Below are 72,089 nucleotides of genomic sequence, written 5' to 3' on the forward strand. Positions count from 1 at the left end.
GTAAGTCTACTTGTGCCCTCACACGGTCAGTCTTGGAATGGCTTAGCCTGCCTTTCGACAACCTTTGTACGCAATCCGTTATATTCCATATCTTTTCAGTATCTTTATTGAAGACAAAATAATCTTTGTGGGCCGATATCCATGTCTCTATCATGGCAGGTTCACATCCCTAAGGAGGAGGTGATGTCTTGGTACCTAGATATCTAATTGTGGGGCGGAGCATCCTTCCATTTCCCCTCTACCTAACATTCAATCTTATGGATCATACCAGTTCTAAGGTTGAGGTGGAAATTTCCTACAAGTGTGTGTGTACCTTACCTGTCCCTAAGGGTTCCTACACACTACCCAATCATACACACAAAATGTAAAATAATCAAGCATACAAAAATATTCCCCCCAAACCATAGGTATATGTACATTTAGAGATTCATGCTCAAACAGCATCTCTCACTACTCCTCCATAAACACGTGAAAGGTACACATGCAAATAGGGTGACTACAGGCTGTAAATATATGCCCGCCTCCACGTACATACTCAATCGCTGTGGGACGGGAACGTCCTCACTGACTATGCCTATGTTGCGGACACATATCTACACCTAGAATGTCTATATGTACAGCTTGAAAGTTTTTGTACGACACATTGATTCATATTACATTACACAAATATATATATACATAAACTTGACGATTACGGGTCGCAGGACATTATTGGTGTTATGTCCTTAGTCCAAGTTCATACTTTTACGCCTGACCTAGTTTACTTGGTCGGCAAGTCCTTTCACCCATCAGTACTATCACAGGGTGGATGAGCAGGTTGAAGTACAAAATTGCTTTGGGGTTGTACCCAAACAGAATGGGATGGAGGCTCGATTCTCAGACCCTTTAAGCTTCTCCACGATATCCTCTTTCTCATTGAACTCAGGATCATCTGGAGTCTTATAGGAGCATCAGTGCGGATATCGAGCCTCTACTCAGGGGTGACTGGAGTTCTTCTGTTCTGCTACATCAATACCTGTGATAATACAAAAAGGTACAATGCTCCTTGGAGGAGTATTCCTCTTCCAGTGCAATTAGTCGCACAGATGGTGTGGTAAACATATTGCACTCGGTACCAACTCCAATACCCTTGACCCATGTGTCTTAAGCTTGAAGAGGGTATTGGGTTGACCTTCATCTCACAGGTCCTATCTACCTTGGCAGAGGATCGTATCCTCCTCTTTTCAACATCCATCTGTACAGACAGATATGGATGGCTGCCCTTATAGGTTAGGATATCTGAGGGGAGCTGTAGATGAAGTACCATTTTGTGAATCTTCACAAATCTCATGTTTGTGGAACTATATCCCCATCTTACCAAACCCATTACCCATTACCCAGGCACAACAAGGGTTAACTCAGGAGGATAATAGGTTTCTGTATACCAGGGGATAGCAGGTAAATAGTGGGAAAGCAAGTACTCAGGGCTGCAAGGGTTACTTAGGGAGCTCAGGACTGCAAGGGTTAACAGGGTATGGGAATGTGCAGGTGAGGATCTGGATAGAAAGGGTTACTTAGGATGTATAGGGGAGAAGTTACTTAGCGGTTCATGTGGTCCAAGTTGGTGAGTTGATGTGTCTTCAGGGAGGCAGCAAACAAGAGCAGACCAGGAGGGAAGGGGAGTCCGTTGGGAGCAGGAAATAAGAGAGTGAACTGTGGGACCGTTTGTCCTTTTAAACCCTCCCGTGCACATCTGTATGATATCACATGCTCATGCACGTGCAAGGGGGGGAGGGCATAGGCTTCATAGAATACCATTACCTGGTAAGAAAGGGGCGGAGAAGGGCAGCTCGTGTGAATGCATTGGATGTGTCTAATGTCTTCTCCCCCAGAGGGCAGAAATACACACCCAACTAATATCTGACAATGAAAACACTTCTCTTTACAATTGCATTAACTGCACTTTATTGGTCTTATTGAGCTGTCTCTCTATTGAGCTTAACACGTTTCTACACATAGATATAGGGGAAGATGTATTAATTAAAAACAAGCTAGAGTAAGATGCAACAAAATTATTTAGTGGCACATTCCTCTTAAAAAAATTGTTGGATCTTCTGCTGGCCATGCGACACTAAATTAAATCTACGCCAGCCAGGACCTATCCTAGATTTCCTCTAGAACTTGCATCTGTGACTGGCGTCAGCTACAGTAAATGCCTTATGCATGGTGGCCACGCCCCTTCTGCTAAGCTCCACAAACTTTTTGAGAAGTGACGAGAGAGGGGGATATGGGCAAAAAGTCAAAATTTTTGTGACTTTTAGGTCATTTGCAACATTTCTACGTCAGAAAACTAACTTGGGTAGGAATGTTGTTAACTTTCCCCCATACTGTTTCATCAGAAGCCATATACAGTGCTTTATAAACATTTGCCTACTAAGATGTAGTAGTGCCATAATGGCATTGATACCAGCTGCCAATAGCAAAGTGACCATTATACCAGTCCTTTGTGAGATGCTAATTCAAAGGCAAAAACCAATACGGCTGCACTATCTTTGTCAAAATAACACAAAGATCACTGCTCAGAAGGCAATTAACTGCAGTCCTCGGCTCTTTAGAGGATATCAGTTCCCCAGCACATAAGCGATAGGCAATTATTCCCAGTGTTGCACCTCGTTCTCCTGGGCACTGTAGTTCCACAGTACATCGATCTCCAAATACTGTCTCTCAGGTATTTCCAAGTGTCAGAAGTCGTCACCTCCTTCTCCTGGGCCCCATAGTTCCACAGTTCATCAACCTCCAAATACTGTCTCTCAAGTATTTCCAAGTGTCAAAAACTGTCACCTTGAAGATATAGATGGAATATAGTGCAACACCACAAAGTTGGCTTTTCAGCACACAATTTATTTCATACTCACAAAGTATAAGAGGTGCAACACTGGTATTAATTGTCTATCGCTTATGGGCTGGGGGAAGTGTTATCGTCTGAAGAGCCGAGGACTGTAGCTAAGTACCATCTGAGCGTTGACATTTGTGTTTTTTTGTATTTATTTGGGTGTTGTGCATCTCACTCCGTTACCTGTTCCGGTCTAGCCTATTGGGAAGTGTGCGGAGGTTATATCATACATTTTTTTAAAAATAACTCTGTAAGTAAAACATAATTAGCAAATATTGACTTCTGCTTTATCTTCCGATTTTTTAATAAAACATTGTTATGTTTTGGATGGAAATCTTCTTAAGAACTTTTTCATTAGAAGTTTTGAAGTTACATGAACAAAGGTCAGCTAACATAACTTTCTTAAATTTGATCATAAAGATAAAAGTGACAGGAAGCAAAATTATAACCACATCATGAAATACAAGATTATTTTTTCCATAAATCTTTCGTTTTAGGTTCTTGTCCAGAATGGTATCGTATTATATCACACATCAGACAATTTAAGTGGAAAACTCGTGTAGCAGACATGGTTGTAATGCCGCATTTTCAACTACCGTATCAACAGATTTCCTCCACGGTTCTTAGGTTTTTGAAGGCAAACTAGTAGAAAGCTATGCTTTCTACTGACCTACCAAAGACAAAGCACAGAAAGAGAAAATTGATTAGTATCACTGTATGTCAACTGTAGCCATAGAAATAGTGCCTCAGGTCATGGGAGACATAGCGAGATTGAAGTTTAGACCTACCTGTGGAATTATTCTCTGATATTATCTGACATGCAAGAAAAGAGAATCTGACGCTGTGTCTTTGAAATCACATACACTAAAATAATATGAGGGAAAACATCCCCTAGCTATAATAAATGTGATGGCACATGAAAAAAAAAGTAGAAGAGAGTGAGACACCTAGCTTTAGGAGTACATTTCTTGTATAGGATACAATACACACAAGCCAGGGATGATTGGGAAATATTTGCCCTAATATATGTATCGTCCTGCAGCTGTCATGTATTTGTATCAAAACAAATGTGGGAGCTGCATTACCAGTATTGCTATGCTTTCAAAACATGAAATTATAAAAGTAGTAAATTTCATTGCAAATTTAAATTAGGATACTGAAAATTTCTCTACTAGAATGAGATCTTAGTTTTATTTTACAATCTATACCTAGTGGCCTAGGGTGGTGAAAGGGTTATTTTCCCTGCTGGTCTAGTATAGGGAAAGGATTAATATCCCTGGTGGTCTAGGCTGGTGTAGAGTTTAATCTCTCTTGTTCACACATAGTTTTTTCAGGCGTATTTCTGAGCGTAAACGCCTTGAAATACGCTTGAGAAAAACACTAGCAAAACGCCTACAAACAGATTTCCATTGAATTCAATGGATAAAAAAAAGCCTCATAAAATGAAGTAGCATGCCACTTCTTGAGGTGTTTTTTGAGCTGATTTTCCATTGCCAATGCAAAAAAATGCATAAAAAAAAAGCCTCAAGAGAAGCTTCAAATTAAAAAAAGCTTCATTTTCAGCTTCAAAAAACGTCCTTAAATCAGAGGCTGTTTTCCCTTGAAAACAGCTCCGTATCTTTCAGCCACTTCTTTTTCTACGTGTGAACATACCCTCATGGTCTAGAGCGGGGAATGGTCTATTTTCCTTCGAGTGTAGTGAATGGTCAAATTCTATGGTGAACTAGGCATTCATTTCCCTAATTATTTAATGTAGTAAAGGTCAACTTTCCTCGTGGTCTAAGGTAATGAAGTGGTTAATTCCACTGTTGCTGTAGTGGTTACTTTAACTAGTGCTGTAGGGTCGTAGATGGGTTAATTTAACTGTTGGTGTTAAGTTCCCTGGTTGTCTAGTGAAGAGATGAAATAGCTAGCGTCCAGTGGGTTTCTCACCTGTCCAGGCTCCAGCACTGTTCAGCAGGCTGACTGGAAGAAGCTGTCTGGTCTGCCTGTGTCAATCTGATTGGGATACACTTGCTCCTCTGTAGTGATCATAGAGATTAGTGCAATCAAATAGATGGACGGGGGGGGGGGTGGCCAGGCAAGAGGTGTGCGGACGAAGTGGAAGTGTCGATGCCAAAATATCCTATAACTTAAGAAATAGGTAGGAGACCCACTAGGAACAATATTGGACCTTCTATAACCTCAGCTGCGGCTGAGAAACGTAAGGAATTTGCAAGAAACTCCGGACAAGATTGCGCTCAGGGCGAATCTTTATCGCCTGCACATGCACAGACTTAGCCACTTGCTATACTTACCTCTGCAGAGGAATCTTTAACTCCTGAGTTGACACTGAAGCAGGTCTCGGAGACGCTTCTGTCGGCGATCCTGGACACTCAGACATCAGTTACCACTAAAGTCGAGGAGGTGAAAGTGGATGTCGGTTTACTGCGCCAGGACCTACATAACCTGAGTAACCGGGTTACCCAAGCCAAGACAAGAATTTCTACCTTGGATGATTGTACAGCAGCCCTGCCTCGCACGCTGAGTGACCTTACCGGTAAAGTAGAGCTGTGGTGTCAAAAGGCCGATGATCATGAAAAACGTTTGAGAAGGAATAACTTGCGGATTATAGGCCTCCCTGAAAGGGTGGAAGGCGTTAGGCCAGATGAATTTATTGAAAAATGGCTGAGAGACTTGTTTCCGGACACTACATTCTCACAGGCTTTTGCTGTTGAAAGGGCTCACAGAGTTCCCGCCAAACCTCCACCACCTGGCGTGAACCCGAGGCCATTGCTGGCTCGCCTGTTGAATTATAAAGACCGGAACACGGTACTGTAAGCGGCTCTTCGTAAAGGAGAGATCAAGTTTGGGAACACTACCGTTTCCATTTTTCCAGATTTCTCTCCAGAGTTACAACTCCAGAGAGCTCCATATGTTCATATCAAGAGACGAGTACGTGAGCGACAGATACCATATTTCATGGCGTACCCTGCACGCCTGAGAGTGGTTGATGGAGAAAGATCGGTATATTTTACTACCCCAGAGGCGGCTGATGACTGGCTCTCCAGAATCGGCAGATCTCCTCGCCGCTGACATATGGAACCTGTCTGTGAGATGATGGTCGTGAGTTTTGAAAATTTCCTCCGGGACAGTTACTCGTGGTTCTCTTGAACTAGTTACCTGTTATCCGTTCAATATAAGATTTGCAGCACGAAAAATATCCTTTTTTCTTTATCTTTGAGTGCATATGTATATCTCATGACCCTTGTAGCTTATGTGTTCTTTATATATTATGCAAGGGCAGCGGGATGAGGGGGCATAGCCATCGACGCTTTCCATTTTGATCAACAGTGTTTGAAGCCTTTGGAGAAAGTTGTCTGATTTCTCTGCACACTCCTTCCTATGGTTATGTGTATAGGGACATAGTCTCCTTTGCTGAATAGATATTGCTAGATTCAGGAGGATGCTACTAGGGGATGATATAATTTTTTGATGCAGTTCAATAGGCCACGTATGCTTCTGAAGCTCCTGTTGAGCGCCGATGTTTACTGCTGTTTGCTGTTACTGTTTAATGTCCTGCGCTATGTAATACTCCTTTCTAGAGTTGACATGGAATATATATGTCGCCATTTTGTAGGAATCCTAGCACTTAGCTATTTTGAGACATGTGGGCTGCCCTTTCTGCATTGGTATTGTTTTCACAATGGCATCTCTTAAGAGATTGACATGGAATGTAAGAGGGATGGGGTAGTCTGGGAAGAGGAATATGAGTTTTTTCTGTGCTATGGAGACACATGCCACACATTATATGCCTACAGAACACGCATCTGACTGCAGATAATGTGCATCTGCTATGTAGGCCTTGGATTCAATGGGGGCGGCACTCCATAAGATCTTCCTCATCTAGGGGGGTTTCACTGTTAATTCATAGAAACCTCAGATGGGAGGCCCAGCATACAAGAATTGATGTGAAGGGCAGATTTGTGTTTGTACATGCCAATGTGAATTCTACCCCGTTTATTATTCTGGGAGTGTATAATCCGCCTCATGGTTCTCTTGATATACTCAGGAAGGCCATTTAATTTGCTTCTAACCACCAGGTAGCTAGAGTTCTCCTCATGGGTGATCTAAACCTAACTATGGATCCTTCTATGGATCGATTTAATATGTCAGAAGGGCTCAGGGCCCCAACAAGCACTTCACTGTTAGCTTTCCTGATGGAGGAGATAGGACGGCTGGATTTGTGGAGGGTGTGCCATCAGGGAATAAGAGAGTTTACGTGCCATACCTCCAGTTTAACGCACTATCTCGTATTGATTAAGTATTTGGTTCTCCCACGATTTATTTAACCATTGATCACTTACTTAGAGGGGTATCGGACCATAGCCCGATTCTTTTACAATTGAAGCAGCAGACTGTTGGTTTAAGAGGATCTCTTAAGATATATCCTTTTTGGTTACAACAGATTAAGGTAAATTATAGAATCCCAGACCAACTGGATGTCTTTATAGAGGCTCATAAGCAGGAACAGAATGGACTATTGATTTAGGACACATTAAAATCATACCTGAGAGGTTGCCTGCATTCTTCTATATCCTATGTTAAGCGTTCCTCAGCTAGACAGGAACTTGAACTAGCTCAGAAGTGCAGGGAGTTAGAGGATACATTTTTGGGGGACCCATCCCCACTTAACAGAGAGGCTTCGCTTGCAGTGGGCAGACAATATTTACTTCTAGTACAGGAGAAAGCCGCTCATAGGATGTTCTTTACTAAGCAATCGTTTTTTGAACTGGGCAATCAATCTAGTAAATTATTGGCACATATAGTGAAACAGAATACCATGGTATTCTGTTTCACTATATGTGCCAATAATTTACTAGATTGATTGCCCCAGTGCTGCACATTTGCAATCCTAATCAGGGCTTGTCAATCATGCCACAAGAAATCTTGAATCACTTTGCTGAATTTTATAGGGAGTTGTATACCTCGAGGGCTCACTACTCCCTAGCTAAATTGGACACCTATTTAGATCAGGTTAAATTTCCTTCGTTGTCATCTGACCATAGGTGGATGTTAGATGCCCCTTTCACAGTGGACGAGATAGGTGACTGCATGTCCTCTATGACTAAAGGGAAGGGGTCAGGTCCTGACGGTCTTCCATTAGAGATAAATCTCCAATATATGGATGTTCTATCTCCCCAGATACTTTCCGTATTTAATGCAGCATTTCAAAGGGGTGAGTTACCTGACTCTTTGAAAGACGCTACCATAGTAGTTATTTTGAAGCCGGGGAAAAGTTCGGAGGAATGTGGGTCGTATCGTCCCATATCTTTGCTAAACATAGACTATAAAATTTTAAGTAAATAGTTAGCTAATAGACTGAGTGGAGTTATTACAGATATTATCCATCTGGATCAATCCGGTTTCATCCCTGGCAAATCCACTTCGGATAATTTTAGTAGGGTTCAGGTGGTGACTCAAATTGGTTGGTGGGAGCAACAGGACTGGGCCTTGGCATCATTAGATGCGGCTAAGGCGTTTGATTCTGTGCAATGGCCTTACCTATTCACAGTCCTTCGGAAATTTGGCTTTGGTGAGTGATTCATCAAATGAATTACTGTCTTGTATAAGGATCCTCGAGCTTCGGTGGTGGTTAATAGGATCTTATCCCCTTCCTTTCACCTCCATAGAGGTCTATACGCTGATGATATGATATTGTTTATGGCTAACCCGAATGCCTCCCTCCCTAGAGCTATTGCGCTTATGGATAAGTTTGGAAGATTTTCAGTACTTTATATTAATTGGAGTAAATCGTATCTCATGCCCCTTCACACAGATAATTGCAGGTGGGATTCATATTTTCAGGGTCTACAGGTGGTTCAATGTTATAAATATCTGGGTATCTTGATCTCCCAAGATGGTGCACACTCTTATGATTCCAATGTATACCCTTTGTTAACATATCTGAAAGATAAATTTGATATTTGGAAACTGCTTCCCCTCTCGGTAGCAGGTAGAATCAACTTAATTAAAATGATAGTGCTTCCTAAGATGTTATACATATTAGAACATGCAGACACATTAGTCCCCAAACGCTTTTTTTAATTTGGTTGGCTCTTTGTTCTCTCCTTTTGTATGGGGTTCAGGAAGACCTAAGCTCAAGCTTAGTACAATTCAGAGACCTAAGAATCAAGCTGGAGCAGCTTTACTGGACATGTTCCTTTATTATTTGGCGGGTCAGCTTCGATATATTAAACTATGCATATCCAAGCTTCCCTTGACTAATGCAGAACATCACTTTCTCCGGGTCCCCAGTTTGTGGCCAATTCTAGAACCTCATGGCTACAGCCCCAGGCACTCCTTACCATTAATTAAGCTAGCTAAACAGGTGTGGTCCCGTGCAAAAAAAGTTTGGAATTACTCGAACACTGTTGCTGAGCTGCCTTTGTGGTCACATATCGGCTTGTCTCATTTCCTGGGCCTAAATGATTCCGCGTTTTGGACATTCCTGGAAGTGACCAACTTACAGAATTTGGTTGATAGAGAAGGTCGGGCGTTAACTACTAAGGATATTCAGGATAAATTCCAGGTACCAGATAGAGATACATTTAGATGTGTACAACTACGGAACGCTTTAATCTCTCAATTCAGAGAGGACCAGGGCCCTATATCTTCATTACCTTTTATAGGGATTCTCAGAACTAAGGATCCGAGGGGGTTGGTGTCGGTCTTCTATACTTATAGTATCTCTCAGAGGGTCGCTCACGCTAAATTTACGGTTGAGACCAGATGGAGGAGCTTAATCCCTTCTCTATCCAAAGAGGATTGGGAGGATGTTATGACATCACATCTTTTGGCCTCACCTGCGGAACATAATAAAATGACACAATTGTATATTATACATAGATGTTATATTACACCAACTAGGCTATTTCACATGAGCAGAGCATCTAGCTCAAACTGCATTAGATGCTCCCAGGAACGGGCTGATTTTGACCACATGATGTGGTTGTGTCCAGTTATAGCACTCTTCTGGGGAGAAGTAACGGATCCGCTATCCTTGATTCTGAACCGATTAGTTCCTTGTGAACCCGAAATATGTTTATTAGGACTGATTACATTGGATGTCTGGTCCCACTATGAGGGAGTTTTTCTTCGTGAAGCCTTGTTCTTAGCCAGAAAAGCGATAGCCATTCGTTGGTTGGGTGAACACTCTCCGGGGATCTCCAAGTGGAAAATATTAGGCAATGATATAGGAAAAAAAGGAAAGAGACACAGAGCGCTCCTTTGGGATAATGCCACAGAAACAGGATGGTCAAAAATAGCACTAGTGTGTGTGTGTGTGTGTGTGTGTGTGTGTGTGTGTGTGTGTGTGTGTGTGTGTGTGTGTGTGTGTGTGTGTGTGTGGAATACACTCACCTTTTAGAGTTGTGCTAGGAGGTCAGCACAACTCGATCATCAAGCATATGGAGCCTTGATGCTCCGTGTATATTCAGTCTGCTGGGCCTCAGAGTAGACACCGTCGGCTGGAGAATCAGCGGGAGTCAATGTGGAGAAGAAGTTCCAGAAAATTTTGAAAAAAATAATCACTCTTAGTAGAAGGCGCTCCTGCGCTAATGTAAAGGATCGGACCAAATTCCCAGTCAAGGCAGAGTATCACAATAAGTGGTAATTTATTTCTTTAAAACAGACATGTGTAGTAAAACAACACGTGTCACAAAGGTGGTCACAAAAGCTACGCGTTTCGACCTCGTACTGAGGTCTTCATCAAGGACCTCAGTTTTTTGTGCCTTCTCCTCTGGCTCCCCTATGATGGCTCTCGAGGTTCCGTTGCTTCGTTCTTCCACAAAAAACTCGGATGAGCTCCGCTGGAAGAATGGTCTCTGCTTTTACTGTGGGGATGACAAGCATCAAGTGAACGACTGTCCTAGGCGTAAGAATACTCCAGCCGGAAAACTTCTGCGCCTAAGTGACCATCGGGGAGGTCGCTTGGGCGCACAGGTATTTCCCGTAAATGTGAAACCTAATAAGATCTTGCTTCCCCTTCAGGTCTCTTTTGAGGGTAGGACTGCCACCGGCAGTGCCTTCGTGGATTCAGGGTCTTCTGCTAATATTATGTCTGTGGAATTTGCTATGTCTCTAGCTATGCCATTGATTGATTTGCCTAAAACTGTCGGGGTAGTGGGTATCGACTCCACTCCGCTTGTTAATAGTTATTTTACACAGCATACCCCTGTTTTTGAACTCATTGTTGGCTCCATTCATTTGGAGCAGTGCTCTGTACTGGTGATGCAGGGATTATCGTCCGATTTGGTTTTAGGCCTTCCCTGCAGATGCATAATCTCACGTTTAACTGGAATACTGGAGATCTTACCAAAGAAGAATAATGAATGCATGACGTCCTGTTTTTCTGTTAATTTTATTTCTCTCCCTGAGGTGCCGAACACTCTACCTGAGTTAATTCAGGAATTCGCTGATGTTTTTTCTTAAAAGGCCTCCGAAGTGTTACCTCCTCATAGAGAATACGATTGCGCAATCGATTTGGTACCAGGAGCTAAGCTCCATAAGGGTAGGATTTTTAATCTCTCTTGTCCCGAACGTGAGGCCATGAGAGAATATATCCAGGAAAGCCTGGCCAAGGGTTACATTCGCCCCTCTACTTCTCCGGTAGATTCTGGCTTCTTCTTCGTAGGGAAGAAGGATGGTGGTCTTAGGCCGTGTATCGATTACCAAAACTTGAACAAGGTCACTGTAAGGAACCAGTATCCCCTTCCTTTGATTCCTGATCTCTTCAATCAGGTTCAGGAGGCCCAATAGTTCTCTAAGTTTGATCTTCGGGGTGCTTATAACCTTATCCGAATCAGAGATGGGGATCAGTGGAAGACTGTGTTTAACACGCCCGAAGGTCATTTAGAATACCTCGTCATGCCCTTTGGGTTGTGTAATGCTCCCGCGGTCTTCCAGAATATCATACATGAGATTTTAAGAGACTACCTGGGGGTATTTCTTGTAGTGTACCTTGATGACATACTTGTGTTTTCCAAGGACTGTTCCTCCCACATTGAGCATGTCAGGAAGGTGCTCCAGGCCCTTCGGGAAAACAACTCTTTGCTAAATCCGAAAAATGTGTGTTTGGGGTGCAGGAGATACCATTTTTGGGTCAAATCCTCACTTCTAATGAATTCCGCATGGACCCTGCCAAGGTTCAGGCTGTGGCTGAATGGGTCCAACCTGCCTCCCTGAAGGCGTTACAGTGCTTCCTGGGGTTTGCTAATTATTACAGGAGATTTATTGCTAACTTCTTGGTCATCGCTAAGCCTCTTACGGATCTTACTCGCAAAGGTGCTGATCTCCTCCACTGGCCTCCGGAGGCGGTCCAGGCTTTTGAGATCCTTAAGAAGTGCTTTATCTCTACCCCAGTGCTGATTGAGACTAACCAAATGGAGCCATTCATCGTGGAGGTTGACGTCTCCGAGGTGGAGTGGGGGCTATCTTGTCACGGGGTACCAGGTCCCTCACCCATCTCATCCCTATGCCTACTTCTCCAGGAAGTTCTCGCCCACTGAGATTAACTATGACGTGGGCAACCGCGAACTCTTGGCCATCAAATGGGCATTTGAAGAGTGGCGCCACTTCTTGGAGGGGGCTAGGCACCAGGTAACTGTCCTTACCGACCACAATAATCTGGTTTTCCTAGAATCTGCCCGGAGGCTAAACCCGAGACAAGCTCGATGGGCGTTATTTTTTACTAGATTCAATTTTGTGGTCACCTATAGGGCTGGGTCTAAAAATATTAAAGCTGATGCACTGTCGCTTCATGGCCAGCCCTCCTTCGGAGGAAGATCCTGCTTGTGTTTTGCCCCCAGGTATAATCATATCCTCTGTTGATTCTTACTTAGTCTCCGAAATTGCGGCTGATCACGGTTCGGCTCACGGGAACCTTCCTGAGAACAAGCTGTTTGTTCCCCTGCAATTCCGGCTAAGGGTACTCAGGGAAAATCATGACTCTGCACTATCTGGCCACCCAGGCATCCTGGGTACCAAGCACCTCATTGCTAGAAACTATTGGTGGCCTGGGTTGCCTAAAGACGTTAAGGCCTACGTCACCGTTTGTGAAATTTGTGCTACGTCCAAGACTCCCAGGTCCCGACCAGCGGGCTTACTATGTTTTTGCCCATTCCCCAGAGACATTGGACCCATATCTCCATGGATTTTATCACCGATCTGCCTCCATCTCAAGGCAAGTCGGTCGTGTGGGTTGTAGTAGACCGCTTCAGTAAGATGTGCCACTTTGTGCCCCTCATGAAACTACCCAATGCCAAGACATTAGCTACCTTGTTTATCAAACACATCCTGCGTCTCCATTGGGTTCCTGCCAATATTGTTTCTGACAGAGGGGTACAATTTGTTTCATTGTTTTGGAGAGCTTCATGTAAAAAGTTGGAGATTGATCTGTCCTTTTCCTCGGCCTTCCATCCTGAAACTAATGGCCAAACTGAGAGGACTAATCAGTCTCTAGAACAATATTTAAGGTGTTTTATCTCCGACTGTCAATATGATTGGGTCTCCTTCATTCCCCTCGCCGAATTTTCCCTTAATAACTGGGTCAGTAACTCGTCAGGGGTCTCCCCCTTTTTCTGTAATTTTGGGTTTAATCCACGGTTCTCCTCCGTTTCACCTGGTGGTTCCAACAATCCCGAGGTAGATGTAGTTCATCGGGAACTGTGCACAGTCTGGGCCCAGGTTCAGAAGAACCTAGAGGCGTCCCAGAGCATACAAAAGACTCAGGCAGATAGAAGACGTTCTGCTAACCCCTTGTTTGTGTTCGGGGATCTGGTGTGGCTATCTTCAAAAAATTTGCGCCTTAAAGTTCCGTCCAAAACATTTTCTCCCCGGTATAAAAGGCCGTACAAGGTCATTGAGGTCCTCAACCATGTCTCCTTCTGGCTGGAGTTACCCCCCTCTTTTCAAATACACAACGTGTTTCATGCCTCCCTCCTGAAACGCTGCTCCCCGTCCTTGGCTACCTCGAGGAACCCTCCGGTCCCTGTTCTCACCCCTGAAGGGGTAGAATTCGAGGTGGCCAAGATTGTGGATAGCAGGATGGTCCAAGGCTCCCTCCAGTACCTGGTCCATTGTAGAGGATATGGGCCTGAGGAGAGGACTTGGGTACCCGCCCGGGATGTTAACGTTGGGGTATTGCTCAGGAGGTTCCATCTTCGGTTCCCCAATAAGCCAGGTCCACCTAGTAAGGGTCCAGTGGCCCCTAATAAAAGGGGGGTACTGTAAAGGATTTACCAGACACAGCTTCTGTGTCGACGCCCGTGATTAATCAGTCTGCATCTGCTCCTTGGTCTGATAGAGTGATTCGATCTGCTACCACTCAGGCTGGTAGGCTGAGGAGTGGGAGAACCTATCACAGCCTGGCCAGACGGAGCTAGCTCCCGCCCTCTGTCTATTTATACCTTTATTTCATGCTTTTCCTTTGCCTGTGATTCTGTCTGGTTTCCTGGCTCTGCTGCTCCTGCTAGTACTATTGACCTCTGCTATAATTTGACCCTGGCTTTACTGACTACTCTCCTGCTCTGCGTTTGGTACCTCGTACACTCCTGGTTTGACTCGGCTTGTTCACTACTCTTGTTGCTCACGGTGTTGCCGTGGGCAACTGCCCCATTTCCCTTAGCTTCTGTGTACCCTCGTCGGTTTGTCTGTCGTGCACTTATTGAGCGTAGGGACCGTCGCCCAGTTGTACGCCGTTGCCTAGGACGGGCCGTGCAAGTAGGCAGGGACTGAGTGGTGGGTAGATTAGGGCTCACCTGTCTGTCTCCCTACCCCGACATTACAATGTTTTAAAAAAGTCACCAGTACTCTAACATTTACCTTCTATAAATTTGGCAAGCACACTATTAGGGTATGTTCACACGGGGGATTTGTAGACCAAATCTCTATTGAAAATCCCTACCATACTGTAATGACAAGGGTCAAATTTAAAGAAGCACTCCCACAATATTTTTATTATCTGGCCCATTGGAAAGGCACCTTATTTAAATTGCGATGAAGGTAATTTTCTTACCGGTTGTTGTATTTGTGAGTTATCCACTTCCTTCTGGTCCTCAGCTGCGTCATGTCACCAGCAATAGGACTCCCCAACTCACACAGCATCTCATGTGTGAAAAGGAATTCAGTTTCTCCATTCATTCCTTTAAGACTTACATCGAGGCTGTGATAGTTATGAATTGAAAAACTGACTTCCTGTCCACACATGAGATGCTGTGGCAGTTGGAGAGTCCTATTGCTGGTCACATCACACAGCTGAGGACCAGAAGGGAGTGGATAACTCACAAATACAGCCACCGGTAAGAAGATTACCTTCACCACAATTTACATAATGTGCCTCTCTAATGGGCCAGAGAATAAAAGCATTTGTGGGACTGCTCCTTTAAGGTGAAATTCTGCCACCTATCATCAACAGCATAGAGCATACTGTGGGTTTAAAAAAAAAATAATTAAATCAGTGACTGGTCATGTGATGATTAGAGAACATTAACCCTTTCCCGCAAAATGACGTGGTACGTCATGGTGCGGGGGGTGATGTATGGAGTGGGCTCATGCACTGACACCCTGGACTAATGGCTAGAAACAGCGATCGCTCTGTTCCTGGCGGTTTAACCACTTAAATGCCGTGGTTAATCGTGACCACGGCATTTAACCCATTAGAAAGAGGGGTTGGCCCCCTCCGAAAGCCCATCGCCCACCCATTGCCCTAATAATGGCCCCCAGGACTGCCTTCTGTCTGCCTCTGCAAAGCCCTGCCGCTAAAACCCCTCTTTTCCCATTTTTTCTTTAAAGTAATGTTAGAAAAAATAAAAGTTAATAGAACTGGTATTTCTGCATCCGTAAAAGGCCAAACTATTACAATATAAAAAAAATTAGACCAAAAAATTTCCAAACAGAGATAACAACTAAGTATTTCTAAATTTCAAAAATACAAATCTTTATTGTCCCATTACGGGAATAACCCCCCCCCCCTATATTTCCTCACAATTACATACAATAGTTAAAAAACATATAATAAAAGACAACCTAGGACAAGAGACTCCACCATAACATAATTAAGTTATTAGTCAATAGAGAAGACACATAATAAAGTTGAAAGTTTACACAGGAGACCAGGCATCTAGAATATGGTCTCTCAGGTTACACCATAGGATCTTTAAAAATACCACAATAACAAAATAAATCAATGTTTAGATAGTTTACCTATGGTGGACATGCTGATGGATGACAGTCTCTGATCCAAGGAAACACCCCGACGCGCGTTTTTCTACCTTCGTCAGGAGGTGTTATGCTAGTCCCTATGCATCTTTAAATACTACACCTGAAGCCGTGATGTCCAATAGCGCATATCCCGTCACGCCCATCTCCACACGTCAGACCTTCCACGTCACATCACTTGCGTGCCAAGGCTCACCATGAGCTTTAGTCTGACAACTTCCGGTCTGACGTTGGAGGATCACATAACCGATATGTGCACTTATCACAACCCAGGTAATGAAATATCGTCAAATATTTATTGTGTATTTCAAAAAATAATAAATAAATAGCAATCGGAGACTGTCATCTATCATATTATACAGAGGAAAAGAGTATCATAGTAAGCAATCAATATAGTTACATAACGTATTATGGATCAAATCTATAGTTATTAATTCATAGCATCAAATTGATCAATCTAAACAACAGCATATGAGTCAATAGGATGTTAGTACATTGTATATTCCCATAAAACATATATAAATATAATGTTAATGTAAAGTGAAAATTATATAAAAAGATATGAGAAACCCTAATAGTTTACCCCCCCCCAATTTATATATATATATATATATATATATATATATATATGACTTTTTACTGAAATTAAGAGATATAAATATACCTGCTACAGCCCTGCTGTGTTCGTTCGATGTAGTGAGTCTCTATACATCGATCGATCATGACAGAGGGATTTCATCAATACGTAAAACCCTGATAAACAGTGAATATACACCTGCTTGCATAGAGTTTCTACTCTCTCTGTTGAATATTGTTCTGAGACATAACTATTTTTTGTTCCACGATCAGTTCTTCGTTCAGTTGAGGGGTACGGCGATGGGAGCCAATGTGGCACCAACGTATGCCAATATCTTTATGGTGACTTTGGAGAGAGAGTCGGTCTATATGTCCCACCACTTCAGACAGGTTCTGAGGTGGTGGCGATACATAGACGACATCTTCTTCATATGGCTGGGGACAGTTGAGGAACTAGACTTGTTTCATAAATACATGAATAAAATAGACAAGGATGTACAATTCACTTTGGTACAATCTAATACTTCAATACAATTTCTAGACACCACAATCAGTAAAATTGATACGAGATTAGCGTCAGACATCCATACAAAAATAACGGATAGGAACAATCTTTTGAGATACGAGAGCAGCCACCCAAGGAGCTTAGTTAGGGCATTACCTTATAGCCAACTACTAAGGGTGAGGCGAATAGTTGATGGAGATGAAACAAGTAATAAGAGACTGGATGAAATGGGTAAAAAGTTCATCAAACGGGGTTACCCTAGGAAACTGGTACAACATCATAGGGACAGAGTCACAAAGTCTAATAGAGATGAGCTCCTTTCTACACAAAGATCCAATGAAAAAAACAAAAAGGATAGTAACAGGAGAATACCCTTTATATCCACATATAACGAAGCAAGTAAGGATGAAGCAAAAATAATCAATAAACATTGGCCGATACTTAACAGTAATTTAAGATATGTCCCTGAGTTCTCTGCACCTCCACTTTTGTCATTTAAACGATCAAGGAATTTGAAGGATAGGTTAGTGAAGGCCGATGTCGGTACAAACAAAAAATTAACGCAGACGTTTCTTAGAAGGCAGAAATTGGGGTGTTTTCCCTGCCTCAATTGCGTAAATTGTAAATATTTGGTCAAAGGAGAAATTTTTATCCACCCCGTAACTAAAATGGAATTCAGAATCAAACACTTTCTTACCTGCACATCTGATTGGGTCATTTACATGATACAATGTCCGTGTAATCTTTTGTATATAGGAGAGACCACTCTTGATTGCAAAACACGTATGAATAACCATAGGTTTACCATACGTAATAAAAGGATGGATTTGCCGGTATCCAAACATTTTGTGGAAGCGAAACATACTGAAAAGGATTTGCGTTTCAGAATTATAGATCATATTCCCAGGCCTAGACGAGGGGGGGATAGAGTATCTTTTCTGAAAAAACGTGAGTTAGAGTGGATATATAGGCTAAACACACTACGTCCTTACGTATTGAATGCTGATTTTAAATTGAGTGGTATAGGATGAGAGGCATTTTGCCTATCTGCCCTGCTTTGTACTCTCTACATCAAGCTGAAATATATATTAGACAGAATATATTCATTATTCTGTTTAACTTAATGATCTCTCTTTTGTGTTCTCTGTCTATTGCAGATCAACTGTGAAGACTCACCTAGCACGGATCCCCTCATTAGAATACCATGCATATGGCTTGAAGAATCGTGTAAATTGACCGTTAGTCTACTGCTTATTCCAAATAATAACGTGATGATTATTCTTTATAAAACATCTTTGAAATATAATTGAACCTTAAAAATTAACACAGAGTTTGAGTCTTATATGGGACAGGAGTCCTGCTTCCAATCCCCATTCCTGAGGAGTTATCGAGGCTCTTTTTGGAACTATACAGGCACGATCTGTGTACAACGGATCGTGCTTTGTGTTATGTACCATCAAGGGTGAAATGTCTCAGTTTCAATAGGGGACGGTCACCGCTTGTTGAGCCTCTAAACTAACCCAGAGGGTAGAAGCATTATATAAATTTCTGTTTTTCTAAACAATAAATATATTTGACTCACAATGTGTTGTTCCAGAATGGGACATAAGGGGTTATTTCATTACGAACGTAATTCGTTGATCTGAGCATGCGCGAGATGCGTTCCACGTACGAGTGCGTGTCATGACTCAGGATGGAATGTTAGGAATAGTCACGTGGGGAATATCAGGTTCTATGCAGGCGCACTTGTTCCCGGAAGTTACCGAGACAACAAAACAGCATGGATGAAGTGAGGGGATCCGTTAGAGGGTGAGCCCAATAATAATGATTAAAGCGTTTTGTAAAAATCATGTATGTTATGCACCTGCACTTTATGAATAGCCACTTATTCAATTAGATCGTATTTAGATCTTTTTACACATTATGGGTGTTATGCCCTCATAATAACTATGATACACAACGATTGCTAAAATCACATGGAAATGCACTGCTACTATTTTTATTATAAATCTGTGCTGGAAACAGAGAATTGTACAATACTGTGTTTATTGTATTTTTTATTGTTTAATCATGTTCTTTGACAAATCATGTATTTAAATGTGCACTGTTCACTGAAATGTACTGCTTGAGAAAGGCCCCATGGAGCAGGGCTGAAACGTCGCATTAAAGTGATCCTATTTTTCACAAACACCGGAGTGCTGTCTCGTATCTTGGAGGATATTGGTTATTGGGACACTGGTCGAGTGTCCGAACGGGAATTTTTAGCACCCCCCACGGAAGGAGCGGTGCTGCTTTTTCTCTTTTTTCTATATATATATATATATATATATATATATATATATATAGCACACAAGAAGACAGCAGCACTCACTAATGAATAATCGACCAGGTGCCCAGCAAAACGTCCCGATCCTAGGACGTATAATGATATATAGCAGAAGAAAATTTGCAGCACTCCAACATGAAAAAAATGGTGGTTTATTCAATCCAAACTAACAGCAACGTTTCAATCCTACAATAGGATCTTTATATATAATACAAAAACAAGTGAAAATATGATATTAAATAAAAAATGAATGAAGAATTATACACATAAAATTTAATAGTATACATATCTCACAGTACATACAAATAATAAACATTATATGTGAAAAGTATATATATATATATATATATATATATATATGCATATATCTATATACACATATATACTTGGCAGTGTAGTGCATTAATATCTCCATATTTTAAATGGATCGAAGACCCACGTGTAGAATGTATGCATGGGCATATCGACCCACATACATATAATGCATGTGGTGTCTCAATATGTCACCTTGTACAAATAAAAAAGTGACAAATTATAAAAAATTATTATAAAAAAGAAATTTAATAAAAATATATATTAAAAAATATATATATTATTATGAGAAAGTGCACTAGTGCTTAAATTTTTAAGAGGAAAAATTATATACTACAATATACTTATTTCTCCATATATTATTTAATGTGAATTTTAAATGTAAATCCATATCCGTCCTTAATTTGTTTGTGTGTATTTTCATTATCGCATATAGTTCTATGCCACCAAAGCAGATAGGGTATATTACCACTTATAGAGTATCCAAAACACATGTGATATTAGTATTCTATAAACCTCATGCCAATATACAAACTGATGGATATACACTTCATCAAAGTCATTTTCCATCATCATATCATCTCATTCCTCCATAGTCATTCATTTTTTCTATTATTTTTCTTCCTCCATTTTTTCTTTTCATTAGCATCCTTTGATTCTTCGTAACTAGCAAGACTAAAAATGACATTAGCCATAAACACAAAATACACATATCTATAAAAAAGATGCAAAACTCTGTGATTCGTCTAAGCTCTTTGGGGACAAGGTGTCCAGAGTTATAATCCATTTAATTTCCTTACGTAACAGATTCTTGACAACATCACCAACACGATTGCCCATATATATATGGTCAATACCTCTCACTTTAAGTAGCCTCCAGTTACTTCCGTGATACTCCTTAAAATGTCTAGCTAGGGGTTTACTTCTATCCCCGAATTCTGGCTCATCAGGTATGGTTTGTCTATTTTGAATTCCTTTGATATCACGAATGTGTTCCATTACACGCACACTTAGCTCTCTTGATGTCATCCCGACATAGATTTTGCTACAAGGGCACTGTGCATGATAAATCACATTCCTAGTGTTACAGTTAATGAAATGCACAATTTTATATGTCTTAGTAATATCTGAACCCAAAAAGAATCAGTCCTCTCTATTACCTGACAGGCTCCACATTTCCCACAGGAAACATTACCCCATTTAGGCCCCTTGGATCCGAAAATGTATTTATCGGACAGGGGAGGAACATAATGGCTTCTAACAAGCATGTCACAAAGGTTAGGGTTTTGACGAGGCGTCATTGTTGGAGCCGGGGTAAGTATCTTTGATAGACGTTTATCTGTTTTTAATATAGACCAATTCTTCTGGAATATATTTCGCATAGCATTCCACTGCTTGTTATATCCTGATATAAACCTTACCACATCTCCATCAGATTCTTGTTTTCTTTTTGGTTTCATAAGATCCATCCTTTTCTTAGCCTTTGCATGTTCATATTCCTGGATCACATGAGCTTCTTCATACCCTCTATTTAGGAATCTTTTCATCAGTCTTTCGACCAATATTCAAAGCCCTCATCAGAAGAACAAATTCTCATTGCTCGAAGGAACTGTCCTCATGGGATAGCTCTAATGATGTGTCTAGGGTGGGAGGAGTCAGCCATTAAATATGAGTTTGCAGAGGTGGATTTTCGGAATATATCAGTACTGAGCTTACCGTCTGTTTCAATTAAGATTATTAAGTCCAAAAAATCAGTTTTGGTTCTGCTGTATTTGCTCACAAGTTTGATGCCCATTTCGTTAGTATTCAAATAATCCAGAAAGCGATTGAGATCATCCTCAGTACCCTGCCAAATAAACAAAACGTCGTCTATGAAACGCCTCCACGATACTACAGACATTTCAAAGGGATTATTTTCATTGGAGATCATACATCTCTCCCAAAATCCCATAAATAAATTTGCATATGATGGGGCGCATGTCGCCGCCATCGCTGTTCCTCGATTTTGCAAATAAAATTTATCTTTGAAGATGAAAAAATTATGTCTGAGTACAAATTCCAATAGTTCCAAAATGAGATCAATCAATTCAACTGCAATATTACTAGTTTGAAGAAAAAATCTACAAGCTCGAAGACCATCATCATGTTTTATAGAGGTATATAGAGATTCTACATCACTCGTGACAAGGTACATGTCATGTTCCAATCTTATGTCTTCAAGTGAAACCAGGATATCAGTTGAATCACGGATATATGATGGAAGAGTTTCTACATGGGGTCTCAAGTAAAAATTGAAAAATCTACAGGTCATTTCACACATCCCCCCCAATCCCTGAGATAATCGGTCTACCTGGAGGACATAGCAAGTTTTTGTGTACTTTGGGCAAAAGATATAAAGTAGGGACTTTGGGTTCCCTCACGATTAATCCATCACATGCCTCCCGCATAATGATACCCCTAACTACCGCTAATTGCAGAATAGTTTCCAACTTAGAATTAAACATCCTCATAGGGTTCTGGTCTAGAACACTATAGGTGTCAATATCGCTCAATTGTCTCCTAGCCTCCTGTTCATACATCTCACTCGGCCATGCTACTATGTTACCCCCTTTATCCGCAGGTTTAAAGACAACGTCTTTCATTTGTTTCAGTTCCCTCAATGCCTGCCTTTCACATGGTTTCAAATTATCACTAAATTTATTGGATATTATCCTTAAATCTTCAGTGACTAGCCTGACAAAAATTTCAACCTGTGGACAAAGGGAGAGAGATGGAAAAGTAGTGGATTTCTTACGGGCACAGGGAGGAAAAATAGTCGTCACCATATTTTTTGTATGTGCCATTCATATATTTATATAAGTTAATCATGTTCCCCCTTAGTCTCTTTTTTCAAGGCTAAATAGGTTTAATTCTTTTAATCTTTCCTCATAACTTAGATTCTCCATGCCCCTTATTATCTGCGTTGCTCTTGTTTGTATTTTTTCCAACTCCAGGGCATCCTTTCTACAAATTAAAAATTCCTTTATAGATTGCTTCAAAGTGGATAGAGCTCATATACTCTGCTTTACAGATCTGATAAGTAAAACACATGATGCTAATTGGGCTGACCTCACCTGTAAACCTCTTATCTTCCAACTTTGACCTCTCTCACATGTCTTCTGTGCAGCCCAAATTGCACTATTTTTTTAGCATTAAGCTTTCTTTGTTACAAGCTTCATTAAACATGGGGATCGATACCCTGCATAATACAACTGAAGAGATAATGAAAACAAATGGAAGTTGCAAAACTAAAGTGGTTGTGGGGTCAGATTTTGCCTGGGAAAACCCCCTTGGGAAATTAATACCAGGTTTATATGATTTTGCATTCAGCTATTTTGCAGTGAATAACATAGCAGCCGGGAATATAGAGATTGGAAGATTTTGTTTTTGTTCAAGCATATGTGCATTTAGTTCTTATTGTTGCACTTTAAAGCCATGAGATGTAAAGAATGGATTTACTCCTTCCCACTGTAAACATGGCTTTATAGCCAACACTTGTAACTTTATGTGAATAAATTTCTGTTTCCAACATCTGTTGAAATATATATAAGGACATAAGAAACCTATCTGTGTTTTGAGTACACTGTACATACTATGTGGCTTGTGTCACTAGTATACTAAGCACCAGCCTTTCAAGTTTACAATTAAGGGTTTTTTCTGGCTTAAAAGCTATGTAAACTTTTGATGGGGATTTTTTTTTTTAATATACAGGTCAGTCAGTGTGTTTGGTGTAACTTTTTAATTTGTTTCTATTAAAAATTAGTTTTACTTTTTTAGATACAGCTGCTCTTTATTCTCTCTACAGAGCAGTTGTATGTACTCTAAATCCTGTTCCCGTCAGGTCCGCGGGACTGACGGGTTCAGTGACAGTGGATCCTGCGTGCCTCTGAAACGCAGGATCCACCTGTTATGCATCACATCTAAGTTCATAACACGCAGGACACACTGACACTGAACCCATTAGCTCCGCGGGACTGACGGATTCAGGTCATAGCGAAAGATACAGCTGCTCTGTATAGAGAATATATATTGTAGGCTTAGATACAGGGCACATTTGTAATCCTGTCTGCTGGGCCCTGTATCTAAACCTACCACATGGTAGGCTTAGATACAAGGCCCCAGCATACAATAATGTTATACTTACCCTCCTCTTCGGCTCCGGGTGTAGTGGAGGTCCTGACGACATCCAGCGTCGCAACGTTGTGTGTGGCGCACAGCGTAATGACGTCATGCGCAGCGCACAGCGTCATGCCGCGAAGAGACGTCAGGACCTCCGCTGCGCTCGGGAACGAAGAGGGTAAGTATACTGTTTGTTACTATAGTAACAGGGGCCTGTGTAGCTTATTACATAGGCCCCAGTTACTATAGTAATTTATTTAATATTTTTCATCATTACGTTTTTATTGAAATGTTTCAAAGCGATTATGAAAATACAAAAGGACATCATTGATCATGGATTGTTGTCCACACAATCAATAGAATATAATAAACTAAGGAAGGAAGGGATCAGGAGGGGGGGGGGTCAGACTATTAGAGAGGGAAAGAGAGGTCCGGGGGTACAAATCATAGGTGCATTAAGTCGACAAAGTGTTGTGTCCAGGCTGCCGAAATGTAACAAAAGATGTATACCTATTCTGTCTCAGATAGAAAAGTCTTTCATATATACAATGGTTCTATGCCATATTTATCACCTCTTTACAAGTAGGAGACGTGGAGGATTTCCAAGCTTTGGCTATGAGAAGTTTCGCATAGAGTAGAATATGGCAAACCAAGCGTCTATAGTCTGCGGGCACCTCCCCCACACCCAACTACAGCAATGCCAGGGCAGGATTATTACTTATGGGTAACCCTGTAATATTTGATAGAAGGTTGAAATTATCATTCCAGAAAGGAGTTAATAGGGGCAACCCCAAATAATATGATGAAGGGTACCTACTTGACCACAAAGACCACAAAGACGCCAGCAAAGGTTAGATGAGTGAGGATATATCCTAGCCAATTGAAAGGCGTATAGCACCAGCACATTAACGCTTTATGAAAAACTTCTAGGAGGTTCGAACAGAGGGAGGACTTCATAGACCAGCGAAGTGCTCTGGCGTATTGAGTCGTGGTATAAGTTTCATAAAGATCTTTTTCCCAATTTAGGAAATGAGCTTGGATGATAATCTCCACGTCCCCATTCCCCATTCAGGATATCATATATCTTCCTGGTGTGGTTTAGAACCCCTTTTTAGGGTCAGATAAATGGACACAAATAGACACTGGTAAATGGTTGACAGTTGCAGGGAAAGCTTCCAAATAAGTCTTGATCTGAATATATTTGTAAACATCTTTTTCAGGAACCCGGAAAACAGACACCAAATCTGAGAAAGGCCTAAGACAATCATCCCGTAATAAATCTGAAATATTATGTAGACCATTCTTGGACTCATTTTTAATGCCTAAATTTGGGATCAAGTGTTCCAGCACTTCTATAGGAATCGGGGGAGGGTCCCCCATTTCGCCGTTGGAGGTAGCTGAGAGGAGGAAAAGCCAGCCCTGGAGGGAGGCCTTTACCGTAGGATACTTAGAAAGGGGAAGTGACAGTTTTAAAGCAAATGCCAACAGAACACCGTAAAGGGATGTATTCCGTAATAGGTGTTGTTCAATTGAAGACCAACTGTAATTAGAAGTTGGTGATTCAATGCCCCCAATTGTTTAACTATTATTGCTTTATGATAGTTCATTATATTGGGAACCCCCAAACCTCCTCTATGTCTATGAACCGTAAGGATAGAAGTTGCTACTCTAGGTTTCCTCCCACCCCTTAGTTGCGATTGGAATTTTAACAGCAGTGACAAAGTAATAGGGAATGTTAGGGTATGTAGGAAATATAATATTTTCAAAAGAATAAACATTTTGTAACACACATTACGTCCTCCTAACCATGAAGGTTCATGTTTGGATATATTGTTAAGTTCATCTTGGAGAGATGACAGGAGAGGCAGAAGGCTCAGTTTAGGGAGATTTGATAATGGGTAACTAAGTCTAATTCCCAAATAGGGAATAGAGCCAGATTCCCATTGGAAAGGAAATTCAGTTTGATTGATTCGTTTTAAAGCAGGATTGATATTCAGGCCAAACAATTGGGATTTAGAGGCATTCATTTTTTAGTAGGAGACCTGTTCAAATCGAGATCTAGTATCAGAGATCTCTCTCAGAAAGGTCAAAGGATCCGTGACTGTCAATATAATGTCATCTGCAAATAAGCCCAGCTTATGTTGACGAAACCCTACATTTAATATTCAGGTTAGATCTAATAGATTCTGCCAGGGGTTACATTACCAAGGTGAACAGTAGGGGAGAAAGTGGGCAACCTTGATGAGTCCCATTGGTAATTTGAAAGGGAGTTGAAAGAGTACCATTTGTGAGAACTCTAGCTGAAGGGGAGGTATATAAAGCTTGTATAGCCCTCAAAATATTTCCTGTAAATCCAAAATTGCCCAAAGTGGAGAAAACAAATCCCCAGTGTATTCTGTCGAACGCCTTCTCTGCATCCAGGGTAAGAAAGAGAGACGGCATCCGATTCTGTCCCACCTTGGCAATAAGGTTGATAATTCTCCTCATGCCGTCAGGAGCCTGCCTCCCCTTGGTAAAACCCACCTGGTCTGAGTGCACTATCTTGGGAAGGATATTTGATAAACGGGAAGCCAGGAGTTTGGCATATATTTTAGTATCACAGTAGAGGAGAGATATGGGTTGAAAATTGGCTGGGGTGGTGGAAGGTTTGCCTGGTTTGGAGATAGTCACTATTGTGGCCTGAAGCATCTCCTGGGGAAGTTTTCCAGAGGACAGTGCTAGATTCTAAACATTAGTCATATGTGACGTAAGAATGGGTGCGAAGGATCTATAATATTCATTGGAGAAGCCATCGGGCCCTGGTGCTTTGTTGAATTTAGTCAATCCAATAATTTTGGAGACCTCTGATTGCGTGATAGGGGCATTCAGGTGGGACAGTTGATCTGCAGAGAAGAGAAGGCAGATGTATGTACCCCAGAAAGTTATTTATGTCCGAGTCACTAGGTTGGGCGTATTAAGATAATTTTTTAAGTTATACAATCTAGAATAATAAGAACTAAATTGATCTACAATATCTTGAGGATTAGTAAATTTTGCTCCTGTCGCTTGTGAGATTAAATGGAGAGTTTCCTACTTCAATTGTTGGTGTTTAACTCTACGGGTCATCAGGCTACTGGCTTTGTTATAGGAAGTATAGTAATTCATACATAAGGATGTGATCCTTTTGTCATATTCATCTATGAGAAGGACTTTTAGTTTGCGCCTTAAAGACATAAGATTATCGTGTATAGGTGAAGATTTATCTTGGTTCAATTGAAGTTCCAAAGACCTCATTTGCGTTAGGAGAGAATCTAAAACAGATCATTTCTGTTTTTTTTTTACCGGGCCCCCTCTTGTTTCATAAAACCTCTAATAACTGCTTTGTGGGCGTTCTATAAGGTATAACGGTTAACATCCGATGAACCATTTAGGAGAAAATAATCTTTCAAGTGTGTACTTATATTGTCCCTGTATTTGGGCAGATGAAGAAGAAATACATTATTACGAAACGAAAAGGATGGTGAGGGAGTTGGGGAAAGGGAAATGGAAAGGTTTATAGGAGCATGGTCAGACCAGGTTGTTTGGCCAACGTCCGACAATTTGACACACTTAAGGGATCACCTATCCACCAGAAAAATATCTATCCTGGAGAAGGATCTATGTCTTGGAGAATAAAAGGCAAACTCTCTAGAGGAGGAATTCAAGCATCTAAATGAGTCATACAAGTCTTTTTTATGAAGCCAAGAAGAGAGGGTCGGGAGAGATCTCCCGTCCCGGTTAGTAGTATCCCATTTGGTATCCGGGATAATATTAAAGTCTTCACATATAATAGGTTTACCTTTAGCAATCTTGCTGATCTTGCGCATAGTTTTATTTAAAAAACAGACTTGGGGCATATATGCTGGATATGGTAAGGGGACAATTGTTAAAGGGAATGTGTCGCAAATTAAGCCTTATTTTTTAAGTGCCGTTACTTATTTCTATTATATTTTTTACGTTTTTTGCTGTATTTATTTATTTTTTCCATATGGTGGAAAGTATTAAAAATTAAATAATAATTTGACATGTTTTCCAATGTTGGCCACCAGGGGGAGCACTTCCCAGAATTACATAAAGGGGAATAAGGCAAAGCAACCTGACTCACAGCTGCTGTAAATGTGGGAGGGAATCTCACCCCCCCTCTCACAAGCCAGGTAAAGGTGTCTTCAAATTGCTAAGCAGTGTCCGGCAGCCATATGGGTGTGATTCTGCAGCTGGAAGAAGTTATAGGACACACCAAATGGCTAAGTGTATGTTCACACGCTTACTAAACAAAGGGAAAACAGCTCCTGATTTTCAGCCATTTTTTAATCAAACTCGCGTTTTTTAACGGCCGTTTTTGGAGCTGTTTTTCTATAAAGTCAATGAAAAACGGCTCCAAAAACGTCCCAAGAAGTGATGTGCAATTCATTTTGGTCGGGCGTCTTTTTACGTGCCGTTTTTGGAAAACTACCACGTAAAAAACGCCCTGTCGGAACAGAACGCCGTATTTCCCATTGAAACCAATGGGCAGATGCTTGTAGGCGTTCTGCTTCCGATTTTTCAGCTGAAAACATTGTGTGTGAACATACCCTTAGGGTATGTGCACACGCTAACTGCATTTACGTCTGAAATGACGGAGCTGTTTTCAGGAGAAAACAGCTCCGTCATTTCAGACGTAATTGCTCGTACTCGCGTTTTGCGAGGCGTCAATTACGGCCATAATTTGGAGCTGTTCGTCATTGAATTCAATGAAAAACGGCTCAAATTACGTCCCAAGAAGTGTCCTGCACTTCTTTCCCGAGGCTGTTATTTTACGCGCCGACTTTTGACAGCGACGCGTAAAATTACAGGTCGTCGGCACAGTACGTCGGCAAACCCATTCAAATGAATGGGCAGATGTTTGCCGACGTATTAGAGCCGTCTTTTCAGGCATAAATCGAGGCGTAAAACGCCTCGTTTACGCCTGAAAATAGGTCGTGTGAACCCAGCCTTAGAATGATGAAAGTGAAGTGAATGACTTTTCAGTTGACCGGTTCACACGCCGTGTATTTGACATGTTTTTTTATTTTCCACATTTTACGTGCAAAAAAACACATAAAAAACACTTGATTACACTTGATTTTGCGTGTTTGGGGGATTTGTGTGTGTGTGTGTGTGTGGGGGGGGGGGGGGTGCTCGCCGCTGATTCTTCAAAACAGCTGATAAGCGGCTATGAAGTATCGGCGGCGCCCGTGCACACTCCGCTCTGCCACACACACACGGGAAAAGTCTTAAAGGGGTCGTCCAGGAAAACATGGCGCCGCACCTGTCCTCAGGTCGTGTGTGGTATTACAGCTCTGTCCTATTCACTTCAATGGAGGTGAACTGCAATACCAGACACAACCTGAGGACAGGTGCGGCGCTGTGTCTCCAATCCGGACACCCCTTCTGTCCTGAGATGACCCGATGGGGGAGGCGGGTGTCAGAGCCACCCACTGCCATCACTGCAGACAGAACCACACAACTACGGCATGAGGGCAGGGCTTGTCCTGAGTGCACTGTCTCTTGTTATGGACAGATTTATAGTCACATGAACCCCGTCTGATGAACCGGTAACCTAGGTCCGATCACATGACAGAGGGGGATCACCAAAAACCCTGTGCACCCTCAGCCCGTCCATCCAGCCCTTTCCTGGTTATATCTGCATCTGGGAAAGCTTGGTGACCACCATTACCCCTCATACTGGAGTGTTTAGGGATGTGACTAATGAACCTCTCACACTCCAGTGGGAGGGGTAATGGTGGTCACCCAGCTTTCCCAGACCCCTGAACGATAAATCTCTCTAGTTGTGCTGAGACTGTTTGGGGATGTGACTAATGAACCTCTCAGTCTCAGCACAACTAGAGAGATTTATCATTCAGGGGTCTGGGAAAGCTGGGTGACCACCATTACCCCTCCTAGTGGAGTGTGTTTGGGGATGTGACTAATGAACCTCTCACACTCCAGTAGGAGGGGTAATGGTGGTCACCCAGCTTTCCCAGACCCCTGAACGGTAAATCTCTCTAGTTGTGCTGAGACTGTTTGGGGATGTGACTAATGAACCTCTCAGTCTCAGCACAACTAGAGAGATTTATCATTCAGGGGTCTGGGAAAGCTGGGTGACCACCATTACCCCTCCTAGTGGAGTGTGTTTGGGGATGTGACTAATGAACCTCTCACACTCCAGTAGGAGGGGTAATGGTGGTCACCCAGCTTTCCCAGACCCCTGAACGATAAATCTCTCCAATTGTGCTGAGACTGAGAGGTTCATTAGTCACATCCCCAAACAGTCTCAGCACAACTAGAGATTTATCGTTCAGGGCTTTCCCAGTACAGTTTCATCATGATTAATGATATAGAGGAAGGGATTAATAGCACTATTTCTATTTTTGCAGATGACACCAAGCTATGTAATATAGTTCAGACTATGGAAGATGTTCATGAATTACAGGCAGATTTAAACAAACTAAGTGTTTGGGCGTCCACTTGGCAAATGAAGTTTAATGTAGATAAATGTAAAGTTATGCATCTGGGTACCAGCAACCTGCATGCATCATATGTCCTAGGGGGCGCTACACTGGCGGATTCACTTCTTGAGAAGGATCTGGGTGTACTTGTAAATCATAAACTCAATAACAGCATGCAGTGTCAATCAGCTGCTTCAAAGGCCAGCAGGATATTGTCGTGTATTAAAAGAGGCATGGACTCGCGGGACAGGGATGTAATAATGCCACTTTACAAAGCATTAGTGAGGCCTCATCTAGAATATGCAGTTCAGTTCTGGGCTCCAGTTCATAGAAAGGATGCCCTGGAGTTGGAAAAAATACAAAGAAGAGCAACGAAGCTAATAAGGGGCATGGAGAATTTAAGTTATGAGGAAAGATTGAAAGAATTAAACCTATTTAGCCTTGAAAAAAGACGACTAAGGGGGGACATGATTAACTTATATAAATATATTAATGGCACATACAAAAAATATGGTGATATCCTGTTCCTTGTAAAACCCGCTCAAAAAACAAGGGGGCACTCCCTCCGTCTGGAGAAAAAAAGGTTCAAGCTGCAGAGGCGACAAGGCTTCTTTACAGTAAGAACGGTGAATTTATGGAATAGCCTACCGCAGGAGCTGGTCACAGCAGGGACAGTAGATGGCTTTAAAAAAGGGTTAGATAATTTCCTAGAACAAAAAAATATTAGCTCCTATGTGTAGAAATTTTTCCTTCCCTTTTCCCTTCCCTTGGTTGAACTTGATGGACATGTGTCTTTTTTCAGCCGTACTAACTATGTAACTATGTAACTATATGTGTCCTTCATACAAGGGGGGGGGCATTAGGGAGGGCCGTTAGGGGGGGCCTCGGGGGGGCCGTTAGGAGGGGACGTCGGAGGGGGGGCTGTTAGGGGGGGGGCGTCGGAGGAGGGGGCCATCGGGGGGGCCGTCGGGGGTCATGAGAGCGGGGGTCTGTGAGATAGAGAGTGGGACATGCAGAGACACACATCTTACCTGCAGTGCAGCTGGTCTTCAAGATGGCGCCTGCTCTCTCCCTGCAAACAGCTGCTCTGCTCTGTGTGACTCTGACCTGCGTCTGCGCAGTACAGAGCCATGGAGCAAAGTCAATGGAACGGCTCCCGTTCATTGACTCCTATGCACTGTAGCTGCCGTATTCCATGTCTGTATGTGTCGTTAATCGACACATACAGAGATGAAAAACAAAATGGCAGCCCCCATAGTGAAGTAAAAGTTAGAAAAAAGAAAAAAGTAAAACACAAACACACACATAAATAAAAGATTTTATAATAAAACACTAAATGCAAATTGATATAAAAAATTTTGTTTTCGTGACACTCGTCCTTTAAGTAGGCCCACAAGGACAAGAAATCTCCCCCTTACATCAGCAACACAATCATGTAAATGAAAGGAAACAGATTCTCTCAATGCTATTAACACCCCCGCCTTCTCTTGTTCAGTATTAGCCATATGGATAATGGGGAATTTAAGATGGGAGAATTTTGGGCATTTGGAGGGAAATGGGTCCTTTGCATGCAAAGAATGTACATGTTAGAAGACAACGTGTCACTCCACACCGAAGCTCTTTTAAATGGGGAGTTCAACCCTTTGGTATTCATGGAAGTTATTTTGAGCACCCTTGAAAAAAGGACACAAAAGCTTTCCAATACCCGAGGACCTCTAGGCAGGCAAAATTACGTAGGTATATAGCATGGAAAGGAAAAGAAGCAGTGGGAAGGGTAGGCCAAACCGAATACATGACAAAATAAACAATTCAGTAATAACAAAGTAATGAAGCAACTTTACCAAACAATTCGGTAATCAGCCACTGAGAAGTGGGGGAAAGAGTCTACCTGAAGACCTACTCAACCTCAATGATATGATGTTGCACTTAAATTCAACGATGTTTGGTCTTCTGAATCTAATCGGAGAAAGTCTCGGAGGTGTATCTCTAGTTGGAAAGGAGGAGGGGGATACTGATGAGATTCCCCATTTTGTAACCAAAGCATTACCTTCTTCCAAGTTTGTGATGGCATGCATAATTCAATTTCTGTGGATGAGAAGCTTTGTGGGAAATCCCCATTTATAGGCTATGTTGCTTTTCCGAAATAGGAGTGTGAGAGGTGCATATATCTTCCTCGCCTGTATGGTCACCTGAGAGGAGTGGGCATAAAGATGAATCTTTTCAAAAGGCAATGGCAGGGATTGCAATCTCTGTGCAGTAAACATGAGGAGTTCCTACATTTGAAAAAAAATGGATACGTGCAATCACATCTCTAGGATTTACGTTTGGGGTGTCTAAGTGCTCTGTTAATAACTAGATCCGTAGGTTGAGATGAAGGAAGCAGCGCCTTAATTAGACGTTTCAAATAAGAAATGAGCTCAGATGGTTGGACAGACTCAGGGATACCTCAAGATTTTACATTGTTTCTCCTGTTCCTGTCTCCTAAATCAGCCAACTTAGATTTGAGACTGTTCACCTCTTTCAGGGACTGATGTGCGTCTACTACGTTGTTATGTGCCTGTGTAAGTTCGCCCATTTTCTTTTCTACATGATCGACCCTGTCGCCTACTTCATCCACGGCAGCAGACATTTTATTGAAATAGCGTGACAGGTCATTTTGTAATGAGCTCCTGAGTGACAGGAGGACCATTGTTTTAATAAATAGTTCTGACACTATTTGGTCCGGGGATGAAATATCCTCAATAGTGTAATGACGGGGGTAGGGAAAACGAACAAGTGAGCCCTAATCTACCCGCCACTCTGTCCCTGCCTACTTGCAACGACCCGCCCTAGGCGACGGGGTACAACTGGGCGGCGGTCCCTACGCTCAGTAAGTGCATGAGACAAACATACAAGGGAATACAGAGCAAAGGGAAAGGGGCAGTTGCCCACGGCAACACCGTGAGCAACCAGAGTGGTGAATGAGCCAAGTCAAACCAGGAGAGCACAAGGTACCAAACGCAGAGCAGGAGAGTAGTCAGTAAGCCAGGGTCAGTATGGAGCAGGATCAAATAGTTAGGAGCTGTAGCTGGGCCAGGAAACCACACGAGAAGAATCACAAGCAAAGGAGGAACAGGAAAGGCAGGTATAAATAGACAGAGGGCGGGAGCTAGCTCTGTCTGGCCAGGCTGCGATAGACTCTCCCACTCCTAAGCCTGCCATCCTAATGGTGGAAGATGGAGTCAGTCTCAGAGACGTAGATTCAGGTGCAGACTGATTACCTATGGGAGTTAACCCCGAAGCTGTGCCTGGCAGATCCTTTACAGTACCCCCCCTTTTATGAGAAGCCACCGGACCCTTTCTAAGTGGACCTGGTTTACTGGGGAAACGAAGGTGGAACTTCCTGACCAATACCCCAGAGTGAACATCCCGGGCGGGTACCCAAGTCCTCTCCTCAGGCCCATATCCTCTCCGATGGACCAGGTACTGGAGTGAGCCTTGGACCATCTTGCTGTCCACAATCTTGGCCACCTCGAATTCCACCCCCTAAGGGGTGAGAACGGGAACAGGATGTTTCCTCGAGGGAGCCAAGGACGGGGAGCAGCGTTTAAGAAGGGAGGCATGAAACACGTCGTGTATACGAAAAGATGGGGGTAACTCCAGCTGGAAGGACACAGGATTGAGGACTTCAATGACCTTATACGGCCCAATAAACCGGGGAGCAAACTTCTTGGACGGGACCTTAAGACGCAAGTTCCTAGACGATAACCACACCAGATCCCCGACCATAAACAAGGGGTTAGCAGAACGTTTTCTATCAGCCTGAGTTTTTTGTACGCTCTGGGACGCCTCTAGGTTCTTCTGAACTTGGGCCCAGACTGTGCACAGTTCCCAATGTACGACCTCTACCTCGGGATTGTTGGAACTACCAGGTGAAACGGAGGAGAACCGTGGATTAAACCCAAAATTACAGAAAAAGGGGGAGACCCCTGATGAGTTACTGACCCGGTTATAAAGGGAAATTTCGGCGAGGGGAATGAATGAGACCCAATCATATTGACAGTCAGAGATAAAACACCTTAAATATTGTTCTAGAGATTGATTAGTCCTCTCAGTTTGGCCATTGGTTTCAGGATGGAAGGCAGAGGAGAAGGACAGATCAATCTCCAACTTTTTACAGAAGGCTCTCCAAAACAAAGAAACAAATTGTACCCCTCTGTCCGAAACAATATTGACAGGGACCCCATGGAGACGCAGGATGTGTTTGACAAACAAGGTTGCTAACGTCTTGGCGTTGGGTAGTTTCTTGAAGGGGCACAAAGTGGCACATCTTACTGAAGCAGTCTACTACCACCCACACCACCGACTTGCCTTGGGATGGAGGCAAATCGGTGATAAAATCCATGGAGATATGTGTCCAAGGTCTCTGGGGAATGGGCAATGAACGTAGTAAGACCGCTGGTCGGGACCTGGAAGTCTTGGACCTAGCACAAACCTCACAAGCGGCGACGTAGGCCTTAACGTCTTTAGGTAACCCAGGCCACCAATAGTTTCTGGCAATGAGGTGTTTGGTACCCAAGATGCCTGGATGACCAGATAGTGCAGAGTCATGATTTTCCCTAAGTACCCTTAGCCGTAATTGCAGGGGAACAAACAGCTTGTCCTCAGGAAGGTTCCCGGGAGCTGAACCTTGATCAGCCGCAATTTCAGAGACTAAATCAGAATAAATAGAAGAAATGATTATACCGGGAGGCAAAATACAAGCAGGATCTTCCTCCGAAGGAGGGCTGGCCATGAAGCTACGCGACAGTGCATCGGCCTTAATATTTTTAGACCCAGCCCTATAGGTAACCAAAAAGTTGAATCTGGTAAAAAATAGCGCCCATCGAGCTTGTCTCGGGTTTAGCCTCTGGGCAGATTCTAGGAAAACCAGATTCTTGTGGTCGGTAAGGACCGTTACCTGGTGCCTAGCCCCCTCCAGGAAGTGGCGCCACTCTTCAAATGCCCATTTAATGGCTAATAGTTCGCGGTTGCCAATATCATAGTTACTCTCAGTGGGCGAAAACTTCCTGGAGAAGTAGGCACAGGGGCGGAGATGGGTGAGGGACCTGGTGCCCTGGGACAAGACAGCCCCCACTCCCACCTCGGATGCGTCAACTTCCACGATAAATGGCTCCATTTGGTTGGGCTGAACCAGCAACGGGGCCGAGATAAAGCACTTCTTAAGGACCTCAAAAGCCTGGACAGCCTCAGGAGGCCAGGGGAGGAGATCAGCGCCTTTGCGAGTGAGGTCCGTAAGAGGCTTAGTGATGACCGAGAAGTTAGCAATAAATCTCCTGTAATAATTAGCGAATCCCAAAAAACACTGTAACACCTTCAGGGAGGCAGGTTGGACTCATTCCGCCACAGCCTGAACCTTGGCGGGGTCCATGCGGAATTCATGAAGAGTGAGGATTTGACCCAAAAATGGTATCTCCTGTACCCCAAACACACATTTTTCGGTTTTTGCAAACAGTTTGTTTTCCCGAAGGACCTGGAGCACCTTCCTGACATGCTCAATGTGGGAGGACCAGTCCTTGGAAAACACCAGTATGCCATCAAGGTACACTACAAGAAATATCCCCAGGTAATCTCTCAAAATCTCATTTATGAAATTCTGGAAGACCGCAGGAGAATTACACAACCCAAAGGGCATGACGAGGTATTCGAAATGACATTCGGGCGTGTTAAACGCAGTCTTCCACTCATCCCCCTCTTTGATGCGGATAAGGTTATACGCCCCCCGTAGATCAAACTTAGAGAACCATTGGGCCCCCTGAACCTGATTAAAGAGATCAGGAATCAAAGGAAGGGGATACTGGTTCCTTACAGTGACCTTATTCAAGTTACGGTAGTCAATTCATGGCCTAAGACCACCATCCTTCTTCCCTACAAAGAAGTAGCCAGCACCTACCGGAGAAGTAGAGGGGCGAATGTAACCCTTGGCCAGGCATTCCTGGATATACTCTCTCATGGCTTCACGTTCGGGACAAGAAAGATTAAATATCCTTCCCTTAGGAAGCTTAGCTCCTGGTACCAATTCGATAGTGCAATCGTATTCTCTATGAGGAGGTAACACTTCGGAAGCCTCCTTAGAGAAAACATCAGCGAAGTCCTCAACAAACTCAGGTAGCGTGTTCACCTCCTCAGGGGGAGAAATAGAATTAACAGAAAAACATGACGTCAAACATTCATTACCCCATTTGGTAAACTCCCCAGTATTCCAGTCAAACGTGGGATTATGCAACTGCAACCAGGGAAGGCCTAAAACCAAATCGGATGATAATCCCTGCATCAACAGTACAGAGCACTGCTCCAAATGCATGGAGCCAACAAGGAGTTCAAAAACAGGGGTATGCTGCGTAAAATAACCATTAGCAAGTGGAGTGGAGTCGATACCCACTACCGGGACAAGTTTAGGCAAATCAGTCAATGGCATAGCTAGAGACATAGCAAATTCCACAGACATAATATTAGCAGAAGACCCTGAATCCACGAAGGCACTGCCGGTAGCAGAATTACCACCAACAGAGACCTGAAAGGGAAGCAAGATTTTATTACGTTTCATATTTACGGGAAATAACTGTGCGCCCAAGTGACCTCCCCGATGGTCACTTAGGCACGGAAGTTCTTCCGGCTGCTTATTCTTACGCCTAGGACAGTTGTTCACTTTATGCTTGTCTTCCCCACAGTAGAAGCAGAGACCATTCTTCCTGCGGAACTCTCTACGCTGTTGGGGGGACACGGAGGCCCCGAGTTGCATAGGTACCTCCGAGTCTTCCGTGGAAGAACGAAGCAACGGAACCTCGGGAGGCATCATGAGGGAGTCAGAGGAGAAAACACAAAAACGTTCACGTTGTCGTTCCCTGAGATGTCGGTCAAGTCGTACCGCTAAAGCCATAACCTGGTCTAGGGAGTCAGAAGAGGGATAGCTAACTAGCAGGTCTTTCAGGGCATTCGACAGACCCAACCTAAACTGGCACCTTAAGGCACGGTCATTCCACCGAGAAGCTACGCACCACTTCCTAAAGTCAGAACAATACTCCTCAACAGGTCTCTTACCCTGACGTAAGCTCACCAGCTGACTCTCGGCAAAGGCAGTCCTGTCAGTCTCGTCATAAATGAGTCAGAGAGCAGAAAAGAAACGATCAAGGGAGGAAAGTTCAGGGGCGTCAGGAGCCAAGGAGAAGGCCCACTCTTGGGGCCCTTCCTGGAGCCGGGACATAATTATACCCACCCGCTGGCTCTCAGAGCCTGAGGAATGAGGCTTTAAGCGAAAGTAAAACCTACAACTCTCCCGAAAGGAGAGAAAAGCCCTCCGGTTCCCTGAGAACCGGTCGGGCAACTTGAGGTGGGGTTCAAGAGGTGAGGTGAGGGGAACTACCAAGGTAGCATCAGGCTGGTTGACCCTCTGAGCCAGGGCCTGGACCTGTAGGGAGAGACCCTGCATTTGCTGAGCCAGGGTTTCAAGGGGGTCCATAGTGGTGTCAGGGACCAGGGTAGACTAGGTATAGGCTTGTGATTATGTAACGACGGGGGTAGAGAAAACGTAACAAGTGAGCCCTAATTTACCCGCCACTCTGTCCCTGCCTACTTGCAACGACCCGCCCTAGGCGACGGGGTACAACTGGGCGGCGGTCCCTACGCTCAGTAAGTGCACGAGACAAACATACAAGGGAATACAAAGCAAAGGGAAAGGGGCAGTTGCCCACGGCAACACCGTGAGCAACCAGAGTGGTGAACGAGCCAAGTCAAACCAGGAGAGCACGAGGTACCAAACGCAGAGCAGGAGAGTAGTTAGTAAGCCAGGGTCAGTATGGAGCAGGATCAAATAGTTAGGAGCTGTAGCTGGGCCAGGAAACCACACAAGAAGAATCACAAGCAAAGGAGGAACAGGAAAGGCAGGTATAAATAGACAGAGGGCGGGAGCTAGCTCCGTCTGGCCAGGCTGCGATAGACTCTCCCACTCCTAAGCCTGCCATCCTGAGTGGTGGAAGATGGAGTCAGTCTCAGAGACGTAGATTCAGGTGCAGACTGATTACCTATGGGAGTCAACCCCGAAGCTGTGCCTGGCAGATCCTTTACAAATAGGGTCTTTTTGTGAAAATAGTGGCAAGGCCTCCACTAGTGGGGCGTTATCTTCCTTATCAAACTTGGGTTTTTGCTTTTCAGGGCTTACTGAGGGAGAAACCGCACTACGTTGGGTGGGAGCCGGCTCCGCCATGTTAGTTTCCATACTTATCAGTTCCACTAATTCCAAAGGCTGAACAACCCCTTGCGACCCTAATGGGCTATGGCGGGTGTAGTCCGCAGACTCCTTGTGAGGTAAGAACTCACCCGTTCCAGATGCACCAGGCGGCCTAACTTCAGCGCCACTTCAAGAGGAGGAGGCAGGAGAGGTGTCATCTGAAAATGGCGCGTCAGTGCCTGGTTGAAGGCCTTTTGAGGAGAAGAAGTCTATGATACGTGTAGAACCCGGTTTGAGAAATTTTTTGCGGGTCATCATGCTTGTCTCCACGGGAGGAAGGGAATTCAGCATGGTAAGTGTATACAATTAGTTGCTCGACATTCAGGCCACACCCCCCACTATAGTAATTTTTAATAAACGTGGTGCGGGGGGCCGCATTCCCTCCTAGCTTTGGGGCTAGGTCGCTGTAATCGTATCAGACCATAGTGTAAAGTTAACATATCGTTTTTACCACACGGTGAACGCTGTAAAAACGAAACCCTAAAAACCATCAAAGAATTAATTTTTAGTTTCCCAGTAGGTTACATGGTACATATGGTACGTATGGTACATTGAATGGTGTCATGAAAAACAACAACTTGTTCCGCAAAAAACAAGCCCTCATACGGCTGTGTCGACAAAAAAATAAAAAAGTCATGGCTTTTGAGAGGCAGGGAGGAAAAAACTAAAATGAAGAATCGAAATTTGGCTGCGAAGAGATTAATTGTGACAAATGGAATATGCTAAAATACTGTACGTTTGGCCTGAAGTGACATGAATCATATAAGCATTCCAATATATATCCATAATGGATATAATGACACCAAGCCTTTATAAGAGCTTAGTTGCTAAGAACAAATGATGGTACAGATCAATCACTTTTGCCAAGTGTCATATATATTTATATCTAAGACCTTTAAATGTTTACTAAGCAAGATGGGTATGTTTTGAAATATAAATTGGTATTACCATAAAGTATAGGTGCTCAATGTGCATTACGTTTCTAATTATTAATTAAATAAAATGGTATCTCATGATAGAGAATGTAAAGGGTAGAGATGAGCGAACTTATGAAAAGTTTGGTTCGGCTGGTTCACCGAATTTCACGGAACAGTTTAATTCGGACCGAACTAGTTCTGACCGAACCTGTAATTCAAGAAAGCCCCTAAAAATCGTGTATAACACTGTTTAAAAGCCCTAGAAGCCCTGTATAACACTCTTAGGTCACCCATGAGTGTATCCAAGTACTTTTGAGCTGTCTTTAAGGCAAAGTTAGTGTCAAAGTTACGCCAACATGGAAAACGGATGGGACACGGTGATAACTAACAGAAACCACTGCACTTGTGCATGTTGTATGCTTATTGCATTGTTAAAAAAGGTACAAAAATTAACCATTTTTGGCAGGAGATGCCTGCCAGGGTTCATACATATAAGGTGGTAAAAGAAGAAGCGATGGCTTTTGACAAGCCCTCCAAAAATGTACCCTTTTTATTGGCAGATGCCTGCCGCGGTTCATCCATACATGGATGTAATGTAAAAGCAACAAGCAATGGCTTTTCACAAGCCCTCCAAAAATTGACCCTTTTTATTGGCAGATGCCTGCCGGGGGTTTCATCCATACGTGGATGTAAGAGCAACAAGCAATGGCTTTTCACAAGCCCTCCAAAAATGTATCCTTTTTATTGGCAGATGCCTGCCGGGGTTCATCCATACATGGATGTAAAAGCAACAAGCAATGGCTTTTCACAAGCCCTCCAAAAATGTACCCTTTTTATTGGCAGATGCCTGCTGGGATTCATCCATACATGGATGTAATGTAAAAGCAACAAGCAATGGCTTTTGACAAGCCCTCCAAAAATGTACCCTTTTTATTGGCAGATGCCTGCCGGGGTTCATCCATACATGGATGTAAAAGCAACAAGCAATGGCTTTTGAGTGCAAGCCCTCCAAAAATGTACCCTTTTTATTGGCAGATGCCTGCCGGGGTTCATCCATACATGGATGTAAAAGCAACAAGCAATGGCTTTTCACAAGCCCTCCAGGCCTGCTTGTAGCAGACGGCAGTGGAGGTGTATTGGTGGTAGTAGAGGTAGGCAACGGACGCAAGGGTGGTAGTAGTAGTAGCAGCACATTAAAAGAGACTGGACAGTCACAGGTGGACAAAGCCCTGTGGTGTGGCAGGCCTCAGGCCTGCTTGTAGCAGACGGCAGTGGAGGTGTATTGGTGGTAGTAGAGGTAGCCAACGGACAGCAAGGGTGGTAGTAGTAGTATTAGTAGTAGTAGCAGCACATTAAAACAGACTGGACAGTCACAGGACAAAGCCCTGTGGTGGGGCAGGCCTGCTTGTAGCAGACGGCAGTGGAGGTGTATTGGTGGTAGTAGAGGTAGCTAACGGACAGCAAGGGTGGAAGGAGTAGTAGTAGTAGTAGTAGTAGTAGTAGTAGTAGCAGCACATTAAAAGAGACTGGATAGTCACAGGAGGACAAAGCCCTGTGGTGGGGCAGGCCTCAGGCCTGCTTTTAGCAGACTGCAGTGGAGGTGTATTGGTGGTAGTAGAGGTAGCCAACAGACAGCAAGGGTGGTAGTAGTAGTAGTAGCACCACATTAAAACAGACTGGACAGTCACAGGTCAAAGCCCTGTAGTTTGGCAGGCCTGCTTGTAGCAGACGGCAGTGGAGGTGTAGTGGCGGTAGTAGAGGTAGCCAACGGACAGCAAGGGTGGTAGTAGTAGTAGTAGCAGCACATTAAAAGAGACTGGACAGTCACAGGAGGACAAAGCCCTGTGGTGGGGCAGGCCTCAGGCCTGTTTGTAGCAGACGGCAGTGGAGGTGTATTGGTGGTAGCAGAGGTAGCCAACAGACAGCAAGGGTGGTAGTAGTAGTAGTAGCAGCACATTAAAACAGACTGGACAGTCACAGGACAAAGCCCTGTGGTGGGGCAGGCCTGCTTGTAGCAGACGGCACTGGGGGTGGATTGGTGGTAGAAGTAGTAGCAGTACCAACAGCGGCACATTAAAAAAAGAGTGGACAGGACAGAATCCCGTAGTAGCAGGCGGCAGTAGCAGGCGGCAGCGGCAGCAGCAATGTCAGATCTAATCAGTGGCATCAGGCACAGGGGTTTTAAAATCCTCACCGATCCACGCTTGATTCATTTTAAGAAACGTGAGATTTTCCATGCTGTTGGCGGACAATCTTGTTCGCTTAGGGGTGACGAAGCCCCCTGCCGCGCTGAATACCCTCTCTGACGCTACACTGGAGGGTGGACAAGACAGTACACCCATGGCAAACTGGGCCAGTTCTTGCCAATGATCCAATCTTCTGACCCAGAAGTCCATGGGGTCTGGGATCAGCATTTCTGACGGAGAAAGGGCACAGTCCAGGTACGAGTGAACCTGGTTGTTTAGGTGCTGGACCTGGTGATGGTGAATATCCCTTTGGTGACTACTATGTGTGTCAGGTCGGGGTATTGGATGTAAAAATGTTGTCATCATATTTTCCAAACTGAATTGGCTGCTGCTGCTGCTGCCGCCTATTGCAGAGGTAGCTCTGCCAGAGGCGGTGGAACGATGAGACAGTGGGGAGCGGAGAGTGGCCCCCCGGTCAGACATGCTTGCAGCAGGTGTTTGCCGTTTGAAAGCCGTGACAAGCTGGCTGCATAGCTTCTCTCGATAATAAGCCAATTTTGCCTCTCTCTCGGAAGGCGCAAAAAACTCCCCCATTCTGGCTTTATACCGAGGGTCTAAAAGTGTGGCTATCCAGTACTCATCTCTTTGCTTCATGCTTACAATACGACAGTCAGCGCGCAAGTAACGAAGCATACAGCTCGCAATCCTGGCCAGCGTTTCAGAGGGCCCGGTTGGTTCCATCTCCGCCCCATACTGCCATGGTTGTCCATCATCAAGGTCGTCGTCACTCGTCATCACCATCACTGTCATGTTGTGCGGCTGCCTCGTCCCCTATACCTTCCTGTGATTCCAGCTCCTCTTCAGGTCCTGTTTCCTCATCCTCATCCTCCTCCTCCTCCTCCTCAACATCCATAGCCAGATGTGACCCTTCCTCCATGCTTTGCTGAATCATCGCTGTGAGCGTTTGCTCCATAATGAATATCAGCGGCATAACATCGTTCATTCCGCTAGCGTCACGGCTCACAAATTGTGTGGCCTCTTCAAAGGGCCTCAAAACGCGACATGCGTCTCTAACCAGTTGCCAGTGCCTGAGCTCGAAATTACACTGGCTCCAAACGCTGCCCGTCTGCTGCATCAGGAAATCATTCACGGCTTTCCGCTGTTCGTACAGACGGTCCAACATGTGCAGGGTGGAATTCCAGCGTGTTGGAACGTCGCAAATCAGGCTGTGTTCTGGGAGATTGTTTTGACGCTGCAAGTCCAGGAGGGCGTGCTTAAATGCATACGAACATCTAAAGTGAACGCAAACCCTCCTGGACATGGCCAGCACACCCTTCAAACCAACATATGACTTTAAGAAGCGTGTTATGACCAGATTGATCACATGTGCCATGCAAGGAGCGTGTGTCAGGTGACCTAGACGCAGTGCAGTCACAACGTTCTTCCCGTTATCAGAGACAACATTGCCCAGTGGAAGTTTCAGAGGAGACAGCCAGCGTGCGATTTCCTCCTTGATGCACAGCAGCAGCTCCTGCCCTGTGTGGCTTTTCTCGCCCAGGCTCAGCAGGTGTAAGACAGCGTTGTGGCGCTTCACCTTGCACCTATGAAAAGAGGAGGGAGGAGGAGTGGAAGATACGCTGTGTCCTGTCGGGGACGGGAAGACCTCCATTGAGGAGGGCAAGGAGGAGGAGGAGGAGTAGGAGGAGGAGGATGATAGGCGCCTGGTGTCCGGAGTTGAACCAGAAAGATACAAGCGTGGAGGTGGTAATGCCTGGCATTGCTGCGGTGGTGCATCGGACTGCAAAATATTGACCCAGTGGGCCGTGAAAGACATGTACTGTCCCTGCCCATAGTTGCTGCTCCACGTGTCGACGGTGGCATGTACCCTGCTGCACACGGATAATTGCAAGGACTGGCCCACCTTTTCCTCCACGTGCTTGTGCAAGGCAGGGACAGCTGTTTTGGAGAAGTAATGACGGCTAGGTATTCACCACCTAGGCTGAGCGCACGCCATCAATTGCTTGAAGCCGGCGGAGTCGACCAGGTGGTACGGCAGCGACTGCACCACCAACAACTTAGCCAGTTGTGAATTAAGCCGCACGACAAGTGGATGACTGGGTATATATTGTTGCTTATTGGACAACGATTCCGTAATGGATAACTGACGGGACGTAGGAGGAGCACTAGATGACAGTGTTGATGATGACAACCACATGGTGGATAAGGCCTGGCTACTACTTAGATGACAGGGACTCGGAGCAGCAGCAGCGGCAGAGGGGTCTTCATTAGATGTACATGATGGTGGGGCATGTCTTTTGTCTCACATGGCCTTGTGATGCCGCTCCATGTGTTTACGTAGAGCAGTAGTTCCTACATTGCTGCCCTGCCCATGCCTTACTTTCTGCTTGCAGATATGGCACTGTGCCATGTTTTCGTCCTCCGGGATGGTACAGAAAAATTGCCACACGGCAGAGTACCGTAAAGAGGTAGTACCACGTCCACCACCACCACCACCACCCGAGCTTGCCCCTTGTCTGGCATGCTTTTTTCGGGAGCCTACACCAGTAGCATCAGTGTCGCCGTCACCGGCTCCTGAGCTGAACCTACCGCTGCAACGTTTTTCAGATTGACTTCTGCCCCTACCTCGGCTTGGCTGTTTATCACTGCCAGTGCCGCCACTACTACCCTCCTCCTCTGAGGCCGTCATCACCTCATCAGCTGGTTCCCACGTCCTGTCTAAAACAACATCATCATAGCCCTCCTCATCATCCCCGCCACTTCTGTCACTGTGTTGTGAATGTGATGTGACATCATGGCGGGCTCCATGCCCCCCCTCATTACTACCACCAACACCCCCACTACCACAGCTATGCGTCTCAGACACCGCTTCCACCTCCACCACCGCCGCAACACACTCCGTTGGCTGACTCGCGGAAAACAAATCATCATCAGTATGTTGTTCAGTATCTTCCTTCGCACCCGAGGAGATGTCTCTTAGGAATCTCAGGAAAGATGGCTTCCCGCTGGGAAGGGGGATTGAAGACATAGATGATGGAATGGAAACGCTAGAAATACCCATATTACTACTGTCACTGTGCCAAGGAACTGTAGAGGATCTGGAAGCCAACGAAACCTGGCTTGAAGCCAGATCGTCAGAGTCTTCCTGCTGAGATGACCGCGAGCCAGCCAACCAGTCCACAATGGCCGTATTGTCTAAAGTAACCCGCCCACCGGAGGAGATGGACAAGTCTGGCTTGCTGATACTGCTACTACTACCAGCAGGCACATGACTGCTGCTACTAGTGGAATTGGGCACATGTCTTGTGCCACAAATGCTGGTACTGGGTCTGGCACCAACAGATCCAACATTTGGACTGGAAGAGGAGACGGAATGGGTGTTTTTTCCTCTACCCCGTCCTTTCACAACCTTTTTTTTCCCAGACATTTCACTGCTGGAGTGCAGCAAGTTGAATCAAAACCTGGGGGATGAGCCCCTTCTAAAAGCGTATTCAGACTGACACTGGCTTGGCAAATGGCAATGAATGAGAATTTCTATCAGCCACGCTGCAGTGCACTCAGGGAATGCTGGGCCTTGTAGTACTACTACGTCTACTACAAAGGCTGCCTGTATTGCAAGTTGTATTGTTATTTGTTTGTTATGTTAACGGCCGGGGATGAGCCCCTTCTAAAAGCTTATTCACACACTGGCTTGGCAAATGGCAATGAATGAGAATTTCTATCAGCCACTGCACTGACTCAGGGAATGCTGGGAGTTGTAGTACTACAAAGGCTGCCTCAGCTGCCTGTACTGCAAGTTGGATGCAATGGGGATGAGCCCCTTCTAAAAGCGTATTCATACACTGGCTTGGCAAATGGCAATGAATGAGAATTTCTATCAGCCACTGCACTGACTCAGGGAATGCTGGGCGTTGTAGTACTACAAAGGCTGCCTCAGCTGCCTGTATTGCAAATTGGATGCAACAGCCGGGGATGAGCCCCTTCTAAAAGCATATTCACACACTTGCTTGGCAAATGGCAATGAATGAGAATTTCTATCAGCCACTAAACTGACTCAGGGAATGCTGGGCGTTGTAGTACTACAAAGGCTGCCTCAGCTGCCTGTATTGCAAATTGAATGCAACAGCCGGGGATGAGCCCCTTCTAAAAGCTTGTTCACACACTGGCTTGGCAAATGGCAATGAATGAGAATTTCTATCAGCCACTGCACTGACTCAGGGAATGCTGGGCGTTGTAGTACTACAAGGGCTGCCTGTATTGCAAGTTGGATTGTTATGTTAACGGTAACGGGGATGAGACCCTTCTAAAAGCGTATTCACACACTGGCTTGGCAAATGGCAATGAATGAGAATTTATATCAGCCACTGCACTGACTCAGGGAATGCTGGGCGTTATAGTACTACAAAGGCTGCCTCAGCTGCCTGTATTGCAAGTTGGATGCAACGGCCCGGGATGAGCCCCTTCTAAAAGCTTATTCACACACTGGCTTGGCAAATTAAGAATTTGTATTGCAATTTGGATGTTGAGAGTAGACTCCCGCTGTAGTGGATGAGCCCCTTCGATTGCTGGATTCCTAAAGCTTTCCCTAACTGCACAGAGATGCTATCCCTACAGCTCCTGTCTGTAAAATGGCCGCTGAGCTCCGTGCATAGACTTTTATTGCAGGCTTGAGCCCGCCCCTATGCTGCCTCCCGATTGGCTGGGAGAGCCGTTTGCAAGTCATTATGGGGTAGCCTGATGTCAGGTGATATTGTGAAATCCTCCATTTTACATCTAACATGTGGCAGGCGCCAAAATGTAGCCGGCTTCGGTCAAAACGGGTTCGGCCGAACCCGGTGAAGTTCGGATTCGCTGCGAACCGAACTTTTCACGGTGTTCGGACCGAAACCGGGTTCGGTTGTCCCGGTTCGCTCATCTCTATTAAAGAGATTAAAGGTACATTTTTAATGAGACAAAATGGTTGTGCATTTAAATAATTTTCATTCTGCAGATTGGCTGTTTTTTAGAGGAAAAAATTACAATGTAATGACTAGAATTATAATTTATACAAGACAAAAATTCCAATAAATAGGAGCAAACGATAGTATCTTTGTTAAATAATCATCTGCTACATTTGTAGAGATGATCAAAATGCACGATTTCGTGTAAATATTTATATACAGTTTTAAATCTCTTGTGACCGTATATACAATAAGAAACTACAAGTTAACTTTTATATTTATTTATTTATTTATTTTTATGGAGCTTAATTTTTTTTCCATGGACTTTGATTGTTGTTGTGTGTTTAATACAATTTAGAAAATGCTGCCAACATCTGAAATGCTCTGCTTGTGATTTAGATGGCTTCAGCTCTGGGTAGCAGCTCTTGTCATATCATGAAAGGGGAGTAAACAATCACAAGATCATATTTACAAGCATCAAGATACACTTATCTCCACATTTACATGACACAGCAAAGTTTACGTTTACAATTGATGTCTAAACCTTTCTGTAAGCCAACCTTTGACTTTTTATATACATGTATATTCTCTAAAAACCGCAAAGAAGAAATTCCATGGACATGTAATTTCACTTATTTAAGAAATTTTATGTCTCCTTATATAATGCCTTCTTTCGACTAAGCATTGTCTGTTACCTTGACCAGATTCTTTAGTCAAAGAATGCTCCATTTGCAGCAATTACAGCATTGCAGACCTTTGGCATTCTAGCTGTTAATTTGCTGAGGTAATCGGGAGAAATTTCACCCCATGCTTCCAGAAGCCCCTCCCACAAGTTGGATTGGCTTGATGGGCACTTCTTGCGTACCATACGGTCAAGCTGCTCCCACAACAGCTCTATGGGGTTGAGATCTGGTGACTGCGCTGGCCACTCCATTACAGATAGAATACCAGCTGCCTGCTTCTTCCCTAAATAGTTCTTGCATAATTTGGAGGTGTGCTTTGGGTCATTGTCCTGTTGTAGGATGAAATTGGCTCCAATCAAGCGCTGTCCACAGGGTATGGCATGGCGTTGCAAAATGGAGTGATAGCCTTGCTTATTCAAAATCCCTTTTACCTTGTACAAATCTCCAACTTTACCAGCACCAAAGCAACCCCAGACCATCACATTACCTCCACCATGCTTGACAGATGGCGTCAGGCACTCTTCCAGCATCTTTTCAGTTGTTCTGCGTCTCACAAATGTTCTTCTAGTGATCCAAACAGCTCAAACTTCGATTCGTCTGTCCATAACACTTTTTTCCAACCTTCCTCTGTCCAATGTCTGTGTGCTTTTGCCCATATTAATCTTTTCCTTTTATTAGCCAGTCTCAGCTTGTTCTTTGCCACTCTGCCCTGAAGGCCAGCATCCCGGAGTCGCCTCTTCACTGTAGACGTTGACACTGGCGTTTTGGGGTACTATTTAATGAAGCTGCCAGTTGAGGACCTGTGAGGCGTCTATTTCTCAAACTAGAGACTCTAATGTACTTGTCTTGTTGCTCAGTTGTGCAGCGGGGCCTCCCACTTCTCTTTCTACTCTGGTTAGAGCCTGTTTGTGCTGTCCTCTGAAGGGAGTAGTACACACCGTTGTAGGAAATCTTCAGTTTCTTGGCAATTTCTCGCATGGAATAACCTTCATTTCTAAGAACAAGAATAGACTGTCGAGTTTCACATAAAAGCTCTCTTTTTCTAGCCATTTTGAGAGTTTAATCGAACCCACAAATGTAATGCTCCAGATTTTCAACTAGCTCAAAGGAAGGTCAGTTTTATAGCTCTTCTAAACAGCAAAACTGTTTACAGCGGTGCTAACATAGTTGCACAAGGGTTTTCAAGTGTTTTCTAATCATCCATTAGCCTTCTAACACAGTTAGCAAACACAATGTACCATTAGAACACTGGAGTGATGGTTGCTGGAAATGGGCCTCTATACACCTATGTAGATATTGCATTAAAAACCAGACGTTTGCAGCTAGAATAGTCATCTAGCACATTAACAATGTATAGAGTGTATTTCTGATTAATGTTATCTTCATTGAAAAAAACTGTGCTTTTCTTGCAAAAATAAGGAAATTTCTAAGTGACCCTAAACTTTTGAACGGTAGTGTATCTATTATTTTTTTAAAACAATATGGAAGCCCAATATGTTCTGAGAAAAACAAGACCAAATACATGTAGGTTAGAAGAGTAATAGAGCAACAATTTGCTTTTCCGCAGAAACTAGCAGACATTCCGCTGTGGAAAAGCTGTACCATTTCCTGCGTTTTTTACTACAGAAAAAGGTGCAGATTTTGCTACGTTTTTCTCAATGCTGGGAGATGGTGACATCTTCTCTGAAAAAACGCAGCAACTCAGTCCACTTTGTGCAGCAGAAATTAACATGCTGCAGTACCAAAAATACGCACCGTAGGTGAATTTCTGTACGGAAATTTTACGCAGTGTGTGGATGAGATTTGTTAAATCTCACCCACTTTGCTGCTACTGTATTCTGCTGCGTATTTTGCGTCAGCAATTCCGGACAGAAAATACGCAGCAATTCTGCTACGTGTGGACAAACCCTAAAGCTTCTGGTCAGGAAGTGGTTAAATAATTTCAGATAAGAATAAGGAAATAAGCTAATTAAATGGAATATTGATATAAACGATAATTTTTCCATAAGGCAACCATATAGTGGTCAGTTACCAGTTCTACACAGATGGTCTGCAGAGTGTCATCACCTCGAGGACTATCCAAGAAAGTATGGCACTGATCTGACGTAGTCACAGGCAGAATACAAAACAAATTCCATTCATTGGCTCACAGATGACCTTGCTTCCCAGACATCTTTGGCACCTCACTTTTGCAGCCCATTCCCACCCTTTATAGCACATAGAAAAAATGGGAAGTTGACAGCATTACTTTCAAATTTGATACAATACAAAATTATTGTTAATCGATTAGTAATTGGAACTACTATAACAATACTACATTACTATAATATTACATTACTATAATAATACTACATTACTATAATAATAGCACTAGGTTTAAACTTACCGGAAATTTGCGAGTTTACTCCACGTGCTTATTTTAACAATCCAGTTTTCCAGTGTTTGGCAGACATAAGAATCTCAAAATCCTTAAAGAGCTTAGTTCCGTTATTTCTGTCCCCCTTTTCATAATATTCAAAGATTCTCTAGTGTTTTGTACAGTGCCAGGGGACTAGCACAGGGAAAATGTGGTGCCTATTTTCAAAAAGGGCTCTAGGTCTTCCCAAGGGTAATTATAGACCAGTAAGCTTAACATCCATCGTGGGGAAAATGTTTGAGGGGCTATTGAGTAACTATATACCGGATTATGTGACAAAAAATAGTATTACGAGTGACAGCCAGCACGGTTTTACTAAGGACAGACGTTGTCAAACTAACCTGATCTGTTTTTATGAAGAGGTGTTTTGGAAGCCTAGACAGAGGGGCCGCTGTGGATATAATGTTTTTGGACTTTGCAAAGGCATTTGACACTGTCCCTCATAGATTTCTAATGGGTAAATTAAGGACTATAGGTTTAGAAAATATAGTTTGTAATTGGATTGAGAATTGGCTCAAGGACCGTATCCAGGGAATTGTGGTCAATGATTCCTACTCTGAATGGTCTCCGTTTATAAGTGGTGTACCCCAGGGTTCAGTGCTGGGACCACTATTATTCAACTTATTTATTAATGATATAGAGGATGGGATTATTAGCACTGTTTCTATTTTTGCAGATGACACCAAGCTATGTAATATAGTTCAGTCTATGGAAGATGTTCGTGAATTGCAAGCGGATTTAAGCAAACTGAGTGTTTGGGCATCCAGTTGGCAAATGAAGTTTAATGTAGATAAATGTAAAGTTATGCATCTGGGTACGAACAACCTGCATGCATCATATGTCCTAGGGGGAGCTACACTGGGGGATTCACCTGTTGAGAAGGAACTGGGTGTACTTGTAAATCATAAATTAAATAACAGCATGCAATGTCAATCAGCTGATTCAAAGGCCATTGTCGTGTATCAAAAGAGGCATGGACTCGCGGAACAGGTATGTAATATTACCACTTTACAAAGCATTAGTAAGGCCTCATCTAGAATATGCAGTTCAGTTCTGGGCTCCAGTTCATAGAAAGGATGCCCCGGAGGAAGTTATGAGGAGAGATGAAAAGAATTAAACCTATTTAGCCTTGAAAAAAGATGACTAATGGGGGACATGATTAATTTATATAAATATATTAATGGCAGATACAAAAAATATGGTGAAATCCTGTTCCATGTAAAACCCCCTCAAAAAAAAAGGGGGCACTCCCTCCGTCTGGAGAAAAAAAGGATCAACCTGCAGAGGCGACAAGCCTTCTTTACTGTGAGAACTGTGAATCTATGGAATAGTCTACTGCAGGAGCTGGTCACAGCAGGGACAGTAGATGGCATTAAATAAGGTTTAGATAATTTCCTATTACAAAAAAATATTAGCTCCTATGTGTAGAAATTTTTACCTTCCCTTTTCCCATCCCTTGGTTGAACTTGATGGACCTGTGTCTTTTTTCAGCCGTACTAACTATGTAACTATGTAATATTGGGCAGCCCCTTTTTAGATACTCCTACAGTGCTCTCTGTAAATTCTGCCACAGTGCCCTCTGTAGATCCTGCCACAGTGCCCTTTGTAGATACTGCCTGTCATGCCCATGGCCGCGGGCCGTCAGGCTCACTCACCTCCTGACGGCCAGAGCCATGGATCTGTGAGCGCTGGCCCCATCTTCTCCTGAGGAGACACCAGCGCTCACTTTCGCTTCCCTTGGCCGGGTCTCGTAGGGTGCGTGCGCACACTCATGACCGCTCTTAAAGGGCCAGCGCGCGAACCTGAGTTAAAGTACCAAATTAGCCCATGAGCACCCTGGACTATAAGAAGGGCTCTGCCCCTTTCTGCATTGCCTGAGCTTTGTTGTCGTTACTCTAGTCTGTCTTTGCAAATGGTCTCCTAAGTGTTTTCCAGTTCCCAGTGTTTCCCGTTACTGCTACCTGTAACCTGTATCCCGTGCTATCCTGGTCCAAGTGCCGTATTGAGCTGGAGTCGTGCTGCACTGAGTACCACGCCTGTCCTGCTACACCACGCCTGGTGCCTGCCTGCTGCCTAGTCCCACTCAAGCCTGACTTGCTACTGTCTGAGCTACCACAGGTACACCTATACGAACTATAGACTGTGACCCGTGTCCTGTTGGCCAGCTGCCATACCGTCAAGGCGGTGCGGCCCAGTGGGTCCACGTATCCAACGTGACAGTAAGCTCAGGCCGTGGATCCCGCTGGTCAATCCAAGACCATGACGACGTCACAAGAGATGCGGGCGGATATGCTAGACCTCCGGTCTCGACGGGACCCACTCCTCCAGGCATTGAACATTATTGCACATCGGCTGGATGTGCAAGCTGCTGTTCCTCCTACTACACCTCCTGGCAGTACAGATCCTCCGACTACACCTCCTAGCAGTGCTGATTCCCGATTTTCTTTGCCGCTACCTCACCACTATGATGGAGAAGCGAAGACCTGGCGTGGATTTTTGAACCAGTGCCAGATCCACTTTAGCCTGTAAGCAAGGGCATTTTCGACTGATGGCGCAAGGGTCGCTTCCATCGTCTCTCTCCTCACTGGCAGGGCTCTTGCATGGGCGAACCCTATCTGGGAAAGACAAGGACCAGAGACCCGTGACTTCCAGGTGTTCCTATGGACATTTCGCACAGTGTTTGAGGAGTCTGGACGCAGCCGGCCTCCTTGCTGAACCTACGCCAGGGAGACACTTCCGTGGGCGAGTACGCCATCCACTTCCGCACCCTGATGGGAGAATTGTTTTGGAACAATGAGGCCCTGGTGGCTACATTCTGACAGGGACTGTCTCCTGAAATTAAGGACGAGCTTGCCGCCCGAGATCTGCCATCTACCCTGGATGACCTCATCCTTCTGGCCGCCCAGATTGATATAAGGATCCGACAACGGTTCCAAGAGGCTCGCCGGGAGGGAGAACTCCCTAGTCTGGTTCCTACTTTGCAGCAACCCCTGCTGTCCTCATCAGATGTTCCTGCAAAGCAGTCTTTGAAGATGAACCATCTCAAACTGTCTAGCCTGGAGAGACATCGCAGACGCATTTCGGGACTCTGTCTGTATTGCGGCCTCGGAATACGTCTGTGCCTCCAAAAGCCCCAGAGCTTAGGGTTAGTTGGAGAGACAACCCTGGGTGCAGAAGGTCTTTTTTTCTAAATTGTCCATTCCCTGTTACCATAATGTCCGGCAAAAAAATGCACTGGGTCGCTGCTTATCTGGACTCTGGATCCGTAGCTAACTTCATTCGGAGAGTCCTGGTGGATCTTCTCTAGTTGCCCACAACCCCTCTGGAGAGGTCTTTGATGGTTGCATCTGTGAATGGACTACCTCTTCCAGACCCGGTTTTAGCTGTGACCAAGTCACTGAGGCTCCAAGTGGGAGGCCTCCATTCCGAGTTCTTCTCGTTGTTTGTCCTGGCTAAGGTCGTCAACCCTGTGCGGCTGGGCCTGCCCTGGCTCCGACTACATGTCCCAGTCCTGGACTCAAATTCTGTAGAGATTCTCCAGTGTCTCAACCGCTGCCTGGTACAGGTTCATCCGGCTCAGTCTCCTCTGCCTCAGTCCTTGGCAGGATTGCCTTGTCATTATTTTGCGTTCTCAGATGTCTTCAGCAAGAAAGGGGCGGAGACGCTGCCCCGACACCGGGCGTATGACTGTCCTATCGAGCTGATTCCTAGTGCATCCCTTCCCCGTGATAGGGTATATCCTATCTCCTTGCCAGAGACTCAGTCCATGTCACCTATGTTAAGGAGAACTTGGAGAGGGGCTTCATACAGAAGTCTTTCTCCCCGGCAGGAGCCGGGTTCTTCTTTGTCAAGAAAAAGGATAGTTCTCTGTGTCCCTGCATTGACTACCGGGGTCTCAACCAGATCACGGTAAAAAATAGATATCCGTTGGCATTGATTTCTGAACTGTTTCATCGTATACCTGCATGGGGCTTACAACCTAATCCGGATTCGCCGGGGTGACTAATAGAAGACGGCATTTAACACCCGTGACGGACACTATGAATATCTAGTAATGACCTTCAGCCTGTGTAATGCTCCCGCGGTCTTCCAAGAGTTCGTTAATGACATCTTCCATCACCTCCTCTATGTTTGTGTTGTGGTCCATCTTGATGACGTCTTAATTTTTTCTCCAGATCCAGTGACTCATCAGAGACATGTCCGTCAAGTTTTGCTGCGGTTAAGGGAGAATCGCCTGTATGCCAAGTTGGAGAAGTACGTATTTGAGAAAAATGCTCTACCCTTCCTGGGCTACATCATCTCGGATCAAGGCCTCAAGAAGGATCCTGAGAAGGTAAAGGTTGTCCTGGAATGGCCACGGCCTCAAGGCTTGAGGTCCATAAAGTGCTTCCTGGGATTCACTAATTTCTACTGACAGTCCATTCCCAACTTCTCCTCACTGACAACTCCTATCTCTACCCTCACCAAGAAAGGCATGAACGCCAAGGTGTGGACTCCTGAGGCAGAATCCGCATTTAATAGCCTGAAGAGTGCCTTCACGTCAGCCTCTATCCTCCATCATCCAGATGTATCTCGACAGTTCTCGTTGGAAACATTCCCCTGGGGAGGACTTTTGTGCATCTGGCAGACAGAAGAAGAATACTCCGCTGGGGACACAGTTCAAAACTGGCAGGTCACACGGGTGCCCGTAATACCCGAGACCTGATTGCTCGTCAGTTCTGGTGGCCCATGCTACCCAAAGACATCACAGAATTTGTCTCCTCCTGCACGGTGTGCGCAGCAAATAAAGTTGCCCACTCCAAACCGGCTGGCCTGCTCCAGCCGCTGCCTGTGCCCGATGCCCCTTGGCAACATATTGCTATGGACTTTGTCACGGACCTGCCTCCCTCTGCTGGATTCAGTATGCTCTGGGTGGTGGTGGACCGATTCTCCAAGATGGCTCATTTTGTTCCACTGACCGGCCTACCTTCTGCTTCCTGACTGGCCAAACTCTTCATCCAACACATCTTCCGTCTGCACATATTTCCTGTGCATATTGTGTCGGATCGGGGGCTTCAGTTCACCTCAAAGTTTTGGAGAGCCCTCTGCAGACTCCTCGGTGAAAATTTGGACTTTTCCCCAGCCTACCATCCCCAGTCCAATGGTCAAGTTGAGAGAATAAATCCGATTATGGAGAACTATCTACGACACTTTATCTCCAGGCAGCATTATGACTGGGTGCAGCTGCTTCCTTGGGCTGAGTTCTCCTACAACAACCACACTAGTGAGTCCACCGCCTCCAGCCCATTCTTCATTGTCTATGGCCAACACCCACGAATACCTCTCCCTGTTTCCACTACGTCCCAGGTACCTGCAGCTGACTCTATATTCAGGCACTTTCTACAAATCTGGCAGCAGACCCGATCTTCTATTCTGCTGGCGGTCGACCGCATGAAAAGAAAGGCAGACACAAGAAGATCCCCAACTCCTTCCATGTCTCCCTTCTGAAACCTGTGGCCCTGAACCGCTATTCCAAGATTCCTAGTCCTGCAGTGGCTCCCAGCGGTTCATCAGATACTTTTGTGGTTAAAGAGATCCTGGACACCAAGAGAGCGGGTGGAAGAACCTTTTATTTGGTGGATTGGGGGGGGGGGTTGGTCCTGAAGAGAAGTCCTGGGAGCCAGAGGAGAACGTCAATGCTCCTACCCTTCTGAAGAAGTTTCTCTCTCGCTCTGTTCCCAAGAAGAGGGGGCATAAGAGGGGGGATACTGTCATGCTCATGGCCGCGGGCCGTCAGGCTCATTCACCTCCTGACGGCCGCAGCCATGGATCTGTGAGCGCTGGCCCCCATCTCCTCCTCAGGAGACGCCAGCGCTCACTTCCGCTTCTCTTAGGCCGAGTGCTTGAGACCCTGCTTTCTAGCAACAAAACGCTCCCATCATGTTGCCCCTTTGACACTGCCAATCTCATCCACAAGATGCTGAACATTTTCCACGTGGATATCAGAGCAAGCTGCAGATTTTTGCTCATTCTGTTCTGGATGTTAACTGTATAAGGTTTTAAATCCGCAACAAAATGTGCAGCAAAATCCGCATGTAATCAACTATGATATTTAATACAGTTAAAAAACAGTAAATGGATAATTATATGGAAAATTTATGGCATATAAGTGGTCAATATAAACCAATGGGTACATTATAGTATATGTTTGGCAAGTTGTTTCCTTATCTCCAAACATACACTTCGGACGTAAAGTGAATGGAACTTTAGTCTATTTGTGCTTAGAGCTTGAATTGTCTGATTAAAAAGGAAATAATATGATTTCCACATCCCCATAGCTGAACAAACACTATATATTTTTTTTATAATTCACAACACCCCCTCTGATTTTTTTTAATTGTTAGTCCTCTTACAGCTATGTATGCAGAAACAGAATCAGTGTTAGTTATTTCATAAAGATCTTCTGTAATCTATTCCATTACTTTTTTTTATATTATTCTGATTCACTGTTTTCTGTATGGCAGACACAATGCATTCAAATTATGTTATTGTGCTATGAACTAATTGTCTCAGCTCCAATGCTTTGGCTGTACAGACTCAATGCGTCAAACAAATGGGTTTGGTTTATGTTGCTAAATCCCGCAAGATTCTAAAGACTTATTACATTTCCCCTCGGCTTCCTCCACACTAAATCTATGCATCATGGATAATATTCATTTGCTTGTATTGTGTTGTATCTTTTCAATTTCCAAGATACACTTCCTCTCCTGTGGAGAGCAGTACATGGTGATAGAATAAATATACCGACAACTAGATGTAGTCACAGTGGGAGAATTGTAAGCAATGGCTTCTGTGTGCCTTTGTTTCTGGTGAGCTGGATCATTTTTATTCCACTTTCTTCATCTCTCTACCTTGTGTAACCCTCACCTTCCTGAGCTCATTGTGGAATGCTTTCCAAAGCTGCGAAAGGAACAACTCTTGGTACAAAAGAAATAAATCACAGTTGTTAAGTTTGTAGGCTTGAGGGCTTCATTTCATTTCACAACCAGCCCACAGAGGTGATTGTACTTGTAATATGTATGCAATATTTCCTTTATGTGGTGCAGCCGGCAAAGAAATAATATTAGTAAAAATGTTGTAGAAAGCAATATTTTACTTTATTGTGACATCATTTCAATCTTGCACAGTGTGTGGCACTTGACAGGTCTTGAGCCCTCTTCTCTCCTCTCCGCTCCACACTCTCGAATCCCTGTCAACGCCCGGTTCCAGACCAGTGCACTCCCTGCTTCTATTTCCCCATAACTCATTTACAAGCCAAAGCAGCTTCTGGCTGTCATTTCACCCGTGTGATATTCCATTATAGCAACATTCTCTTTTCCCAGAACTCTGCAACTGATTTTCAGCACTGACATCATTTCACATCCAAAAACCTTTCAGTTATTTCTACCAATTAAGCTAACATTTTCAGGTATGAATCATTAATGTAATAGTAACACATCTGTGTCGTCGTACCAGACACAACCATGGAAATTAAATATCTAAAATTATAAACTGTAGATTCTGACACATTTTTAATTGAATGAAAATGATGGGATGAATTTTAATGGTGGTCTCCTAATAGTCAAATATTAAGCACACGGTTGGACAAACAGGATGCTATTTTCTAATGTCCACTAGAGTGCTGGTGTCGTATGTGGTAAAATGCGTTGGGCAGAACTAATAGCCTTCAGGTTTTTATGTATTATCAATGGAAATTACTAAGCTTATAAGGGTACCATAATTATGATACCTCTTTTGATTTGCTTGGAAGCATTCATTCAAAATGGATTTGATCTTTGATGGTCATAAGGGTAGACATATATAGTAGAGGGGACCCTGTGCAAGAACAGTAAATGGGCCTCTTGCTTTCTAATAGCTCATTATAGATCAGTCGTTATGTCCCTCTAACAATTCACTATAAGACATGAGCAAATCGATTCTACATGAATCTAATTAGTTCAGATTTCCCCCTAATTTACGTATTTTTGTGAATCTGAAACTTTTGGGATTAGTCCGCACTAATCAGCATTCTAATACAGATGTCACAAATTGTTGTGCAGATATCTAATAGTGCCACCAAAGATTTACATATTGTTCTTCATCAAGCATTTATATGGCGCCGTTATACATCAGTCTGTATCCAAGTGACAATTTTTTTTTTAAATTGAGTAAAAAGCCATTGCTTCTTCACTTTCCAGGAAGATCAGGCACTGTCACTAGCACATGTAGTCATGGCGGTGGATAATATACATATATTCTTTAAAATAATACCAAACCTGTTGCTGCTCCACAAAAAGGCATAACTTGAAACAGACATTGCTTCTTCCGATACCACCATGTGTGAATAAACACCGGAAGCTTTTGCGACCAAAAAGGGATCATTTTTAAAATGTTTTTCAATTTTTAAAAGCATAGAAAAATCAGACAGTGCAGTATGTTCTTAACCCTTTCCCGACCTATGACGAAAATGAACGTCATGGTCAGGTATTAGATCCCGCACCAGGACGTTCATTTTCGTCACTATTTCAAACTGTCACTCTGTGTATACACAGAGCGAGAAGATCGCGCTGCCAGCTGTCCCAGACAGCTGACACAACAGTCTTCCCGGTCAGTGGACCATCGCCGCTGCTTTTGGCAATTAACCCCTTAAATTCGGCGACCGATTGCAATCGCTGCATTTAATGAATTTGAAGCATATCGATGCTTGTTGTGGCATCCATGTACGGAAGCCTAGGAGGAGCAGCCGGAGACTAGTCCTCAGAGGCTTCCTGTCAGTGTGACTGTCACATCACAATGACAGTTAGAATACATTACATTACGTAGGTAGTGTAATGTACTCTAGCAGCGATCAAAGCTGCAAGTCTAAATTTCCCCTAGTGGGACAAGTAATTAAAGTTAAAAAAAAGGTAATAAAAATGTTTCATAAACAAAAAATGCTTTTTTTTCCCTATAATAAGACTTTTATCATAGGAAAAAAAATGAACACGTTAAAAAAGTACACATATTTGCTATCAAAACTATAATGTTATTTTTCTCACATGATGAACACCCAAAAAAAAAATCAATAAAATACTACGCCAGAATCCCTATTTTTTGGTCACCACCCCTCCCAAAATAAAGAATAAAAAGTGATCAAAAAATTGCATGTACCCAAAAATAGTACCAATAAAAACTACAATCTGTCCCGCAAAAAACAATCCGTTACACAGCTTTTTTGACTAAAAAATAAAAAAGGTACGGCTCTCAGAATATGGTGACACAGAAAATATTTTTTTTATAAATAAGTGATTTTATTGTGCAAATGATCCAAAACATAAAATAACCTATATACATATGGTATCGCCATAATCGTACCGACACGAAGAATAAAGTAACAATGTTATTTATAACGTGATTGCCGCAAAAAAATAAACGCAAAAACATTGTCAGAATTCCTGGTTTTTGGTAAGGATTGCAAAAAAATGGAATAAAAAGTGATCAAAAAAATCGCATGTACCCCAAAATAGTACAAATGAAAACTACAGATTGTCCCGCAACAAATAAGCCCTCACACAGCTCCGGTGAAGAAAAAATAAAAAAGTTCTGGCTCCCAGAATATGGCGATGCAAAATGTGCAGAGTGTTCCAAAAGCGGATAAGATTGGGCGCCATTTATCAGTGCGACACCGGCCACACATCTATGAATTATTATTTATTTACACCAGTATTATACCCTCTTATTATGCCCTGATGTACTCTGCCCAGCTTACATATGCCCCTACATTATAAACTGAAATACCAGCAATAACCCAAACAGAACTACTACCAAGCAAAATCTCCGCTCCAAAAGCAAAATGGCACTCCCTCCCTTCTGAGCCTTGCAGTATGCCCAAACAGCAGTTTGTGCCCACATATATGGCATCGTCATACCTGGGAGAACCCTCTTAACGTTTTATGAGGTATTTGTCTTCAGTGGCACAAACTGGGCACAACATATTATGCACTAAAATGGCATATCGGTGGAAAATTGCAATTTTTACTTTGAACCATCCGCTGTGCATTAACCCCTTTGCGCACTATGACTAATAGCACATCATGGTGCGGGGGTTGATGTTTGGAGCCTGCTCACGTGCTGAGCCCGCTCTATACGCTGTGGGTGTCAGCTGTGTATTACAGCTGACACCCAGGACTAACGGACAGGTATGGCGATCGCGCTGTTACAGAAACCTGTAAAAATAACAATATACTGCAATACATTAGTATTGCAGTGTATTGTACCAGCGATCCAATGATCGCTGGATCAAGTCCCCTAAGGGGACTAATAAAATCTGTAGAAGAATTAAAGTTATTAGTAGTGAGAAAAAAAATATTTAAAAATTAAAAAAGAAACCTTTTCCCATTTTTCTTCTAAAGTAATGTAAAAAAATGAACAAAATGGGTATCACTACGTCCGTAAAAGTCCGAACTATTACAATATATCATTATTTAATTTCCATGGTGAACACTGTAAAAAAAAAATATAATTTAAACCGCCAAAATTGCTGTTTTTTTTGTAACGTTAGCTCACAAAACAAAAAGATTAATACAACTTTTGAATCACTTTTTATGTACCAAAAAAATGGTACCAATAAAAACGACAGCTCGCCCCGCAAAAAATAAGACCTCCCACTGCTCAATTAACTGAAAAATAAAAAAGTTACGGCTCTCAGAATGTGGTGAAACAAAACAATTTCTATTTTAGCCAATAGATTTTAGTAGTAAAATATAAAAAAAACTATATAAATTTGGTATCACTGTAATTGTATTGAGCCGCAGAATAAAGTAAAGTTTTCGTTTTTATCGCACGGCGAAAGCTGTAAAAACGAAACCCCCAAAAAATGGAATCAGATTTGTTTCCTATTTCAGCCCGCAAAGAGGGTTTTTCCAAAATGGGATCACTTTTGGGGGTTTCCACGGTTTTAGTCCCTCTAGTGCATTGCAAACACGACATGGCACCGAAAACCAATCCAGCAAAATCCGTGCTCCAAAATTCAAATGGTGCTCCTTCCCTGCCATGGGTCCAATCAGCAGTTTATTACCACATATTGGGTATTGCCGTAATCAGGAGAAATTACTTAAAAAATGTTGTGGTTCTTTTTTTTCTTTTATTCCTTGTAAAAATTAAAAATGTCTCTGTTTTTTCAGAAAAAAAAGTAGATTTTCATTTTTCAATATATTTAGCGAAAAAACCTGCGTGGTCAAAATGCTAACTATTCCCCTAGATAAATTTCTTCAGAGGTGTAGTTTCCAAAATGGGGTAACTTTTGGGGTGTTTCCACTGTTTTGGTCCCTCCAGGGCGTTGCAAATGCGACATGGCACTGAAAACCATTCCAGCAAAATCAGAAATCCAAAATTCAAATGGCGCTCCTTCCCTTCTGAGCCCTGCAGTGGGATCAAACAGCAGTTCATTATCACATATGGGGTATTGTCATAATCGGGAGACATTTCTTTACAAATGTTGGGGTGCATTTTCTTGTTATTCCTTGTAAATATTAAACATTTCTTTGTTTTTTCAGAAAAAAAAGTAGATTTTCATTTTTACAGACTAATTCCAATATATTTAGCGAAAACCTGTGTGGTCAAAATGCTAACTATACCCCTATCTAAATTCCTTGACAGGTGTAGTTTCCAAAATGGGGTAACTTTTGGGGTGTTTCCACTGTTTTGGCACCACAAGACCTCTTCAAACCTGACAAAGTGGCTAAAATATATTCTAAAAAAAAGGGGGCCCGAAATCTACAAGGTGTACTTTTGCTTCTGAGGCCTGCGTATCAGTCCAGTAGCACACTAGGGCCACATGTGGGATATTTCTAAAAACTGCAGAATCCGGGCAATAAAATATTGAGTTGCATTTCTCGTGTAAAACCTTCTGTGGTACAAATTTTTTTTTATTAGAAATGAATTTCGGCAAAAAAAAAATAAATTGTAAATTTCACCTCTATGTTTCTTTAGTTCCTGTGAAACGCCTAAAAGGTTAAAACACTTTGTGAATGCTGATTCGAATACCTTGAGGGGTGAAGTTTTCAAAATGGGGTGATATATGGGGACTTTCTAATATATAAGGCCCTCAAAGCCACTTCAGAACGGAACTGCCCCCTGTAAAAATAGCCTTTTGACATTTTTTTTAATAATGAGAAATTTCTGCTAAAGTTCTAAGCCTTGTAACGTCCTAGAAAAATAAAAGGACGTTCAAAAAAAATGATGCAAACATAAAGTAGACATATGGGAAATGTTAACTAGTTAATATTTTATGTGGTATTACTATCTTTTTTACAAACAGATACATTTACATTTAGAAAAATGCTTATTTTTGCAATTTCTTCTAAATTTTGGTGTTTTTCAGAAATAAATACTGAATTTATCGACCAAATTTTTTCACTAACATAAAGTACAACATGTCACAAGAAAACAATCTTAGAATCGCTTGGATAGGTAAAAGCATTCCACAGTTATTACCACATAAAGTAACAAATGTCAGATTTGAAAAAATCGGCTCTGTCCTGAAGGCCAAAACATGCTGGGTCCTTAAGGGGTTAAACAAGCAATTTGTTACCACCGGCAACCATCTGTTTACACATGGCCATATATGTTGCTGTCACTTTGACATTACTAATGCTGTCTTGGCTTTAACCCCTTAACGACATGCCACGTACATGTACGTGGCAGCCATTTAGAAGAAGTATGGAGAGGGCTCACTGGCTGAGCTCACTCCATATTTAGTGGATGACAGCCTTGTAATATACAGTTGACACCTCACTGCAATGGCCAGAATCAAAGATCACGTTGATTCCATCAATTTAACCCCTTAGATGCCGCAGTCAATTGTGATTGCCGCATCTATAGCTTTAGAATGAGAGGGGCTTGGTGCCGATTGTTGTCATGGAAGCCTGGGGGCCTAATAAAGGCCCTCAGGTCTGCCATCTTTGTACTATGAAGCCCTGCCTCCGGAAACACATTAGTATTGCAGTATGTCATATAAGCGATCCAACATTCGCTGGTTCAAGTCCCCTAGGGTGACTTCTAAACAAAATGAAAAACTGTTAAATAAAGTTTTTAATGTTCCAAAAAAATATAAAAAGTAAAAAAAAAAACATTTTCCTATTTTTTCCTTAAAGTAATGTTAAAAAAAATAAGTTAACATAACTGGTATTGGCGCTTCCATAGAAGTCCAAACTATTACAATATAATGTTTTTAAACCGGCTCCGTAAACGCTGTAAAATAAAGAAAAAAAACACCCAAATTGATATTTTTTGGTCACCTTAGCTTCCCAAAAAAATGGAATAAAAAGTTATCAAAATGTTGCATGTACCCCAAAATGGTACCAATAAAAACTACAAAACACCCCACAAAAAATAAGCCATCACATTGCTCAATCGATGGAAAAAGAAAAAAGTTATGGCTCTCAACGATTTTTTTTTTTTTATAAAAGTGGTAAAACAAATATAAATTTGGTATCGCTGTAAGGCTTCGTCCACACGTTTCGGAACTGCTGTGTTTTCTCCGTCCGGAATTTCATCCACATGCTGCATAAAAATTCAGAGCAGAAATTCACCTGCGGTGCGTATTTTTCGGACCGCAGCATGTCAATTCCTGAATGTGGACAGAATTTGTGCGTTTTTGCTGAAGCGGAATGTCTGCATTTTTCAACGGAATTGCTGCACAAATTTTGTGCAGCAATTCCGTTGTGTGTGGACAAGCCCTTACCCATATCAACCCGTAGAATGAAATGAACATGTAGTTTTTACCGCCTGATGGATGTTGTAAAAACCTAAACCCCCAAAAAATGGCGCAATCGCTGTTTTTTGCCAATTTCACCCCCCCATTATGTAGTACATTATGTGACCGTTGTGTGACCGTTGTGTGTGGACAAGCCCTTACCCATATCAACCCGTAGAATGAAATGAACATGTAGTTTTTACCGCCTGATGGATGTTGTAAAAACCTAAACCCCCAAAAAATGGCGCAATCGCTGTTTTTTGCCAATTTCACCCCCCCATTATGTAGTACATTAAATGGGGCCATGAAAAACTACAATTTGTCCTGCAAAAAACAAGCCCTCATACGGCTATGTCGACGAAAAATCTAAATAGCAGTAGCTTTTGGAAGGCGGGAAGGAAAGACGAAAATGAAGAAACTAAAATTATCAGTGTCATTGAGGGGTTAAAAAGCTTGTAAAGGGTTATATATTCCTAGAAAATTTCAAAGCATCATACACAACAAATCAGGTGAATTGAGGGCACCTTCGATTTGCAACTAATTTATTCGGACCAAATCGAATCCGGTTTGACTGAATCGGACCCAAAACAAATTTCGGGAAATTCGCTCACCTTTATTTCCAATTCAATTTTTTTTATTGGTTTTAATACAAACAAACAATGACAAAAACATTTGGAGCAAATGTGTCCCCATAATAAAAGGAACATGACAGATGAGGGCACAGCCCAAACAGAAGGGTAAGCATCACAACCCAGGAAGCGCACACAGTACGACCGCCATCTGAGCAATCATAGCGGGAAGGAGCATTGCTTAAAAGTTAGGGTATGTGCACACGTAGTGACCAAAAACGTCTGAAAATACGGAGCTGTTTTCAAGGGAAAACAGCCCCTGATTTTCAGACGTTTTTTGAGCAACTCGCCTTTTTAGCGGCGTTTTTTACGTCCGTTTTTGGAGCTGTTTTCATTGGAGTCTATCAGAAAACGGCTCCAAAAACGTCCAAAGAAGTGTCCTGCACTTCTTTGACGAGGCAGTCATTTTACGCGTCGTCGTTTGACAGCTGTCAAACGACGACGCGTAAATGACAGGTCGTCGGCACAGTACGTCGGCAAACCCATTCAAATGAATGGGCAGATGTTTGCCGACGTATTGGAGCCATATTTTCAGGCGTAAATCGAGGCATAATACGCCTCGTTTACGCCTGAAAATAGGTTGTGTGAACCCAGCCTAAAGGGAAAGAAACATACAATAATTCACTTCCTACACATCCTAAAATGCAATGGCCATAGCATGTGAGCACAATCACAGGAAGCAAATGACCCCAGAAAGAAAGAAAGAAAGAAAGAAAGAAAGAAAGAAAGAAAGAAAGAAAGAAAGAAAGAAAGAAAGAAAGAAAGAAAGAAAGAAAGGGAGAGATAGATAGAATGGAAGACAAACAAAAGCAAGGGAGAGACAAGGAGAGTTCATGGTGAACCTGGAAAAGCATGGTCAAATAAGAAAAAGCAGCTAAGCACCTGATAAAAACCTAGGTGGAGCAAGCAAACCCCTCCGCACTCGCAGACAGTCCCCTCCCAGGCAAAGTCTCATGGAGGAGGATGGGTACTGAGCAGGGCCGGCCCTAGGATAGATGGCGCCCTGTGCGAAATGATCTTTCAGCGCCCCACTCCGTCATAAAAAAAAAATGGCCCATAAAAAAATTTATAATGCCCCTTTAGTGCCCCCATACAGTATAATAATAATATTTAATAATATATTACAACCCCTTCAAGGACACAGTATTTTGTCCTCTAATTGTGCCCACAGTATTATGCCACCTGTAGTACCCCTACACAGTATAATGTCCGCTTAGTGGCCCCCACACAGTATAGTGCCCCCTGTAGATTTTGCCATATAGCCTCCCTGTAGACCGTGCCATAATCCCCCACCTCCTTTTTGTAGATCGTGCCATACAGCCCCCACCTCCCCCTTGTAGACAGTGCCACACAGTCCCCCACCTCCCCCTTGTAGACTGTGCCATACAGTCCCCCACCTCCCCCTTGTAGACAGTGCCATACAGTCTCCCACCTCCCCCTTGTAGACAGTACCCTTAAACAAAAACAAAAATTGTACTCACCTAGGCCCTGTTCCCATGACGAACTGAGCTGCTCCATGACAGGATCCTGTAGCCTAGTACAGAGTTTCCCAACCTTTTCAAACTCGAGGCAGCACTGGAAAAATAAAATTTTCTGAGGGCCCCCCTACCAAAACTTGTTTCGAGAAAGACAGAAAACGGCTATGAACAAGCACTACACTCATTGGGTATGTTCACACACGTTTCTTTGTAAGGCAAAAAAATCTGCCTCAAAATTCCTTCAGCAACTGACAGCATTGTGTGACCTTTTTTTTGTGTTTTTTCTTAAGCTGTTAAAGCGAATGCAAAAGACGCAGGAAAAAAAGCTCCAAATGAGCGCAACAGGTATTTTCTGCCTCCTATAAATTTCAATTGGAGGTCAGAGGCGGAAACCACTTGAAGACCATCATCCCCCCAATCACAGTAAAATGACCATCAGCTCGCCACTCACAGTAAAATGACCATCAGTCCACCACTCACAGTAAAATGACCATCAGCCCCCCACTCACAGTATGACCATCAGCCCACCACTCACAGTAAAATGACCATCAGCCCACCACTCACAGATTCCCCCTGTAGGTAGCGCCACACTGCCCCTTGTATGTAGCGCCACACAGCCCCTTGTGGGTAGCGCCACACAGCCCCCTTGTGGGTAGCACCACACAGCCCCTTGTAGGTAACACCACACAGTCCTCTTGTAGGTAGCGCCAGACAGCCCCCTTGTAGGTAGCGCCAGACAGCCCCCTCGTAGGTAGCGCCAGACAGCCCCCTTGTAGGTAGCGCCAGACAGCCCCCTTGTAGGTAGGGCCAGACAGCCCCCTTGTAGGTAGCGCCAGACAGCCCCCTTGTAGGTAGGGCCAGACAGCCCCCTTGTAGATAGCTCCACACAACCCCCTTGTAGATAGCGCCACACAGCCCCCTGTAGAGTGCGCCACACAGCCCCCTGTAGGGAGTGTCACATAGCCCCCTGTAGGAAGTGCCACACAGCCCCCTGGTAGGAAGTGCCGCACAGCCCCCTGGTATGGAGTGCCGCACAGACCCCTGGTAGGGAGTGCCGCAAAGACCCCTGGTAGGGAGTGCCACACAGCCCACAGCCCCCTGGTAGGGAGTGACACACAGCCCCCTCGTTGGTAGTGCCCCACAGCACCCTGGTTGGTAGTGCCACACAGCCCCCTGGTTGGTAGTGCAACACAGCCCACAGCCCCCTGGTTGGTAGTGCCACACAGCCCACAGCCCCCTGGTTGGTAGTGCCACACTGCCCACAGCCCACTTGTAGTGCAAGGACTATGAAATGACCCTGATAGCTGGCGGACAATAGACATTCAAAAGAGGACAACTGTGCAGGAGCACACAAAATACCCAGCTTTCCCAGCTATCAAATAAATGTGTGGAAATAAACTAAGATCTAACTTTTATTTTTAACTTTAGCTAAAAGATTAATCCTTTTAGCTAGATTAAATAAAAGTTATATCTTTACTCGCCGGGAAAGCCTCGCTTCGCGGGAAAAAGAAGCGACATGCCCTATCTTCGGGCGATTATGCCTCTGACCTCCCATTGACTTCAATGGGAGGCAGAGAAAGAGTATTTCGCGGCGTTTTATGCCCGCGGCGCTCAATTGTCACGGGCGAAAAATGCAGCGAAATCGTCGTGCAGGGAGAGTAAAATCTACCTCAAACTTCCAAACGGAATTTTGAGGCAGAAATTCCGCCTGCAAAAAACTCAGTGTGAACATAGCCTAAGGTATAGGGACATTACTTTGTGAACTCCAATAGATATAGGATACATTGCTGGGTTATATTTCATGGGTTATAACTAACAGCATATACATAAAAAAAAAAAAAGCACTGTTAGGCTGGATTCACACGAGCATGTTCGGTCCGTAAAGGACGGAACGTATTTCGGCCGCAAGTCCCGGACGGAACACACTGCAGGGAGCCGGGTTCCTAGCATCATAGTTATGGATGATGATAGGACTTCCTGCCTCTCCGTGGAACTACTGTCCCGTACTGTAATCATGTTTTCAGTACGGGACAGTAGTTCCACAGAGAGGCAGGGACTCCTAGCGTCGTACATAACTATGATGCTAGGAGCCCGGCTCCCTGCAGTGTGTTCGGTCCGGGACTTGCGACCGAAATACCTTCCGTCCTTTACGGACCGAATATGCCCGTGTGAATCCAGCCTTACCTTTCAGAACTGCTTTTAAGCCCTTCCCGCAATTTCACGTACAGTTACGTGATGGGAGATGGTGTTTTCCCGCAATTCCACGTAACTGTACGTGAAACAGATGGAGCTGGCTCAGGAGCTGAGCCAGCGACATCACCGCCGGGTGACAGCTGTATGTTACAGCTGTCACCCTGAGGTATCGGGCAGGACCGGAGTCAGCCTCCGATCCGACCGATTAACCCCTCACATGCTGCGTTCAATAGAGATCGCAGCATGTGAGGAGTTTATAGCCACCGGCACCCCAGCAACGTGATCGCTGGGTTGCCGGTGGCTGCAACGGCGATCGGAGGGCTATTACTTACCTCCCGGTCTGCCTGTAATGGAATCCTCCTATGCCCCGTCGTCTGCGGGGCCCAAGAGGCTTCCGGTACCATCGGCAAGATGGCGCCGGCTCAGCTTCGGGCTCAGAAGCTGAGCCGGCGTCATCAGCAGTGGGTATCCGCTGTATGTTATAGCGGACATCCCACTGTAAAGGCAGGAACCAGAGCCAGCTCCGATTCCTGCCATTAACCCCTTCAATGCAGCGATTCAATGCAATCGCTGCATCAAAGTGGTTTGTATAAAATCGGCAGCCTGCCATGCGATGGCAAGGCTGGCGAATGTTACTATGGCAACAGGATGCCTAACAATGGCTTCCTATCTGCCATTACGGAAGCCGACTAGGCCCCGCCCGGAGGCGGAGCCTGATCGGCTTGCTGTCAGTGACCAACTGACAGTTCTAATACAGAACATCAAACAAACATATAGAACATATAGAACATCAAACAAACAGTTGTACCTTCAAGTCCCCTAGTGGGACTAAAGAAAAGTGTAAAAAAAAAAGTGTAAAAAAAGTAAAAATAAAAGTTGTAAAAAATACAATAAAAGCTTAAAATAATAACACAAAACACAATCGGCCTTTTTCCCTTACCAAGTCATTTATTATTGAAAAAAATAATAAAGCCATACATATTTGGTATCACTGCGACCTTAACTATAAAAATATAATGTTATTTATTCCGCACAGTGAACGCCGTAAAAAAAAAACTAAAAAATACTGACATAATTGCTATTTTTTGGTCACTTTGTCTTCCAAAAATAGAAATAAAAAGTGATCAAAAAGTCGCATGTACCCAGAAATGGTACCTATAAAAACTATAACTCGTCTCGCTAAAAACAAGCCCCTATACAGCTCCGTCAATGAAAAAATTAAAACCGTTATGGCTCTCACAACTTGGCGACAGAAAAAATCCATTATCTTTACAAAAGTTATTTTATTGTGCAAAAAGTTGTAAAACATAAAAAAGTTCTATAAATTAGGTATCGCCGGAATCGGACTGACCCGCATCATAAAGTTAACATGTAATTTATAACGCGTGGTGAACGCTGTATAATAAGAAATAAAAAAATATGCCAGAATTGCTGTTTTTTGGTCACCTTGCATCCCCAAAAAAAAAGGATAACAAGTGATCAAAAAGTCGTATGTACCCCAAAATGGTACCAATAAAAACGACAGCTCGTCCCGCAAAAAAAACAGCCCTCATACCACTACGTCTATGAAAAAATAAAATTAGTTAAGGCTCCAATAAGCCAGGAAATAAAAATATGCAGTTGTGCCGGCCCGAGGGGAACGTTTCTTCTGTTTCAAGTGGCAAATTATCAAGGCCCCTAACCAGGAAGGGGAGGGCCCAAAAATATCTGCTGGAAGCGACGGTGCCCGTATTATACCAGGACAACACTTCCCAGCAAAATTCCTCAAACTGCAAAGATCCCGAGTGTGGACCAAAAGGGGGATAAGTAAAGACCATTTATTAGTGCGACACCGGCCTGTGCAGAAAGGATTGCTTTACAGCGTAACACACATCTATGGATCATTTTATTGTTTGTTTTTTTACCCCATTATTATACCACCTGACTATGCCCCTTATATACTCCGCCCGGCTTACATGTGCCCCCACATTATAAACGGAAACACCAGTAAGACTCAAAACAAAACTACTACAAGCAAAATCCACGCTCAAAAAGCCAAATGGTGCTACCTCTATTCTAAACCCTACAGTGTGCCCAAACAGCAGTTTACTTCCACATATATGGCATCGCCATACCCGGGAGAACCCTTTTAACAATTTTTGGGATGTGAATCTCCAGTGGCACAAGCTGGGCACGACATATTGGCATATCTATGGAAAAAATCCCATTTTCACTCTGCAACATCGAGTGCACACCAATTTTTGCCAATCACCTGTGGGGTTAATATGCTCACTACACCCCTAGGTGAATACCTTGAGGGGTGTAGTTTCCAAAATGGGGTCACTTCTGGGGGGGATCCACTGTTTTGGTCCCACAGGGACTTTGCAAATGCGACAAAGCGCCCAGAAATCAATCCAGCAAAATCTGTACTCCAAAAGCCAAATGGCGCTCCTTCCCTTCTGAGCCCTACTCTGTGCCCAAACAGCAGTATATGACCACATATGTGGTATTGCCGTACACAGGAGAAGTTGCTTTACAAGTGTTGGGGTGCTTTTTTTCATTTATTTGTTGAGAAATTTAAACCTTTTCAGCTAAAACTATGTCTTATTGAAGAAAAATGATTTTTTTTATTTTCACTGCCCAATTCTAATAAAATCTATGAAACACCCGTGGGATCAAAATGCTCACTACACCCCTAGATTAATTCCTCAAGGGGTGTAGTTTCGTGAATCGAGTCACTTTTGGGGAGTTTCCACTGTACTGGTACCTTAGGAGCTTTGCAAATGTAACATGGTGTCAAGAAACCAATCCAGCAAAATCTGTGCTCCAAAAGCCAAATGGCGCTCCTTCTCTTCTGATCCTTGCCGTGTGCCCAAACAGCAGTTTATGACCACAAATGGGGTATTGCCATAATCCAGAGAAATTGCTTTACAAATGTTGGGGTTCTTTTATTCCTTTATTTGTTGAGAAAATGAAAAATTTTTAGCTAAAACTACGTCTTATTGGAAAAAAAGGATTTTATTTTTTATCTTCACTGCCCAATTCTAATAAAATCTATGAAACCCCTGTGGGTTCAAAATGCTCACTACACCCCTAGATGGATTCTTCAAGGGGTGTAGTTTCCTAAATGGGGTCACTTTTTTGGTGTTTTCACTGTTTTGGTCGCTTAGGGGCTTTGCAAATGCGACGTGGTCTCCGCAAATCATTCCTGCTAAATTTGAGCTCCAAAAGCCAAATGGCGCTCTTTCCCTTCTAAGCCCTGCCGTGTGTCCAAACAGCCGCTTATGACCACATGTGGGGTATTGTTTTACTCGGGAGAAATTTCTTTACAAAACTAGTGGTGCATTTTCTCCTTTTAGTCCTTGTGGAAATTAAAAAAAATTAGCTAAACCTACATTTTCTTTGAAAGAATGTCGATTTTCATTTTCACGGCCTACTTCCAATAATTTCTGCAAAAAACCTGCTGGGTCAAAATGCTCACTATACCCCTAGATAATTTCCAGAAGAGGTATAGTTTCCAAAATGGGGTCAGTTTTGGGGGATTTCCACTGTTTTGGCGCCGCAAGAGCCTTTCAGACCCGACATGCCTAAAATATTTTCTAATAAAAAGGAGGCCCCAAAATCCTCTAGGTGTTCCTTTGTTTCTGAGGCCTGTGCTTCAGTCAGTAAGTTCACTAGGGCCACATGTGGGGTATTTCTAAAAACTGCAGAATCTGGGTAATAGATATTGAGTTGCGTTTCTCTGGTATAACTTTCTGTGTTACAAAAAAAATTGATGAAATATGAAATTCTGCAAAAAAAAAAAGAAATTTGAAAATTTCACATCTACTTTGCCTTAATTCCTGTGAAACATCTAAAGGGTTAAGAAACTTTCGAAATGCTGTTTTGAATACTTTGAGGGGTGAAGTTTTTAAAATGGGGTGACTTATCGAGGGTTTCTAATATATAAGGCCCTAAAATCCACTTCACAACTGAACTGGTCCCTGGAAAAATAGCCTTTTGAAATTTTGTTGAAAATGTGAGAAATTGCTGCTAAAGTTCTAAGCCTTGTGATGTCATAGAAAAATAAAAGGATGTTCAAAAAACAATGTATAAATTTAGAAAAATGCTAATTTTTGCAATTTTTCGCTAAATTTTGGT

Source organism: Rhinoderma darwinii, chromosome 1, assembly GCF_050947455.1.
Source record: "Rhinoderma darwinii isolate aRhiDar2 chromosome 1, aRhiDar2.hap1, whole genome shotgun sequence".
NCBI lineage: Eukaryota > Metazoa > Chordata > Amphibia > Anura > Rhinodermatidae > Rhinoderma > Rhinoderma darwinii.